General features: G+C 38.4%; 1 non-coding gene across 1 annotated transcript; it reads right to left on the bottom strand.

Moving 5' to 3' along the window:
- Positions 1–34,894: 34,894 nt before the first annotated feature.
- TRNAG-UCC (transfer RNA glycine (anticodon UCC)) lies at positions 34,895–34,966 on the bottom strand. The gene has a single exon. It is a non-coding gene; the product is annotated as a tRNA-Gly (tRNA).
- Positions 34,967–72,089: the final 37,123 nt, after the last annotated feature.

Genomic DNA, 72,089 nt, shown 5'->3' with positions numbered 1-72,089 from the left:
ACAAGCAGAGTGTTTGTCCACCACAAAGTCCACACGGCGCGAGCTGGGATCGAACCAGGGACCCCAAGCACCGGAGGCGAACGCTCTACCACTAAGCCACCACTGAGCCATTTAGTTAGTTATCACAGTTTTGCATATAGAGTTAGTATCAATATCATCCGAACTCTACGTGAAGAACCTTGGTTTGTACGGCCTGATTTTTTCTCAATATTGTAATGTTTTGCTGGTAGGGTAATCGTACACGTTTTTTAATTTTATTTCCCCTTCACCCTTTTATTACAAAAGATTAGGATACAAAATTCCTGTGTACAAAGTCAAATTCTATACAGCTATTATGTCTCTTACAATAACCCTGGCTCTCATCTAAGCAGTGAGAAAAGAGTATGGTGACTGTTCGTACAGGATAGCTCCCAGGCCCAGGCAGCCTGTGAGGTTCTAGAACGGGATAACTCCAAGACCTAAGTAGTGTGTATTCTTCTGGCTCAGAAAGCCTGGAAGAAAAGTATAGGAGTTTCTCAGGGCCCATGCAGCTAAGAGAAAGGTATAGGTAAATCTCAGGGTCCAAGCAGCCAAAAGAGTGGTGAGCGAGAATCTCAGGACCCAGGCAGCCAAGAGAGAGGAATGATCAATCCAGGCAGACTAATGTCGAGATGTTTTTTTTTTTTAAAAAAAAAGTGCAACTTCATTCCCAAGATGGGCGGGACGCAGATGGTAACGCCTTCTCTAGGGCCATGGCCATCCATTAACTTGTAGTTCTATTTGGAGATGGGTATCAGGATTTTATTTATTTCATTTTTGCTTATGTGTGTATAAGAAGGTTATGTGAGTACGGCATGTAACATAAAAGATCAAGTGAAGTGCAGACACAAGGACATAGGCTTTTAGGTGTTAATCTTCTGCTCTGGGACTACTGAGAGCGGATTCAGACACTTGGAGCCCAGTTAGTTAACGACAAAGGGGTGCATTAATGAAGTTACATGCAACGGATGAAGGAATGGCCACGTACGACTGGGATTATAGAAAGCAGTGGCCTGTTTACGTTCGTGGATAGCAAGAAGGTAAGATCGAATAAGATCGAGATGTCCGCCGATGCCCCTCCTTTTATACAGGATTTTCGGGTATCCTCGTCCATCCTCGTTGCTGGCGCTGCTGTCGTCCTTCTTCGGGTCACGTGATGGCATGTTTATGGTTGTATTGTCTTCTACTGTAGCCAACAGGTGATCTGGATATTACAATAGTGAAAAATCCAAAGTGATAGTAGACGTCTACCACTTCCGGTTTAAGTAGTGACATTACTGGAGAGATAGAATGTATTCTTAAGACGCTTAATTGATTACCGGAAACAGCTTCTTTGCTGTTACCGTTCTTGTTATACGGTGATCAACGTTAAAACCGCCAATGGTGATTTTTACAACTGCCGGTGGATGAATCACCTCTATTAAGGAACCCGATTCCTAATTTTTGACTCTCTAGATTCTACTTCAAATTAATGGTGATTCATCAAGCAGTTCTTGGGACTTTTTTTGTCTTCACGACACAGTCAGTTCACCAGAGTGGGTTGCTTGTGTGGTTCTCCTGTCCCAGGTACCCAGTGAGAGAGGTATAGGAGATTTTCTGGTCCCACGCAGTCAAATGAGTGGTAAAGGAAAATGTCAGGGCATGCGCAACCAAAAGAAAGGTATAGGTGAATCTCACGGCTCAAGCAGCCAAGAGAAAGGTGTAGGTGAATCTCAGAACCCAAGCAGCCGAGAGAGTGGTGGTGAGGGAGAATCTCAGGGCATACGCAGCCAAGAAAAAGTATAGGAGTTTCTCAGATCCCACGCAGTCAAGAAAAAGCTATAAGTGAATCTTAGGGCTCAAGCAGCCAAGAGAAAGATATAGATGACTCTCAGGACCCAAGCAGCCAAGAGAAAGATATAGGAGTTTCTTCTCCGTGTGCAAAGTGCCGCCATCTATCATCGGTCCGCCGTCGCCTTTTGGCTAATAGCCGCCGAAGTGACAGAAAAATGACTGCCGACATCAGTCCGCTTTCGGTTCCAAGCAGAAAGCCACTGAAGCCTAAGCGAAGTGGTTGCCGTCGTCGTAAAGTTAGATGGCAGTTGTCGTTTTTCCACCAGGCGGTGTTATACAGACTTATCACCTAATGAGCGCGGAATGATGGTGAGAACTCGGTAACGTCCGCTGCAAACTGTTCTGCTATCTGTTGTTCTCATCTGTTTGTTTATGTGCTTGGACGTAAGAACAACAGGTGCAGCACTGCTACTCATGTAACTGTTGTCATAAAAGCATTTTCGTGACCGATTACAGCAGAACATGAACGTTATTTGTTACATGGCAAAAATGGCATACTACGTAGAGCTTTGCTCGTTGCAAACAATAAAATCCAATTAAAATTTTTCACTGACAATTGCTAGTTACTTTTGATATGCTCGGAAGGTCATGTCTTTGGTGTTAAATTAATACAAGTACGCTAAAGCGGTATTATTTTGTATTTTTAACCATGTATTGGTATATAACTTTCAGGGTATAAATAGCAATGCAATACGTTGTTGGCAATATTGAGAATAGAGAATTAAAGACGGCAGAGAAGAGCCAATGTGGCGGGTTAATGGCGGTGCTAGAGGTTTCAAGCCGGCAGTGGCAGTTACAAAGCGGCCATTTGGTGGTTTAATGGCGGTACTTGTGGTTTCAAGCCGGCACTAGCGGTTCAGACGAAGAGAAACGGTGGATGCTGCCTTATTACTGTTATGGCGGTAAAATTGCAGCATTCGAGTAATTTTGTACCGGTACCCGTCGCATTAAGCTGCCATCGGTCCGCCAAATTTTCGACGACAGGCCACCGTGGTTCGCGGTCGGTCCGACTACATCTTGCACATGGGGTTAGGGCCCAAACAGCCAAGAGAGAGAGAGAGAAACATAGACAGATAGGGAAAATACTCGCATATAAAGAAATTTTCAAACCAAACTCTGTAAACAGCATTTTAAGGAAGTATATATTCTCTTTAAGTGTTTTAAAAAGTAAAAAAATCAGCTTCTGTAGCTTAAGATGAGCCTAAGAGCACAGATCAATTTTGATTAATAATTATAATTAGAACGGAAAATTTCCCATTATTAAAACACACAAAACATGAAAGCTACGTGGTATTTTTGCACCACTTGTATATTAAGAATGGACAGGGAGTTAAGTATTGTTCGGAAGTAATAAATTACAGACTGCTTCAAGAGCTTTTAACACACCTCTGCACAGGGTAAGCAATCCATTAACAGTACGGAAGAACAAGACACCCACACACAAATCAACCATTTAACACCCTCTGCACTCTGTGCTCTACTTTCGAACATTTTCTTCCTCCATTTTTATTTCTTAAAAAACAAACTTTTATCTTCAGTTAGAAAGTTTATTTTTAGCTTCAAAATACGCGTAGGAGGATACAATTGACCTGAAATAAGTGCATTCAACTTTCTAGCTACTTCAAACATAAAATCAATTCTGTGTTTGATGTACCCTATCGTACGACGTTAATTTTCACTCGCGGTTACTGTCCCAGTATCTACCGGGTAGAGAAAAGAGCGATCATTTCTTTGACAGCATGTGAACATAATTGGATTTGAAAATGAATGTAGATATAAAGGAATATATGTAATAACGGAAACAGTGGGAATATTAAATTGAGGGGTCAGTGGTAGAGCATTCACCTCCGGTGCTTGGGGTCCTTGGTTCGATCCCAGGACTTCGTGGTGGGCAAACACCGTGCTCGTGGGTTTTCCCGGGGTTCTCTCGTTTCCTTCCACTTTCTTCATTCCACCATTCCATTCATATCTCATCATCACCGTCTCCTTTATCCTAACCGGCATAATTGTAGGACGTAAAACTTAAAGATTTCATTTTTTCAATATTTAATTGATAATAAAGCATAACTTAGAGAAGGGAAATAAATTTAGGATCCGTTATAAAGTCTAGAACACGGATCTTTAGAACACGCAGCGAGGGGCATCATTTCAGATTTCCCTTGAGGAGGGGGAAGAACATCACCGACATAAAACTTTCACGTTTTGTACTAGTATATTAGTAGACAATAGATTAAAGTATATATATTCCTCAAACTCTTGGGATGGGGCAAATTGCCCCTCCTTTGCCCCCTAAATGATGCCCCTGCACGCGGTCCCGGGTGCGATTCCCTATGGGAAAGCAAACAACGCATTACTGTGGTTCGAATATCACCTGAAACTGAAGGTCTATATCTTATATAGCCTATGCGATGAAAACGGAACTTTAGACTTCAAAAATGAGGGACATATGCAGGGGGAGTTTTCGAAATCCCTGCTCTTCTATAAATTTAGTCTAATTTTAGGGGATGTTTTTACAAATTTTAATATAATTTAATGTCATATTGACCCCCCAACATTTATTGCATTCCCAAAATAAATGCCTGCTTGTGGGCCGCTCTATAATAACTACTTAAATCACATATACTGACGGAAAAAGCGTTTGAGAACATCCAGTGGGATTTCCCTGGATTGGCGCAAACTTCATCCACAAAAGATGGTTGTAATTGATCCCAATATGGGGTCTGAGAGATATGACGAACGCATTATACAGGGTGTTCAGAAAATAATGTAATGCATGCATTAATAAATGGAAAAAACCCTGAACGACCATACACACAACGGTTTGAATAAATAAGTAAGATTAGCAGCTTTTTCTTTCAAAAATAGGCGTCGAATACTCTTCTGAGGTTCTGGGTGATGCTTGTTGAATTCTTCCGCCAGTTCCTTGCAGTTACAGGTTTCACTAGCAGGATCGTCTCAATGCAAGTATGTTCGTACATGCTCAATGAGTTTTTCACTGGAATCTGTAAAGGTAAAGAGATAACATTTCCCTTACTACACACAATAACTCTTGAATAAAAATGAATTTTTGAATTATGTTGTTTGCTATAGATACCTATATTTATTATCTTGGTCGAGTTCGTTACTAGAGTAAATCCGTTAACGTACTAACGGATAACGACAGCTATAACGGTAGCTCTTTATAGCCACTTTCCATGCATATGTAACTGAATTTTTGAATTCTGTTTTCCGCAATGGATAACTAGAGGAATTTTCTCGATCGAGTTCGTTAGTGGAGTAAATCCGTTAACAACTTAACGGGTTAACGGTGACTTACGTTCAACCGTTACTCCACACAATAATTCTTGAATAAAGGCTAATTTTTGAATTATATTGTTTGCATTAGATAAGTATAGCGATAATCTTGGCCGAGTTCGTTAATGCAGTCAATCCGCTACCATACTAACGGATGACGGTAGCTGTAACGGTGGCTGAGTTCGTTAATGGAGTCAATCTGCTAACATACTAACGGATGACGGTAGTTGTAACGGTGGCTGAGTTCGTTAATGGAGTCAATCTGCTAATATACTAACGGATGACGGTAGTTGTAACGGTGGCTGAGTTCGTTAATGGAGCCAATTCATTAACATCTTATCGTGTAACAGTGATTTTATACATGGAAACTTGAACGAAAACGAATTTTTGAATTGTGTTTTCTGCAATATATACCTATAAGGATAATCTCCACTGAGATTGGAAATGGAGTCAACCTTTCAAATCTTTATGGGTAATGGTGACTTTAGTGGTAGCCCATTTTCTTTCCTTGTCCTATTTTCTACTATTGACATAAAGATATATAATTATAGAGTGCTAGAAGGTACGTATGGTTCAGTTAGATGGCAGCAAACACTGCCTAGTGGTTGACGCCTACCGCACAAAATTAAAATCTCTAGGCGTGGTTCTCTTTACTGTCTTTCGCAGTTTATTAATTGATAACTTTGCATTTTCGTCCTTTATCATTAGTGAGGCTATAAAAGAATGAGACTTGAGTTTAAAGTGTAGTCTGAAACAATGGAGTGGAATCGATGCTATCTCACTGGAAGTTGCAAAGCTACTAAACCATCCTAAAGAGCTAATTTCAATTACTACATGACTTTTAAAGTTAATTCACACATACTGTGCCGTGCCGTGCCGTGCCACTACTGCATTGTACACCATTTAAATGGTTCGGGTAAACTTCGTGTCGCTTCGTGTGCTCCGAAGAAAGCCGAAGAATCGCGGCTGACGAGCCACGACCGGGATGGTTTCTCTTTAAGGCGGCCTGTCAGAGCACAGCACAGGCACGGTACGTCATGTGTGAATTTTTTTTTTAAAAAAAAAAAGACACACTTTAATGAAATACTTGATGAGAATGCGAGTATTCCTCGGAAAGCCGAAGCATTGCAACCGTCGAGCCACCACCGCGGTGGATTCTCTTTAAGACAGCCTGTCGGGGCACATCACGTCATATGTGAATTAAAAAAAAAAAAAAAGACAACCCAATCAGTTTTCAATGTGAACGTCCGGAAAGAAACTTTGAGGACCACGGCACGGATGGGGCACGGGATGGCACTATGTGTAAATTAATCTTTCACAGTTTCATACAATTTTTATTACACATTACAAGTACCGCGAAATTTACTACAACAAAATCAAACGTTGTACAAGGTATTTCGGAAGTGTGCATACCCCCTTTAGTTTCAATAGTGTAGTGTTAGTTATGGTAGAATGTCTGCACACAGTTACCTCGGTATGATAACCACCCATGTTGTAACACAGCTGGATTCTGCGCCAAGTTCTCGCAGATGTTTTGCGGAGATACTCCGGAGTCACGAGGGTGAAGGCGTGTTCCACAGCTGCTAGTAATTCCTGCGTTGTGTGATATCGAGTGTTACTTACTTGTTGCTTTATGAAGCCCCCGAGGGCATTGTCTGGTGTCAACAGATCGGGACTTCTTGGAGGCCAGGCAAAGGGTGCTGGTGAAGATGCACAACCTCTTTCAATCCAGCGGCCAGGAAACGTCATTCAGGTAATTGTGCATTCAGCGCGATTCGGGTAATTGTGCACGTGAATCGCAAGAAAACAAATGAACATGCATAGCAATGTTGCCAGACAATGCCAAGCAATGTTAACAGACAATGCCAAACAATGTTACCAAACAAATGTGGGTGAAACCTAAAACCGTCATAAAACACCAATTAGGAGTGAGCTCACTTCCAGACCGCGCTGTATAATATTGAAAATTAAACACTAGTTGTGGGATAAGATTTTTACTGCGAAGAACATTTTACACGATTAAAGTCCTTCGTGGCTAAGCGGTTAAAGTACACTCTTTCGGCGTGGGAGACTAGAGTTCGATTCTCGACAAGAGCTCATGTGGTTCGAATTCCACGTTAATCAGTAGGTCCTCATGTCATATAGCATCGCTACTGAAAGGACCGTTAAACTAAAAATTAGTAACAATTAAATACCTAATTGTAGCTATTTTTGAGTTAGGTTGTAACTTAAAATATCAAGTGACTTCGATTTTATATCTTAGGAATTGTGAGCGCGGTCGTTTAATCAAACTTTCTTAGAGGCAAAATTGTGGGATGAGAAACCGTGACGATTGATATTACGGAATGATCTATACTCCACAGGCAACAGTACCGGATTAAAGCTAAGATTGAAGTTCGGAGCTCACGTTAACAATAACTCCTATCCTTCATATCCTCGGAGTTGCATAAAGACGGAAAAGACAGAACCTCAAATCAAAATTGTATCTTGTATAAACCAAGGTTTAATTTTCTCAAATGCTTTTGATTCGATTTGATTTTTAGTTTCGCCTCCCATCCAGGAGCGAGGAGGCTATATGAAACTTGAACCTATAGTTTAACATGGAATCCGAACTACATGTGCTCCTGTCGGGAATCGAACCCGGGTCCTCCCAAGCCAAAGGCGCGTTCGCTAATTACTTAGCCACGGGATGAGCTCTTTAATGTTTTCTTCATGTTTCACTTGTTTCCTTATATTTTCAAGCTCGCAAACGGCTGTGTATCACCTTCTCCGCTAGTCTAGTAGCTAGCATCTGCACAGAGTTCTTGGTTAGATTCCCGGTGAGACAACCCTGGAATTTGAACGCATTACTCTTATCGGATTCCACCCGTAGGTTTACATATAAAGGATAGCCCATAGAGTAGAGGGGGGCAAGAGTACGTGGGGGGTAAGGATACGATTCCCTAAAATCAGGTGAATATATTCGCGTATGGCAATAATGCGTTACGTGGAGTTTGATGTTAATGGCGTCTAGAACCTAAACAAGTTTGAGTGTGCTGCGGCAAACTAGAAGCTATCTAGGTAATTATTTATGTTTTTTTAATAGTTTGATATAATATTGGGACATAAGTAGTTAATGAATAACTTACACAATTTTATAACGATTTCAAAGTACTATAACGCGTTAGTTTCTAACATATCCATTGTTTGACAGGATGGAGTAAATTGACTTTCTTCCAACAGTTGGCTGTACAACATCACGGGGAAAGTCAATTGTGTAGTGAGGGGGCAAGGGTACGCAGATACCTACGGGGCAAGGGTACGCGTGCGTACTCTTGCCCCTTCTGTTCTATGAAAAATAATCCAATTTGATTTAGAACTAACAATCAAAAAAGTATGTAGATTCCGTTGTAATAGAGAGTGACGGCAAACTTTACGAATACTGGTTCCCATATGTAGCCTCTAACGTTAAGAATTCTGAAGAATCCTGATATTTTCTTATGTACGAGGGATAAATTTTTATTCTAAATACCATTCCTTACATAACAGTATCTAAGGTGGTGTTTGAGTTTTCGAAACAGATAAACGTGTGAGATAGTGACATCTGCAGTTATTGAATAACGTTACGCTTGCTTATTTTATTTAGGTTTCAGAAATATTATGCTTTGTCCTCTTTTATCTTAAATGTCAGTAGTCTTCAGTAATAAATTTCAATGGGCCTTATGCAGAGTCGTTCTGACGCGTGATTAGTGCCATACTAAAAAGTTCGAATACCGTATGTTTCCTGTAGTAGTCAGTCCTTTAGTAATCATACGTTAAAACGACTCTGCATAAGGCGGCATCAGTCCAATTATTGGTTTGTATTCTATAAAGATATATGAAGCTAATCTAACCTAACATTTGACAATATGTAGCTTCATCAAGGATAGGTCGAGAAGTTTTCAAGTTACCCTCGTAGGTGACAAGCATTCTGTAACTGATGGAATAAGCTGGAAATATATTTTTATAAACGGTCTAAATATTATCTGATTTTTTTTTTTTTTTGTATCCTATGCATTCCCGTTACTGATATAAAGAGAATTAAGGATTTTTCTTTTCTTTTTTTGAATGAGAATCTGCAACGTCTTTAGGTACAATAAAGCCAGTAGGCCTGTTTACCGAAGAAATGGAGAACGAATTAGTGTAATATATCACATTACTGGATCAATTCTTCTATGAATTAAAAGATCTACGAAGAATGGCATACAATTTTGCTGAACGTAACTAAATGCCCCATATCCTTTAGCCGTGTGAATCGAATGGCAGAAAGAGATTGCACAGAGTCTTTCCGTCGTAGACATTTAACAATTGCTTTGCAACAGCCTTCAAAGACTGGTCTGGGGAGAGCTCGTGGTTTCAGCAAGCCACAAGCTGAATGTTTTTTTAATTGTCTAAAAGATCTTGTAAGACAAAACGGTTTTTCTCCACGGGATATCTGTACGAAACTGGAATAAATATGGTTCCTCATAAAGTTCCAAAAGTCGACTAAAAATCAGTTGTGAATAAAACTGTATCTAGTGGTTTTGGAGTTAACCTAACAGCTGTTTCATGGTGAGTGCATCTGGTTCCTTTATTCCCCAGATATTTTCCACAAAACAAATGAAACAAGAATTATTCGATGGCTCGCCGCCAGGTTCTGTGGGAATATCTAATTCTGGTTCATCAACTCACGACTTTTCGTAGAATGGTTATATTATTTACACCAACATGTGCGATCAAATTCGGTTACGAAAAAGGTATTTTTACTTGTTGACAATCAGACCTCTCACATTTCAATCGAAGCGATTGATTTCTGCAGGCAAAATAGGATAGTGATGTTGAGTTTACCACCAAATCCCAGTCATAATTTGAAACCATTAGATCGCTCCTTTTTTGACCCAATGAAATCCTGGTATTCAACTGTGTGTGATAAATGGATGAGGAATCATCCATCCCACATAATTCCAAGTTGCGAGTTTGTTTACTGAGGCTTACTACAAAAAAGACTCATAAAATGCTTCGTGTGGAGTGTTGTACTGTATGGGGCGGAAACGTGGACATTACGTAAAGGTGATGAAAATCGACTGGAAGCCTTCGAAATGTGGGTGTGGAGAAGAATGGAAAGAATTAGTTGGGTCGAGCGGAAAACGAATGAGAGAGTGTTAGAAATGGTGGGTGAGAAAAGAACACTTAGATATTATTAGCAAGAGGAAGAGAAACTGGTTGGGACATTGTCTAAGAAGAGATTGTATCATGAGGGACGTCCTAGAGGGTATGGTGGCGGGAAAGAGAGGGAGGGGGCGAAGGAGACTACAATTAATGGATGATATAAAAACAGAAAGATCATACGTGAAGACGAAGAAGTTAGTGGAGGACCGTGGAGCATGGAAGCTTCTCAGCAGCGGCAAGTGACCTGCCAATAAAGGCAGAATACCTATGATGATGATGACTACAAAGCTGCAACCATTGGTATCCAGCCTTCAAGAATCTGGAGTTGTCCTACTGAATCCAGATGTGTTCACTGAAGAAGATTTTCTTCCTTCTATTGTGGATGTGATAGACTTAAATGTAGAAGCCAGGTCTGAAGACGAAAGCATTCCTGAAGCAACAAATCAAGCATCAGACCTGAATAGAGCCCAAAATCGTTCATCAGATGATTCACTGGAAGTAAAAAGGGACCCATGCGGTGCATCCAGATCAAACACTCCTTTGCCAGTTGCTCGTCCTCGTCCATCTGTTACCAAACCTTTAAACAGTAACGCTAGATCCTCACTAGAAACAAGCAAGAGCTCATGCGGACTGTCCACTTCAAATACTCTTCTGCCGGTTGCTCGTTCTGATTCATCTGTTACCTAACCTTCAACTAGTATTACTGGGTTCTCACTAGAAGCAAGCAGGAGCTCATGCGGATTATCCACATCAAACACTTCTCTGCTGGCTGCTCGTTCATCGGTTGCCAAACCTTCAACCAGTAAACTAGATCTTTACTGGAGGTAAGCAGGGGCCCATGTGGACCATTTACATCATGCACTCCTTTGGTGGTTGTCAGTCCTCCTCCAACTGCTACCAAGCACACAACCAGTAGATCTTGATCTTCTCGAAGTCAATCAGAGATTCTGACATCCTCTCCTTTAAAGCAGAACTTACTTTCGAAATGGCGCCCTCCAAAGAGCAAAGGCAATCATCATCTTGTACCAGGAAAGCTACAACTGAAGTTGTAGCTACAACTCCTCAGGTCAGTGAGGAAGTAGTGTACGAGTGTCCATTATGCAATATCATTTACAGTGATCCACCAATAGAAGACTGGATCAAGTGCGCAAGATGTCATGGATGGTGGCATGAACAATGCACATCATATAAAGGAGTAGGCACCTTCATCTGTGATAATTGTTAATGCTCTTTTGGGTGCGTACTCTTGCCCTTTTGATTTCGTACTCTTGCCCCACATATAGGGGCAAGAGTACGAATTTGAATGTTTTCATTTTATGAATTCTAGTTCCTCTAAGAATAGAGGTATATAAAAGTTGAGTTCACATTTCGTAAAGGAGAGTTCAAGTTTTGTGTTCCATGTAAAAGTTTTCCGTTGTAACTATTTTTTACCAAAGTATATAAATTTAATTAAAATTTGCGTACTCTTGCCCCCCTTTCCTATAATTATGTACATGATGTTGGACTGAGTGTAGTATTTGTAATTCTGGACAAAAATTTACGATATGAAAACACTGTGTAGCCTATGAGTGGGGATAACGGTTACTGAATGGATCACCGCCACACTATGCCATGCAAGTGCGAGAGTGGCTGAACGAAACATTCCGGAACCGCTGGATCGGTCGACATGGGTCTGTGGAGTGGCCAACTCGATCTCCCGATTTTAAACTACCTGACAATGTGTATCAACATGACATACGCAATTTGGCTGAACTACGGGGACCTATCACCAGTATTCGAAGTGGGAGAAAAAGCAGAGACGGTACGTTTTATTACGATTTTTACTTGACATAACCAGTAGCTAGATGTTGAAATACATTGAGGGTATGTTGCCTATTCTATTCATAAAATTACTCAAAATCATGGAAGTCATACTTTTCCGTAGTCACGGGTGGAGGAGCATAGAGAGGATTTCTCCCCGCTACAACTTTCTTAGAAATAAAAAGTATCCCCTTATATTGTATAATAGAGAATTATACGCGAAAATGCTCTAAAATCGAGTTTTTACCGGTATATTAACAATTTGTAAATGGTTTCCCGCGACACTATTGGCTTTCTGAGTATCTATCCACGAAGGCAAGTCTGAAAAGGTCTATCTAGTTTGGCTAAATCATGTACTGTTCTAAACTCCCTACACGTGATTTCTTCATATACAGACTTTTGGGTAGCAGCTGCATGCAACAACTAACAACACGAGTCCTTGTGTAGGAGCAAGATGTAAGTTTCTTTGTAGACACCCTTTTTAAAAACAAAAAGTAGGGAAATGAAAACAAAATGTTGGTATTGACAACCTAGAAATTATTTCTACATAATAAATAAAATCTTTGACGTGTAAAAGCTATTCGTTAATTACTGTATATAAAAATGGATTTATTAAAGGTGTATTAGCATCCAGTTTCCAGTGACGGTATGTCTTGATCACTGAAAAACCAGAGACGGTATGTCTTGATCACTGAAAAACCAGAGACGGTATGGCATACCACCGCATACCGTCTCACTTCGAACACTGCTATCCAAGGATCTTATAAAATTGAGGACCTGCCCTTACAACAAAATCTTGAAGCCATACGTCACAGTTTCGCCACCCCTACTCTGCCCACTCAGCCCAATAGGATCACAATGTTTTGAGCCAACAATCACGGCGGAAACGAAAGTAGCCAATCAGACGATGGCAGAAACGAGAATAGCCAATCAGACGTGCCGATGCTCGGTTGTTTTTTTGGCTTCATCGATTTAATGGGATGAAGATACATATGGGCAGATCCTCTATTTATAACATCCTTGTGCCTATCACAGAAGAGTTCCACGGGATACCATGTACCGGTTTGGATGGTGCATTAGTAGAACATGCCATGGAGAACAGATATTAAAATTTTTGTAACGAAAGGTACGAGAGTAATGTATTTATGTTCAAGTTACGTTGTTAGTTTCTTCACCGCAGTCATTGAAAGTTCATGTTCATAATTATGGGCCACCTTGTATATTGAACTGGTAATGAAAATGGACGCTACTATCAACCAATTAGTAATAATAAAAAAACCTATATTTTTGTTCATGTTTATTCGATATATTCTGTATATAGACAGTTTGGAAAAGATGAAGAATTACGGATTTGTGTAGGATCTGCGTTCTATTTGTCATTTTTTTTTTTAAATCGCAAATTTTAGGAAAAAAAATAATAGCGATTGATTGAAAGAAAGAAAAAGAAAAAAAGGATACTGACATCGAAAGAACAAAATTCATCCTGAAACATTACGTCATATGTTTGCGGGCACGAGTTTTGTGACGTATGTGAGGATTGCGTACAGTATACGTATGTGGGCTCATTTAATCAATAAAATTAATTTCCTCAGAGATATCTAACTGTACGAAGAGATGTGCTTTAAAAAAAAAAAAAAACTTTTCAGTAAATTCAGAAACGTATGACGGTACACGTGAGAATTACGCCCTGCAGACAAAATTAAAGAAAAAAAAATAGAAAATAACACGTTGTCTCTCAGTCCCTGTTATTGAACATATAATGAACTTCTTCACAATTGCACGGAAAATGGAAAGCAAAAGTATCTTTTCTTTTTTTTTTTTTTAACTGCACTGTTTATAAAACGGAAACAATGTTATATTTCCCGCAACACGCTTCCCAACACGTGGTAAAACACAATGACGTCAAGTATGTGTCTCTCTCTGACGTCACGGCTGGACACAGTCACTAGAGACGAGGTTAAGTAGTTCGCGTAGGTTTGTTGAATGAGAAAACGCGTTGAACAATTCTTCTAATTTCTTGGTGGACGTTGTGGAAAACAAAACGGAATTAAGAGCTTTGTGTGGGACTTCGTTTCATAAACTTTTTTTTTTTTTTTTTAAATGTACATTTCTTGTTTTTTCATCCTTCCGTCTAGTTAACAATAACAGCAATGACGTAGGCTGGATTTATCGCTCAGGAAGACGATAAATCTAAAATGAAATGAAATCTAAGTTTTACGTCCCACGGTTATGCCGGTTAGGATAAAAGAGACGGTGATGATGAGATATGAATGAAATGGTGGAATGAAGAAAGTGGGAGGAAACGGGAGAAGCCCGAGAAAACCCACGAGCACGGTGTTTGTCCACCACAAAGTCCACACGGAACGAGCTGGGGTCGAACCAGGGACCACAAGCAGCGGAGGTGAACGCTCTACCACTGAGCCACCGCCCCCCCGCTAAATCTAAAATAATATTAGTACTTAATGAACAAGGGCGGATCTAACTCGTTGCCGGGGGGCCTGGGCTCCCGTTTTTTGATTGTCAAAAATAATTAAAGCTATTATTTATACGTTTTTGAAAGTTTATAGTAAACTCATAAAGTACCCTATCACAGTCTGGGTTCTGGCTACCCTCCTCCTAGTTTTTTTTTTTTTTTTTTTTTTTTTTACCTTCTAGGTCCGCCACTGTTAATGAAAAGTAAAAGTGTCTAAAAATGAAACATAAACCAATCGATATGTTGATACGGATAAGTATAAATTCTTATGTGTAGTTTTCGAGAAAGACGACTTTTTCAAAAAAAATCTAAAAATTGGTCGTGTACGACAACCAGGGGTAGTTTTAGGATTTTAATTTTGGGTAGGCCCGCTCCCTTGCTTACGGATACATATACACAATTCATTGATAAATGACAGTAGGAAATTACTTTTACAGTAGTTGTTGATGCTATTTATTAAATAATTAACTACCATTATTATAAATGGTGGAAAATTTATTTACTCTTTATTGTATCTTCTAGCGTTTATATATTTTTCAAAATTTTTGGGCTCCCTACCCGCTAAAGTCGCCACTGACGACAACCACAACATTTTTTTAAGATGAAACTGATAGTGACACTAAAGTTTGCCCTTTAATGGCACTTAAAAAATTGGTCCATTTTGCCTCCATCCTTCCTCCATATAAGCAACAAGTACACATACAGGGTATTACCAGTAGTGGATTATTTCATTGCTTCACATATCAATTTTTAAAAGTGTACCGCCAAGGAGAGGAATGGTGCCCCGAAAAAAGCCAGCACAAAAAATAAAAAGACCAGAACTTTTTCCTTTCCCCCTCCGCCGTGGTACCCCCACATACATAAAATGCATATCAGCGGAAAGCTTCATCATTGAGGAACACATTAATACCAAAATTAACTTCCTAGCCTAGCCTAAGGTCTATGGTCAGGGCTATTAACGTTTAAAGCCTTGATGCAGCAATTACGTCAATGGGCGTTTAAAGTTGAATGCCATTCGTGAGATATTTTTTAAATTCCGGTTTTATTAGTCATTATTTTCGGTGAATGTTGGTCTATTATTTAGTTTAGTCTGATATTTCAGCAAAAAAAAAAAAAAAAAAAAAAATGCAAGTGCATATCTATGGTTATACTATAAATATCCTTAGGATGTCTCAATTTCTACCAGAGACGGATCCAGAACAGACTTCTGAGGGGCTGGTGGGTTGTAATACTGCTACTTAGAGCTACTCTTAAGAGCTTCAAACACTGAGATGGGTTCTATTTATATATAAAATAATCAATTTTTCTTCTGGGAGGGGCGCTCGCACCGATCGTCCCCCCCGGATCCACCTCTGATTTCTACTGTAAATCTTCGTTGAGTGACCCTTTTCTTTTATCTGAAAATCTGGGAAACCTAATAACAACAGTAGCAAGACGACAGTACATGGTAGGATTAATAAAATAAATGGTTCAAAATTATAATTAACTTTTTGTTTGACTGTAATATTGTCAAAAATGAGGGACGTAACAATGAATAGATGACATTGAACAGGACAAAATGACGTGCTTGAGGATAAATTTTAATGCGTAGTTCTCGAGAAAATTTTAAAAAAAATGAATTTTATAGCGTTGAAAGCATGTCATTTGTCGCCAATAATAATTGATAGTTTTTAAAAAGAAAATATGTGCTCGAATAAGTTGTTTATTTATTGATTGATCGATTATGTAAAAGAATACATTATTAAATAGCAGATTGAATCTATTGTCTATTTTTGTTTTCAAAAATCATGATGACTCGGTGAGTCAATCGCGTCGCAGGAAAAACCGCCACTGATTATGATACTTCAAAAGAGATGTTGATATATAAGAGCAAAAGATTGAAATTATTGGTTTTGCGTAGTTTCAAAATAAATATAAATATCATAAGTTAGTTTTCTTATTTAGAAAAGTTTACCGCCATCTTGTTTATAGCAGAAGATATCCTTTTTTATTATTATTATTACTGCGTATTTGTCATTTTAATCGGCCCCTAAAACAGATTCGCAATAGTAGTGGATTTCGGCTACTAGGAAGCTTGCAGAATCGTTGGTTTAATTCATTGGAAACGGAAATAATTCCAAGAATTTAATTCGGCATAAATCATGTAATCACTGTGCAACAACTAAAATGTAGGCCATTTATTGGTCGGGATATTACGCACATAAATAGGTCATTTATCACACCGAGTTACACATTTTCTTTCTTTGAAAATTACACTATTACGAGTGTCGTTATATCTACGAGTGTGCCTCGGCGAACACATATCCACATTGGTCATTTTATCCCAGCTTCATTAAATTGGTCATTTCATACCAGCTTCATCAGTTGTATGAGACACAGCAATCTCTCTCCGATAAGCGCATTAAACAGCGAAGCGTTTCGTTAGCTTAGAATACAATGGCAAACGTCAAACAACATGGAAATTAACTGTCCGGGTGGATTGGCGTTTCGAGAAATGCAGTTATCCATGACTTTTCACCAATTTGGTAATTGTTCGCGTTTTCCACACACTGGCTGAAGAATTACAAAATGGAGTTTTAGAGTTATATTTTTGTCTCCTTTTTCGTTTAGTGAATGGACTTTTTCTTCTTCTTGATTTTAGACACAGCACTGATTCTATTATGTGTAATCGAATAACGTTCCATCAAATCACCATGAAATCTGGCTAATTGTGATACATATTCATTGCCTGAATATACCGTAATAAAAGTCAAATCATTTTCGATTCGTATTGTGAAACTACGATGGACTATAATACTGAAACCTTAAGAAGCAGATCTATATGCGAGGTATGATCAGAAATACGGCGAATAATTTTATTATGAATAAAGCAGGCCGGTAGCCAGCCCGAAAATGTAAGGGGGGGCCCGATCCAATCATTTATAGTTCATCACCATATGATAGTGCAGTTGCAAGCCTACCGTGAAAATTTTAGAGAAGGCCAGCGAAAATTTAGGGGGGGGGCGGTCCCCCTAGACCCCCTGGATACGGGCCTGGAACAAAGCAATATGTTTATATGGAACTTGATTTTTTAATCTTCTTCAAAGTACTGTCCTTGACTAGCAATGCACTTATCCCAATGTTGATTCCATGACTGGAAGCATTTCTGGAAGGCTTCTTTCGGAAGGGCGTTCAGCTGCTTTGTCCTTGCCCTCATGGTGTCAAATCATTTTCCTTTAAGGACGGTTTTAATTTTTGGGAAGAGACAGAAGTTGCATGGTGCTATATCTGGAGACTATAGTGAATGTGGATAGACAGGAATATGTTTTTCGGTCCAAAACTCGCGGGTCAAAAGCAAGTTATGGCACGGTGCGTTCTCGTGATGAAGAAGGAAGCCGTTTGTCCATTTAATCGGCGGTTAAAAATGATTTCTACGGACCCATACGAAGTGTTTATTTCTTCGCAAAGCTCTCGTATATTCATTTGCCTGTTTGGACCAATCATTTGTGCCTCTTTTTGCACGTTCTCATCTATTTTTGACGTGGTTGTTCGTTGTCAACCAACTCCTTGCTACTTTTGAGTCGCGCATACTTCTTGTAAACAGTCTTCAATGCAACCGCTTCATCGCCATACATTGATTTTGACATTTCATGAGCATCATTGCATTTTTTTTTTCGCAACTTAGAACCAAACTTAATGTTGGCGCGCGACAGACACTCTTAACACGTCCTTACTCTTCTGCTTCTGGAAGCCAACTAACATGTCACAACTCGTTCAAACTCGACACTAACCTACCAAAGATTTAGGCTACCGGGCTTACAAGTTGAAATGAATACAACGTCGATAGATGGCACTGTGCAACTACATTCACCCAGTGTTGCCAAATCTACTGATTTTGCAGGAGATCTCCTGCTTTTTCTACGTTCTACTGATCTACTGCGAAAGAAAATGAAAAGTGAACAATCTCCTGCTTTTTCCTTACTTCGAGAAGTTGAAGAAATATTATTATTATTAATATTGAATTTTCAATGTTTCCTCACATAAAAAGACCAAAAATCTCTGTTATAATACACAAAGCTCTGTAGAGCATATGGTTATATAGCTTTACTGTATATAATATGAATCCAAAGAATACAACTGAACGTCATTCTCTATATGCATTATGGTTAGCGTTTTTATGACTGTAAGATTTACAAGTAAGTGTTGTTTAAATTGGGACTTGGCCTGGAAGAGTAGCTTAGATCGTTTCTCCGCGATCGTCAGCAAGAAATCGTCTAACGCCACGGTCACGTGTGACTGCACAATATAGCTACGTTATCGCTACGTGCATGAAAAGATATTTTCCCACTCCACTTTGCTCTTTCACTACGTTTTACTTCACACATGTGTGTGTGTCAAATAATATTAATATAATTCGGGACTTTTCACTTTCATTTGCTCAACGTAGTTCATCGGAAACAAATTCTGGATTGCTTGTTTTGACTACTGTCCTCTTAATAATGGCAAATTTTATTTCCCCCCCCCACACACACACACGGATTTACATTCAAACGCCACCACTGTATGTGTCTACTGTTTTCTCCTGTTTTTTTTTTTACCTTCGAATCTCCTGCTTTTCCAACTGACTGGTCTGGCAACACTGCATTCACCGTTCTTTTTGATCAGATCTTGTAAGTTCCGTTTGCAATAGACGAATAGGGTTAGAGACAGAACCTGATTTTCTAACGGTCAATCAATATGGAACACAATCTCTCACTATTTCTTCACATATATAGGTACCGATATTCAAACCGGAAGTTGTTTCAGATTTTACTAATTCTGGTTTTAGTACGAGAGTAAAGAACTTGGATGAAATCTGATCTTGAGAACAATATCAAGAAATTGTTTATTACCTCTTATCACCGATTTTGTTATCGGTTTCAAAAATCATGATGATTCTTCCGGAGAGTCAATCGCATCATAGGAAAATCGCCGTTTATTGTTCTAGTTTTTACTCCGATTACCGATTTTTTTCCCTATGTGAATCAATACCGGAAATGGAATTGGTAGTATATTTCCACATTTTTACGCTTCAGGTTACAATAGAGAAATACTTTTGGGTGAAATCTATTCATGCAGTACTGAAACCTATATCAATAAACTCCTAAAAACTGTTTATTACAGTCTTTTCCAATGTGGGTGATGGATATTGAAACCGGAAGTCATAAACTTCCACCACTTCCAGTTTTTATAAAGGGATAAAAGTCGGGATGAAACGTGCCTGAAGTTGGCCCCCCACCTTTCCCAAATTACACCAAACGTTGCACATCGTTAGTGCATCGTTAGTACACGTTAGTGCATTTAGAACTAACGTTAGTGCTATCAGCGTTTACGAGATATTGAAAATTTTTGGTGCGGGGGCCAATTTCATATGAAGTTAGCCCCCCCACCCATCTTTATGCAGACAGATTTTCACAAAACTTAGCGCATCGTTAGTGCACTAAGTACTAACGTATATTTTGGGATTTATTCAAGATTTTTGGTGGGGGGGCAACTTCAGAAATATCAAATTCTATGCAAATTGACGTAGAAACATGCGGTTAACGGCAATCGTTAGTGCATCGTTAGTGCACTTAAACGCAATAAGCACTATCGTTAGTGCTACTATATTTTGGGATTTATTCAAGATTTTCGGTGGGGGGGGCAACTTCAGAAATATCAAATTCTATATAAATAGAGGGAGAAATATGGGGTTAACGGCAATCGTTAGTGCATCGTTAGTGCACTTAAACGCAATAAGCACTATCGTTAGTGCTACCATATTTTGGGATTTATTCAAGATTTTTGGTGGAGGGGCCAACTATTACCGATTTTTTTCCCTATGTGAATCAATACCGGAAATGGAATTGGTAGTATATTTCCACATTTCTCACGCTTCAAGTTACAATAGAGAAATAAATTTGAGGTGAAATCTATTCATGCAGTACTGAAATCTATATCAATAAACTCTTAAAACTGTTTATTACAATCTTTTCCAATGTGAATGATGGGTAATGAAACCGGAAGTTATAGATTTCCAGCACTTCCGGTTTATATAAAGGGATAAAAGTCGGGATATAACTTAATCTTGGAAGGGTAAATCCACTTATAAGAAAGCATTCCTGGTTATTACAACTTTGGTCCTTAATCCACTTTGGAAATCAATAAAGAAACCGGAAGTTGTAGTGGTTTTTTTACTATTTCCAGTTTTAATAGAGAAATACGGGTAGAGATTAGGGATGGCCATTTCCGGAAAAAGAGTTTTCCGGTTTCCGGAAATCACATTTTCCGTTTTCCGATTTTCCGGAAAATTTTCCGTATTCCGATTTTCCGGAAAATTTTCCGTTTCCGTTTTTCCGGAAAATTTTTCGTTTCCGTTTTTTCGGAAAATTTTCCGTTTCCGTTTTTCCGGAAAATTTTCCGTTTCCGTTTTCCTGAAAATTTTCCGTCTTCCGATTTTCCGGAAAATTTTCCGTTTTCCGTTTTCAATTTTTCGGTTTCCGGAAAATATATTTTCCGTTTTCCGTTTTTCCGGAAAATGTGGCCATCCCTAGTAGAGATAAAACATATTCTTGGGACGCTGATTCGTTTGGCGAAAAATCTCGCTATTACTTTTTTTTTCACTGTATGGGGAGCAACGTTGACATCAAGAAATAGTCAATCTTTACTACTGCTGATTTGAATAGAGGGTTAATGAAAAATATGGAACCTATTCTTGGGACGTTGAATAGAGCACTATACAACGCTTCTTGATATCTCTTACTATTTTTGCTCTAATGCCTGACAATAAGGTGTACTGTAAGTCTTCCGTTTGTTACGCATAATATAGCGGGAAGTCTAAAACGTTAAATTTTTCCGTGTCTCCGTGATCCTAGCGTGATAGCGTGATCCTAATAACATTGCAATCTTATAAGGTTTATTAGTATGATTCTAATAACATTACAATCTTATAAGGCTCACTAACGTTATACTAATAATATTACAAAATTATAAGGCCCAGCAGCGTGATTCTAATGGCATTACAATCTTATAAGGTTTACTAGTATGATTCTAATAACATTACAATCTTATAAGGCTCACTAGCGTTATACTAATATTACAAAATTATACGGCCCAGTAGCGTGATCCTCATAACATTACAATCTTATACGGTTTATTAGTATGATTATAATAACATTACAATCTTATATTATTTATTAGTATGATTCTAATAACATTACAATTTTATAAGGCACAGTAGCGTGATCCTAATAAAATTGCAATCTTAAAAGATTTATTAGTATGATTCTAATAACATTACAATCTTATAAGGCTCACTAACGTTATACTAATGATATCACAAAATTGTAAGGCCCAGTAGCGTGATTCTAATAACATTACAATCTTGTAAGGTTTATTAGTATGATTCTAATAACATTACAATCTTATAAGGCCCTGTAGCGTGATTATAATAACATTACACTCTTATAAGGTTTATTAGTATGTTTCTAATAACATTACAATCTTATACTATTTATTAGTATGATTCTAATAACATTACAATTTTATAAGGCCCAGTAGCGTGATCCTAATAAAATTGCAATCTTATAAGATTTATTAGTATGATTCTAATAACATTACAATCTTATAAGGCTCACTAACGTTATACTAATGATATCACAAAATTGTAAGGCCCAGTAGCGTGATTCTAATAACATTACAATCTTGTAAGGTTTATTAGTATGATTCTAATAACATTACAATCTTATAAGGCCCAGTAGCATGATCCTAATAACATTACAATCTTATAAGGTTTATTAGTATGATTCTAATAACATTACAATCTTATAAGGCTCACTAGCGTTATACTAATAACATTACAATCTTATAAGGTTCACTGGTACAGTATAATCCTAATAAAACAAAAAGAACTATAGGATGTATTCGAGTGTATATCATTATGGATACTCGAACGTTGATAATATATGCCTTGTGGATGTTTTTTTAATCGTTCAAAATATTTTGAAATGTTCTATATGCATAGGCCTATAGGGCAAGTTTCGTTTGATAGTAGAATCCCTTTGTATTACTCTAAAAGTAACATTAATAGAAATTGCTTCATAGGTTGAATTCCAAATTCAAACATGTTCTATTTTGATGCACTAAACCAGACAGGACAACGAAATGCATTTCCGTACAGAAAGTACCTTTTTTTTTTTTTTTTTTTAATGGAAAGTATAATGTATGGTTTTTGTTAAAGCTAAATGCCACACAAATTCTCATACAAACATTTACGTTTCCCAGAAAGCGAAGCGAAACGTACAATGTTTACGCTAGGGCGTTTCAGGCAAGAATTCGATCAACGTTACATTTCAAAATGGCCAGAGTTATACATGTATCACAGTCTACTTTTCCTCTTTGTGACCAACAGATTGCCGCGTTCGTGATGGAAAATTTACAACTGAAAGTATACTGTATGTTTTAACACACAAATAGCACTGAATCAGATGTTTCCATTTGAAACAGATTTAGATTTGTTCTCGTAGGTATTTGAGGCAGTAAAAACAAATATCAGCTGAGTTAACTGTTTGTTATTTTCAATTACCAGGACATTGAGCATTTCCTTTCCTAAACATTTTTTTTTCTTTTCCGAATAGGCTAATATTCCGATTTTGGACTTCTATTTCTCTTCAACTACCAATGTAAATATTCTATATTTTTCAACAGGTTCTTCTCTCTCTCTCTCTCTCTCTCTCTCTCTCTCTCTCTCTCTCTCTCTCTCTCTCTCTCTCTCTCTCTATATATATATATATATATATATATATATATATATATATATATATATGTATATAAAGATGTCTTGTTGGAAACAGACTTCATGATGATGGTAGTTAAATTTACTTAGCTGACCCTTCTATTTGAATACTACATTCATAAGTCATGTTTAGGTCGCATTAGTTTTTAAGGTCTCATGAATAGTGCTAATGCAAATGATCATTGCTTGATTGTTATCAAATACAGCAACTCATTTCTCGAACAGTAGCAAACACGTGTTCCATTTAGTTAGTTATCAGAATTTTGATATAAAGCTAGTATTGTCTTTGTCACAAACAAGTTCCTTATCATTGAAGGTGGAAACAAGTTTTTTTTTTTTTTTTAATTTTAACAAATGTAGAAGGGAATATCAAGAAATAAAGATAAAAGAGCTAGTTGCACTAGAATTGCAAAATAATATATTAAGATTAAAGCTCGATATTGAATTCTATAAAAAGAATTACCATCTTTCCTCTTCAGGTCTGTTTGCTTTATTTTTTACTAACACAATATATTATTATTCAAAGAAAAAGACACAACGAGGCTGTATTTGTAGTGTTTAGGCCTTTCTGAGTATGAGTGCTTTTCCCTCCCATTCGTTGTTCATGATTGGGTAGCACACTTAAAATCTTGGTTTTTAAGATTTGTTCTTTCTGGAGAAAGGGAGGCGGCAAATAATGCCATTGCACCAGGCGTTAAATTGCCAAGGGTCGGTTCTATTTCCTAATACCTACGGGACATGGTAGTTCAGCGATATAGTGAGAAGTGAAGTGCCCATTTTTTCTCAACAAGTACTTGGGCGCAATTTTGTCAAAGTTACTACTCTCCTCCTTCGAAAAAAAAAATAGCAGAGGACAGCAGATCATCACAGATTTTGGTTGGGTAAGACCCTCCAATATTAAGTAAATTTTCACGTAATCCATACTGATTTAAATATATACATCTAAACCTCAGGGAGGAAATTGCCTCTGCTGGAGCCCAATAACACTCCTGATAGACGAGACAAATTAGTTGTAACAAAAACCAAGATGATTTGCTTTGAAGACTGAGATATAAATTAGTTGTGTCACAAAACTAAGATAACTTGCTTCCAAGACTGAAACATAAATTAGTTGTGACAAAACTAAGATAACTTGCTTCCAAGACTGAAACATAAATTAGTTGTAAGGAAACCAAGATAACTTGCTTCCAAGACTGAGATATAAATTAGTTGTGACAAAACCAAGATTACTTGCTTCCAAGACTGAGACATAAACTAGTTGCGACAAAACCAAGATAACTTGCTTCCAAGACTGAGATATAAATTAGTTGTGTCACAAAACTAAGATAACTTGCTTCCAAGACTGAAACATAAATTAGTTGTGACAAAACTAAGATAACTTGCTTCCAAGACTGAAACATAAATTAGTTGTAAGAAAACCAAGATAACTTGCTTCCAAGACTGAGATATAAATTAGTTGTGACAAAACCAAGATTACTTGCTTCCAAGACTGAGACATAAACTAGTTGCGACAAAACCAAGATAACTTGCTTCCAAGACTGAGATATAAATTAGTTGTGTCACAAAACTAAGATAACTTGCTTCCAAGACTGAAACATAAATTAGTTGTGACAAAACTAAGATAACTTGCTTCCAAGACTGAAACATAAATTAGTTGTAAGAAAACCAAGATAACTTGCTTCCAAGACAGATATAAATTAGTTGTGACAAAACCAAGATTACTTGCTTCCAAGACTGAAACATAAACTAGTTGCGACAAAACCAAGATAACTTGCTTCCAAGACTGAGATATAAATTAGTTGTGTCACAAAACTAAGATAACTTGCTTCCAAGACTGAGACATAAACTAGTTGCGACAAAACCAAGATAACTTGCTTCCAAGACTGAAACATAAATTAGTTGTAAGAAAACCAAGATAACTTGCTTCCAAGACAGATATAAATTAGTTGTGACAAAACCAAGATTACTTGCTTCCAAGACTGAAACATAAACTAGTTGCGACAAAACCAAGATAACTTGCTTCCAAGACTGAGATATAAATTAGTTGTGTCACAAAACTAAGATAACTTGCTTCCAAGACTGAAACATAAATTAGTTGTGACAAAACTAAGATAACTTGCTTCCAAGACTGAAACATAAATTAGTTGTAAGAAAACCAAGATAACTTGCTTCCAAGACAGATATAAATTAGTTGTGACAAAACCAAGATTACTTGCTTCCAAGACTGAAACATAAACTAGTTGCGACAAAACCAAGATAACTTGCTTCCAAGACTGAGATATAAATTAGTTGTGTCACAAAACTAAGATAACTTGCTTCCAAGACTGAGACATAAATTAGTTGTAACAAAACCAAGATAACTTGCTTCGAAGACAGGGATATAAATTAGTTGTGTCACAAAGCTAAGATAACTTGCTTCCAAGACTGAAACATAAATTAGTTGTGACAAAACTAAGATAACTTGCTTCCAAGACTGAAACATAAATTAGTTGTAAGAAAACCAAGATAACTTGCTTCCAAGACTGAGATATAAATTAGTTGTGACAAAACTAAGATAACTTGCTTCCAAGACTGAGACATAAATTAGTTGTAACAAAACCAAGATAACTTGCTTCGAAGACTGAGATATAAATTAGTTGTGTCACAAAACCAAGATAACTTGCTTTCAAGACTGAGACATAAAGTAGTTGTAACAAAACCAAGATAACTTGCTTCGAAGACTGAGACATAAATTAGTTGTGACAAAACTAAGATAACTTGCTTCCAACAAAACCAAGATAACTTGCTTCGAAGACTGAGACATAAATTAGTTGTGACACAATGACGTAGTTCTTACAGGCTCTACCGACTACAGTTTACGTGTCAACTTTGTAAATGAAATGTTGCTGCATGACGATGATGATTTTCTGGATCGTGTCGTCTTAATCGACATTTCACCTAAGTGGCGATATGAATACTCGTAATGTTCACATCTAGTGGTCAGCAAATCCCCATGAGATGGTACAGTTGCAACGAGACTTCCCTGAATTCAATGAAATATCCCGGCGGAAAGTTTATGAGCCTTTTACGCCTATCGACTTGATGTGTCCTGTGTGACGAATAGTGCTCACATTGAGCACTTGTAGCAAAAACTGTTTGAGTTGCTCTTTCATTTTATGTATTATTCATAACGTTAAATGTAATAAACACTACAAAGCCTTAAAAATCCGATATTCATTTTGAAATACCCTGTATGATTATAATCTATAAGACGTCGCAGAGTTATACATAGCATGATTTGAACTCTAATATACATAAAACTTTCTTCTATCTGCGATTCGAGGTGAATTCTTGTAGTTGGATATACTTTCCTCACGATTGAATGAATCCATTTTTTTTACTTCTGCAAGAATAATTATTCTTGAGGGCAAGTGATGGTGGTGTAGTGGTGAGCATAGTTTCCTTCCAAGTAGTTGACCCGGGTTCGATTCCCGGTCACCGCAACTTCATTCTTTTTAATAAGTCAATTTTTCAAAATATCATAGCAATGAACATGTGGTCAACACATGGCGTAGACCTACCTCTAGCAGGCGTACTAGGACCTACGTCTTTACGTGGCTACCCAATTTGTCTCACGACGCTAAATAGATGCCGAGAATTTTAGTGCACTGGCCAGCAATTGAACCTGCTAACACCCGGAAGTGAATCCAATGCTCTAAGCACTAGACCAGGGTTTTAATATTTTTAATGTACAGAATTTGGGCGACTTCCTTTTATAAGAACAAAAATCTTTCCCATATTTAATTTTGATTGTATCCATTACAAAAAAAAAAAAAAAAAAAAAAAGCTGTTCTTGAAGTGTGATTATAAATCAACCAATCAAACAAACAATCAATGAAAGGGCTGGCAGAAGGCTGATTGACTCGCGAGTGTTTAATTTCCGTTCTTATTTTCCGTCTTTCACTGTCTTGATGTTTGTGGTTGCGGTTGTGTGGGCATTATTTCCGGAAATCCCTTGAAACCTTGTAAAAAAAAATAACTGTCAATTCATTTATCAGTGGTTTGACCAAGCATTTCGACAGCATGCTTCCGTTTTCAAAAGAATTCAAACATCGCCCATTGAAATTTTTCATTCTTTACGGAAGGGAAGTAGATTAAAAAAAAAAAAAAAAAAAAGCAGAACGTGGGAGGTAGAGGGGGCACGGAAAATAATACCTTCAATGGAGAATAACCACTGGAAATGTCACACATTACTGATTCTGACCTGATGTCGACATCTGAGTACGTGTTACTCTTTCAATAGGCTTATGTAATTTTGCAAGTTCTTTGCGTCATTCCCGCTATTTAGCTAATTCATTCTGTTTTTCCTCTTCTTTCACCCAAATATTCAACTCCAATAGTCTGTGAATCCTGTAGCTTACAAGAGACTATGATTCAGCTATTATCATTTTGCTTAATATTTTCTTTCAAATTGATCACGCCCTACCCTAGTCAACTGTTTTGTCACAAGGAAGAAGGTGAGGTTAGATTTACATCGAAGTTGCCAGTGGCGGATCTAGAAGATAAAAACTGGGAGGTCTGCCAGAACCCAAACTATGATAGGTATATCATGAGTTTAATATAAACTGAAAAAAAAAACATAAATAATAGCTTAAATTATTTTTGTCACAAAAACTGAGGGGGCCTAGGCCCCCCGGCCCCGGGATAGATCTAGGAATGGGCACGAGTCGAGCTAAAACTCGATTCGACTCGAAACTCGAAGTGAATTCGAGTCGAGTTTCGAGTCGAGTCAAAGGTAAATTTCTCGAGTCGAGTTCCGAGTCGAGTCACTGTTTTGAGGTGGAGTTTCGAGTCGAGTCAAGTTTTATAAATAGATTGCTCGTTTATCTCGTTATAACTCGTTTTGAAATCATTGCATGATTAGACTGAAAAGCGAAAGCTATGAGAAATATAAGCAGTAAAGTGGAATATTTTTAGTGTTGCTCACGAGACAGTACACTGCTTGCATCTCGCCTCGTCTCGATTAACAAGACGACAATGGGTTTTATAACGAGACAGCCTCAAATGTCATGAGCACCAATAGCTATAAATATATACTGTAGTTCTTACCACCAAGGCTGAGACCTACACGGTCGAACTTTTGGGCCGAAGCAGAAGCTCAACCTGGGTAGTGATGTTAACTAGCTCAGCTTGGTTCAACTGAGCGAAAAGCTCGAGTACGCTCGGTTGACATGAGGCACTGACTCGGCTCAGGTGAGCTATTATCTCGAGCCGGCTCGGTTGGGATGAGCCATCAGCTCAGTTTGTTTTGGCTCGAGTCGGCTCGGTTATGTGAGCTGTTGGCTCGGCTCGATAGTGAATGAGCTGTGAACCGAGCCGCTTGAGCCGTTCAGATCCCTAAACCCGGGCCGAGCAGTTTTGAACATGTTTGGCCGGCGCCCTGTAACTTGTAATGATTTTTAGTTCGAGCCCGGATACTTCTTCTCCGGAACTCAAACTCAGAACCTTGTGAACGATGTTTGCCTCCTAGACTTCATGACTACCGAGGTCAGCAGTCAGTTAGTTTTTAGTATTCAGATACAAATCGCCTATCTTTTATGTTTATACACAGTGGTGTAGTTATTATTATTATTATTATTATTATTATTATTATTATTATTATTATTATTATTATTTGTAGTAGTGGTAAGCATCATTGATAATAATTATATTGTCTATGTAGAATACCTGAAGAAAGTCGAGTACTTGAAACTACACACAACATTTTGCTCGATTTGGCTCGTTTTGGCCTGACTCGACTCGAAATTCGAGTCGAGTTTCGAGTCAAATTGGAGGAAATTTTTCGAGCCGAGTTCTCGAATCGAGCTCAAACATGTCTGTTTCGAGTTGAGTCCAGTTTCAATGACAACTCGTTCGAAGTCACCCGTGCCCACCCCTAGGTAGATCCGCCACTGGAAATTGCATCACCTGGGTGTGACGTATTATCATAGGGGTCAAGGTGGAACTAAACGAGCCCTGCGGGGCTTCTAACCCCCTTCCCTCGCTCACGCTCAATCAGCTATGTTTCATAACGTAAATAAATCACCTTTTTATCAATAAAGTTGTGTGTGCAAAGTCTTTGCCCCTCCTGGTGCCTCTAGCACCTCCCTTCTATATCTGCCAACTATCCCCGACAACCCCTCGCTTGGCGAGGACCCCACTTCTCACTCTCATGTTGGTTTATAAGATCATTGTTTATAAAGGCTATCAGAAATCTCTAGGTAGATGGTAGAAAAAGCACAATTTTTGCATTATGTATTACGTACAAGAGAAAATAATTATTTTCATTTTATTTTAATAATAAAAGTGTTATGAAAATTAAAAAAAAGTTTGGTTGGGCCGGGTTTGAACCTACGCCCAAAAGCGATTTTCATTCAATGCTAGCATGCTCGGTTACAATGGCCGACAACACTTTAGGTTTGCTTTGTGCTATATCTAAGCTACGTGGAGAGAAAAGGATACATCCAACTAATCAGAACTGTGTATTTAGTTCCCATGGTTAGGGTCGAACCTGATTAAAATATATGCTATACAGAACGGGTAAAGTTTTTGTGAATTTAACGTTTCTTTTTAGTAGAAAAGGGGTTATTCTGTACCTGTCTTCGCAAAATCAGTAACGCAACGCCCAAAGGCAGAAAGTCATTACAACTGCTACCCTATTGAAAAATATACAATGAAGTCATTACAACAATCATTGAAAAATATTGGGAGATGACAGTACAGGAAGCAAAATATATATAGGTCTACATGAGCCAGAGAGAAAGAGGTTACAATTAAACGATGATCTTGATTTTAAGATGTCGCATAAATAGCAATTCGCAAGACCATGACAGGCTTAACCCTTTTAAATTTTGGCTTTTTTTATAGTAAATTGGACGGACTCAGGGTAAAAGGTAACAAGTCATTTTTATTCATTTTTCAGGAGAGTCATCTTATTCCCTTTTACCGAGTGTGGATTCCATTGTAGCTTAATTATTCCCTTTTGCACGTCCCTTGTACTTGTTTTTGGTCACGTTTTTTTTTTCATAGGGCTTTTCATACAAAAAAGCGCCATTTAAAATATTACAACTCTGTGTTAAAAACCGAAAATTGAAAAAAAAAGTGACTTGTTACCTTTTACCCTGAGTCCGTCCAATTATAGACTCAGTCAAGTAGCTACAGCATCACCACATTTATCCTAGGATCATGCTTCGTATCTCATTCTCTTCAGAACAGAACAGCCTTTCAAACATTCACATTTTCTTGTAATATCGCTGAGGCGGGAAATTTTGAGAAAAATCGAGACTTTTTTTTAAATTTTTATTTTCAAATTTTGAACCCCTTTGTACCTACTGTGTTAATGCACAGATCTCAAAATCAACTAGAAATACTAAGGGATGTACTAAATGTGTGTACAAAATTTCAAGCTTCTATCTTAAATAGTAAATGCGGGGAAAAAATATTTACCAATGAGACCCATAATGCTCCAGATTACTCCAAAAGACCGGGATAATTTCCTGAGACATCCTTATTTATCCTAGGGTCATGGTTGCTGCATCATTTTCTTCAGAATAGAACAGACTTTCAAACGGTACCAGTCACATGCCTCCATTATGTATCTGAGGCGAAAAAAATAGTAAAAAGGGGATTTTTGTTAAAAAAATATTCCTTTTTTATCTTTCCCCCTCTGGATCCCACTGTGGTAACGCAGAGATTTGAAAAAATCTGAAAAATACTAAGGTGTGCACTGAATTTGTGTGTAAATTTTCAATCTTCTATGTGCAAAAGTAAGCCCACCAAAAAATATCCCCATAATACCCCAGATTCCCGTATAAAACAGGATCTCAGGTAAAAATTTCCTGAGATACCCTATTTATCTTAGGATCATGATTCGTACATCATTCTCTTCAGAATAGAACAGCCTTTCAAACGATACCATTCACATGTCTCCATCACGTATCTGAGGCGGGAGTTTATTCGCACATAGGAGCAAATACTCATCCTAACACCAACACGTTACAGACACACTCCCAGAGCATCCGGAGTTCCTTACCGAACCATTGCCGGGGATGCCTCAGGCTCTCGCACACTATCACTTATACGTCCATCCTGGCGGCACGGAAATCCTGCGCCTCCTGGAGTTGCCTCCGGTGCAGGACGGATCCTAATTCAGCAGCCATAACGGATAATATTAAAGAAATCAAACAACTTATATCAAGCGATAGTGGTGAGCATCAAAGGCGCCGATTTCTCTGTAAATTTAGGGGGAGGCATTCAGATGCAGAAGGTATATAAATATGAAGATTTTAAGACAAATTGTACTCAAATTATACCAAATATTGTATATTCATAAATATAATAATTGGCCTACATGAGTTTTGAGGGGCCCTGGCCCCCTTAGGATCGGTGCCTTTAGTGAGCATAGTTCCCTTCCAAGCAGTTTATCCGGGTTCGATTCCCGGCCATCTCAATCTGCTGAATTTTAACAAGTCATATATATCAAATATCGTCCTGTATACTTATTGTATTCAATTTATCAAAATAAAATAAATCGAACCCGAGACCTCTTGCGCTGAGTGACGAGCATTAATTCTACATCAACAATGAGGACGAAAGTAGGTTAGAACAGTGGTTTTCAAACTTTTCTGACTGACGACACACTTTACTGAACATGCAGTACCTCGCGACTCACTTGTTTCATATTTTATTATAAATAATAATAATAATAATAATAATAATAATAATAATAATAATAATAATAATAATAATAATAATCTATTATAATTGTGAAATCAATTAATTTTTGTAATGACTCTATATTAGGGATGGCCACAAAGTTCCGGTTTCGACGTGTCGAAGATCCGGTTTTCAGTACCGGTTCCGGACCTGATCCGAAAACCCGATTCAAGAACCGGATCTTAGGAACCGGTTCTAGACCTGGATCCAAAAACACGGTTCCAGAACCGGATCTTAGGAACCGGTTCCAGATTTAGATCTGAAAACCCGGTTCCAGAACTGGATCTTAGGAACAGGTTCCAGACCTGGATCTGAAAGCCCCCAAAGACCCGTAAAGGAGGCACAAAGTTCACCTTCAAAACACTGCAAAGAGGGTCATTCGCTCGTGCCCTCCCCGCCCAGACCCGCTTGTGCCCACAGGAAAAAAAAAAATTGGTCCACCAGTGGGTATTTAGCCAAATAAGTTTGCCAGTTTGCCTGTTTAGCAATGAGTTTGCAAATTACCATTTTGTTTAGCCAAATGAGACAAGCGGCCGCCGCCTGGGCGCCTGCCTGTCGCTTCCACCATTTCATCTAGCACACTGTTCACAGCCTGCCAGCAGCTCGGTCTAAATTAGGATGACCACAAAATTCCGGTTCCAGTGGAATCGGTTCCGCGAGGAACTGGTTCTTGGAGATCCGGTTTTTGGAACCGGTTCCAAACCTGGATCCAAAAACCCGATTCCAGAACCGGATCTTGGGAACTGGTTCCAGACCTGGCTCCGAAAAACCGGCTCCGGAACCGAATCTTCTAGAACCGGATCCGTTCAGACCCGAAAACCGGTTCCATGAGGAACCGGTTCTGGTCATCCCTACTCTATATAGCACTGAGCATTATTGCTACCGCTGGAGGTGTTGACTGCTATAATATGTCTAGATTTTAACCAATTATTATTAAATTCTTCATGATTTTTAAATTCTAAAATTTCTCGACACACCTTAGGAGACTGCATGACACACCAGTATGTCGCGACACATCGGTTAAGAACCACTGGGTTAAAATTTAACGTGACAGAGTTCAGGGCAGGAATACAACCCAGATCTTCCTCAACAGATGGCGCGTGCGCCTACGCCATGGCCACGAGGGAACTGCTCCACTGTCGTCAAACTAACCTCCAAGCAAGGATGAGCACCAATCATCACAAATACGCCAAAAATTAGTGCTGGTAACGCATAGAAAGAAAATTAGCAATCTTAACAGAAAGCTTGCATGCTACATTCTTTGTAGGTGCAACTGGTTTCATGTAAAGACAGCCCTACCAGTTTTTAATAATGAAGCACTAATTTTGGAAACTACATATGTAAAAAAAAATCCAAGGGGTCTAGGGGGCAGGCCCCCTAAATTTTTGCAGGCCCCCCTAAAATTTTCACGGTAGGCTTGCCAATGAACTATAATATGGTGATGAACTATAATATTTTTGGGTCGGGCCCCCCTAACTTCAGCCGCCCCCCCCCTACATTTTTGGGCTGGCTACCGGCCTGCCGTGGACCCGCCCGTGGGTGCTTTGAGTTGATTTTGAGTTTAACGTTCCTTTCAGCAGCGAGGCTATATGAGACGTGGACCTACTGATTAACGTGGAATCCGAACCACATGAGCTCCCGCCGGAAATCGAACTCGGGTCTCTCACGCCAAAGGCGTGTATGCTAACCGCTTAGCCACGGATGAGCTCAACCCCCTGTTGGTGCGTTCCTGGTGTTATCTTCACGGAAGTGTCAAATATAATTCTTACTGTTTCAGGCTTGGGTGTTACAATCGATAATAATAATAATAATAATAATAATAATAATAATAATAATAATAATAATAATAATAATAATAATAATAATAATAATAATAATAATAATAATAAACAGGGCCCGGATCTTGTTGACCTAAAAAATTTTAAAAAGTGATCTATAAAATGAAACTAAAATTCCTGTAAAATGACCCTAAAAATCACAAAAATTGACCTTAAAACTTACTTTTTCTCAAACTTTTATTTCATTAAACATTAACATATTTTAATATCAATTGGATTTTTAATTAACATTTCTCACTCATATTCAAAAAGTTTTGTTTCAGTTAGTTGCAGTCCATTGATCACTTATGTCCATTGATCAGTCCATTGTATGGCATTGTAAGTATTGAAAGCGTCAGTTCACTCCCGAGTTGAAACTAGGAAGCACTCTTAAACAATAAAACTTAGGAAGTTTAGACTACATGAAAATAATAGATAAAAACACGTTTAAAGCCCTTGTACGCCTTCTAATGCATTTTTAGTTATTCACATGATCACATTCTTTGTGGTTAATAACCCAAAGCTATCTGTTTGGGCACCTACCAACCCCCGCCTTTCGTTAACCAGCTACAGTTTAGTTTTCATTAGCTTGTTAAGAATGCAGTTTTTCCACTCCAATAGTCAGGAAGTAAGAAAAGAGATTATTCAACTTCGTCTTTTCCACATCCGTAAACCGTGTTCATTAAAAGATTTCCTTATGTAGAAAAAAGAATAAAAAGATCATAAGTGACCTAAAAGTTACCTTAAAATATTAAAAAATGACCTGAAATTTCAAAACAGCAAAAAGAGACCAAAAGTTGATCCTAAAAAACTATATTTTTAGAACCTAGAGTTGAGGGATAACGTTTTTACTTTAACTTGCCTTGTTCTATGCGTAACAGAAGAAAGTTGACTTGTCAACAAGATCCGGGCCCTGATAATAAATATAGAACAAATCACGATTCTTTAAAAAATGACTTAAAAATACATTGCGATGGCCGGGAATCGAACCCGGGTCAACTGCTTGGAAGGCAACTATGCTCGCCACTACACCACCATCGCTTGATACTAATGTTTTGACTCTATCACATCACCACGCGAAGACAAAAAATCAATAAAAATAAGTAACTACTCCTGAGAAGTCCTGCTCGAGAATCGGAGTAACTACACCTGGAGTAATCTCCTCCCTCAATTTCGTATCAATAAAACAAGCCACTACTCAGGTCTAGTCTGCTCCAGATTTATGAACGTTTACTCGCGCTTCCTCTGCACGTAGCACTGAGTCGTATCAATAAAAGAAGTGATTACTCATTTCTCCCATTCATCGCGCAGTCATTTCGTTGTTTTTAACCTATGGCGTGTATCTTAAAAGCCATGAAACGGGCAAGTAGCAACGATAGCTTCAATCAAAGTGCATTTGTGGATATTCTAAAAGAGTTTCCAGTGGTACTTTCAAAGTCACAGCTACCAGAAAGTAAACGAAGGAAAGCCGAAAGTTTGAAGGTAATTACACTGAAATGCAACGAAATATCAAATACGTCTACGACTGAGACACAAATTCAAAAGAGAATCTTTAATATTCGAGCGAGAATAAAACAAAAATAAAAAAGAAGAAAAAAAACGGGAAAGAAGAAAGTAATATTGAAACCATGCGAATGAACCTATTTGAGCTGACGGATGTTGATTGGCATCCAGCAATATTAAGATTAACACGACAAGCGCATATCACGTGTTGTCCAAGGTCTTTGTAGATTGTTTGGCTTTAAGAACGAAATCAGACACTTGGCTCCTTTGTTTTCTTTTTAATAAAGTCCAGCCACCCACGTCATAAATCACGTCCATCTGATTGCGTTTTCCACACCATACGTGTCCCATTCTCATGTATACACCCTTTCTATCAACGTTGAGTTGAGTTGATTATTAGTTTAACGTCCTTTTCAGTAGCGTGCCTATATGAGACAGAACCCACTGATTAACGTGGAATCCAAACCACATGAGCTCCTGCCGGGAATCGAACGCGGGTCTCCTATGCCAAAGGCATGTACGCTAACCGCTTAGCCACGAAATAGCTCTTCCTATTAACGTATTACTCTCCAAAATACTAGGTTTCTTTAATGCCACTTGTGTATAGTCAAGTGCTCCGATAGCACCCGGAAATGTATATTGTTCTTGCCACTCTGTCTTTGCTGTTTGTAAATTACGCACACTTCCGGAAACAATCCATTTTCAGGTAGTCATAGACAGTACTTTGAGCCACATCAGAATCCCCTGACATTCCGACCTTGAATCCCGGATCACTCACGTAACGCAAGAAAACCAAGGGCACCGATTTCTCTGTAAATTGGGGGGGAGGGCATTCAGATGTAGAAGTTATATATATCAGGATTTTAAGACAAATTGCACTCTAATTATGCCAAATATTGTATATTCATAAATACAATAGGGGGCCCACATGAGCTTTGGGGGGCCCGGGTCTCCTGGCCCCCACAGGATCGGCGCCCTTGAAGAAAACCCGCATCTTTTCATCATTACGTAGTCCACCACCCCGAATTTCGGTTGATTCTCCTTATAAAATGTTGTGCTAATCACTACATTTTCTTTCATAAACTTATAATGCTTTTTGTAATCTCCATTTCCAACATTTCTATGCAGTTTATAAGTTTTTCTACGTAGTAAAACAATCATATACTCTGCCATATTTCGCACGGAGTCACCTATTTAGCTTGCTCCACAAATTTGGAGAAATTACTAGCATCACAGAGGAGTCTTTGATTTTTATTGATATCAAACGCGTAGTAGTTACTCGGCTCGAGAACAGAGGTGTGGTTACTTCAAAAGGGCGGGGCTTCTCCGAGGTCAGCCGAGACGACTAGTGCTCAGTTCTCTTTTTATTGATACCAATGCGAGTAACTACTTCAAAATTGGGCGTAATGAGTAACTTCTCCGTTTTATTGATATCACCCAATGGAAGCCTATACTGATCCGTGACGAAAGTGTTTCGAACTGCACTAATATAAGTTGGAAACCGAAGAAACTTAACACAAACACACACACACACTCGAAATTATTTTTTGTTATCTTTATGAAATCTATGATCTTCCTTAAGGCATGATTACTTCTTATCGTGCATGTGAAGTTTAAAAACACCACAAGAAGTAATTGGTTAAACATTAAAATTATTTCATTAATAAAATCTGTTTATCCTCTTGTAAAGGATTTGTGCAAGACCAAATATGACATTGCCTCAATTAGGTGTAAGTGGCGTTAAGGGGGACCACCACAAATATGAACATAAATATATGTTTTCTTGCCAAAATAGTGCCTTAACTCCTAACAAACCAAAACCATATTCACGAAGAAATTAAATGCCGACTAAAGGCAGGGAATTCGTGTTATTATTCAGTTCAAAATCTTTTGTCGTTGCGAATTTTCTCGAGAAATGTGGAACGTAACATACGAGTAGATCTATTTAAAACGATAGTCATGTCTGTTGTGCTGTATGGTTGCTTACTCTGAGGGAATAATGCAGACTTTTTTTAAAAAAAATATTTGAGAATAAAATTCTAAGACGAATATTCGGACCCAAGAGGAACAGGATTGGGGATTGGTGGAAACTTCATAATAAGGAATTGCATAATTTATACCCAGTGGCGTATTTACGATTTTGTTTCGGGGGGCTTTGATAACTTTCGGGGGGGCTTTGCCTGAAAATATGAAAATTCTGCAAATATTTCATATACTTTACTATAGTAAGTAAGATTTCGGGGGGGCTTAAGTCCGGAAGCCCCTCCTAAATACGCCATTGTTTATACCGATTACCGAACATTGTTAGGATCATCAAGTCTAGGAAACTCAGGTGGGCGGGTCATGTAGCCAGAACGGAAGAAAATAGGAACGCTTTCAAAGTTCTAACTGGAATTCCAATCGAAAAACGACCATTAGGAAGACCTAGGCGCAGGTGGGAGGACAATATTAAGAGAGATTTACAGAAATAGGAATACAAAGTAGAAACTGGATCCAATTGGCTAAGGATAAGTCAATGGAGAGCTTTTGTGAACGCGGCATTGAACCTCCAGGTTTAATACGCCATAGATTTAGTTAGTTTTAGGTCTGACATTTCGTTGGTTTGGAGTTCAAGCCCTTTCGCAACCCTACGGCTATATGAAATATGGAATCCAAACCGAATAAGCTCCCATCGTGAATCGGAAACCAGGTTTCTCGAGGTGTAATGATTATCATATAGCCACTTGGAAGCTCGCGATTTGACAGATTGGCTTTAACATTGACCTGGTATAGTACGTCATTCATTCCATTTATGGAATTTCTACATATTTAATATTGTATTGGGAAAATTAATACACTAGAAGGATAAAGTAAGGAGTCTACAGGGTCGCAGAGGATAAGCAACGTTAACAGTGACACTTCTTACAGTTTTAGAAAGATTTTTTTTTAAAAAAACGTAGCTGTTCTATAAAAAAAAAAAACGCTGAATATGGCAATTAATTGCACCTTGACCTATATTACTGTTCCTCGTCTACTGAAGCGAAAATCCAAGTTCAGATCAATTTTCTGTCGTTAGCACAAACGTTAAGGACACCAAGCCCTATCATTCGCTACTGTAGTGGGACACCTTTCTAAACACAGAACATAGTATTAAGTGCAGTGTCTGTGTAAAATGATGTGTATAACCAAATTTGCATTTTAATGTAAATGTGTTCCTCTTTACGTGGATTCCTAAGACAAACTATAACCAGCAACAGAGATTCTTGATCGGTGCAATCAGTATATAGATACTTAACTGTATTATTATTATTATTATTATTATTATTATTATTATTATTATTATTATTATTATTATTATTATTATTATTATTATTATTATTATTATTATTATTTGTTCTACTTTCTTTAGGAACTGTGGATGCTCAGTGGTAAAACGTTCACCTCTAGTGCATGGGGTGTCTTGTTCGAACCCAGCTCGTGCTAAGTGTGCTTTGTAATGGACAAAAACAGTATGCATGGGCTTTCTCGGGGATCTCCGTTATGTTATTTTTCAACTAATATTTTATAGATATTGGCTTTCCGTATATCCCTCACTTAAACTTATTTAACAAATGTCTCTCGTTCTGAGTAAAATCTTCTATAATAAAATTATATAATTTAGTTGAAAGCAAAGACAGAACACACGTTTGCAAAGGCACTAAAGATAATACTTATAAGTTGCTTGCAGCATGTTATTAATAATACAGTTTGTGAGAATAATCATACGATAAATGTCAGACATCTATTTACTGAAGTTAGATTTGTTGATTTACTAATGGCAACGTAATATCATCTACCCTTGTGTATTCACGCCTCCAACATTCAACATGGATATTCCAAAAGGTCAAATGTAAAGATATTTTATAAAAGAGTTTGGAAACGCTTCGGAAAATTAAACATAAAAAAAAAAGAAAAACTACGGTGCTCGGTGTATTTATGTACCATGGAAATCACAACTATTTCCATACGGTTATTTACCAAAAGAAAACAAATAAAATAAGCAAATAAAAATATCATATAAAAATAAACATATTTCGAATTTAGTTGTCTCTACTCTACTGAAGTTAAATATAGTTTTAAAAAAGTTGATAACTTTTCTTTTTAAGTTTAAAGTTCCCTTGATTATGTATGAAAGCCAGGGGTACCCACAAGGGGGGGCTATGACACAAAGTGCGTCATTGAAATATTTGGGGGGGGTATGTTTGAGGGAGTGTAAAAATTAATCGAAAATATTTTTTTCATGGAAGAACACCTACGGGTAGACAATTGGGGGGGTGCGTCATGGACATAAGGGGGGGGGCACCACTGATGAAAGGTAAAGGAGACTCACAGCCACACAAAAAATATTTTTAAAAAGTTCTGTGCAGTGGACCACAGAGTATGGATTTAAAGTATTTTGTTATACAAAATCCAAATTTTATAACCCCAGGGTGATTGACTGTGTCGATTTTTTTAATGTTCGAAAAACTTGAGCGATTTTGGAGGATACACGTAACACAGCCACGTAACGCAACCCTAGGTAAATATAATAAGATTTCCACACTTCGGAAACCCTTAAATACGAAATTCGGTATTTAAACTTTTCATTTAAGTCAATTAAACACTATTATACAGAGTTTTATTTTTAAATATTTGTCCTAGAATTGAAGATAAAGAGTTGGGGGGTTGTTCACGAAGATGTTCATATGTATTGTTTGAATTTCATGCAAGATTTTCAATTAAGAATAATTATACGTAGGTTGTTCAATATATAAGCTTCCCTAATGTGTAAAGAATTTGTCTTTTAAGATACATTTCTAAACTATACATATGTGTGCAGGAGGGTTCTTCCTGACTTTTCCACATGATTTCCATTGAGATTCAGTCATTTGTCTGACCATTGCGCTAATTTGTCCAAATCTTTTGTGAAAAAACCCAGGGCTCTGGCAAATTAGAATTCTCCTCACATCCCGCTTCATTTCTTCGTTTGTTTCGAAAGATTCGCCTTTGTAATGCAGACTTTAACACCGGAAAGAGATGGAACTAATTCGGCACTAAATTGAAGCTATTCCCTATGGGAAAGTGGGGCAGACATTCCTACTCTAATTCTTCAATTTTGTGTCTTGTTTGCATGCTGAAGGTGCTAGGCGTTATCGTGAAGAAGAGACGAGGACGCTTCTGTCGACTTGCATTTCCCTGAAGAAATGCTTCAGTCAGGTTCGACATAAGCAACCTGGTCTCCTGTTAGCCCTGCGGAATAGCGTGCGTGCGGAATAGCCAGAGCCCTGATTTTTCCCAAAGGATTTGGACAAATTGGCTCAACGGTCTGACAAATGGCTGACTCTCAATGGAAATTATGTGGACGAGTGAGGAAGAACCCACCTACACACGTATGTATAATTTACAAATGCTATTAAAAAAATCTTTACAGCTTATGGAAACTCATACAGGGTGTTTCAAAACAACGCCGACAACGTTTGGGAGATGATTCCTGACACCAAGATAAGACAAAAAGTATACACCAACCTGGGTACACAAATGCTTCCTTTCGGAGTTATAGGCTGCCGAAAATATGAGAAATGAACTTTAAAGGTCCATAGCTCCAAAACTATTGGACCTACCGCAGTCGGGTCAAGATTTCACTTAGGAAGTAGTATGTTATGTGCCCTATCCAAATATGCATGTTTCAGACTCCTGGGGTACTTCTGCAACATTTTTTACAGAGGTACTTGGTGAGTATTTCAAATTGTATGCTTGTAGTCAATCTGTCACGTATTTTTGGATAGCGCACATATTAATTCCTACGTGAAGCTTGACCCAACTACGGTAGGTCCCATAATTTTGGAGCTAAGGGCCTTTAAAGTTATTTTTTTTTATGTTTTCGGCAGTTTGTAGTATAAGTCCGAAAGGAAGCATTTGTTCACCCCGGTTAGTCTATACTTTTTGTCTTATCTTGGTATCAGGAATAGTCTATCAAACGTTGTCAGTGTTGTTTTGAAACACCCTGTATATTGAATGACCCACGTATATGAAAACGCAGAAGAAAACCAGAATATTGTTCGCATAAGACGGTGGTGGGGAATTTTGCTAGTAACTCTATAATTCTCTATGACTGGAATCGCCGTGAGAGAGTACACATATTCTGTCAGAGGTGAATCCAGAAGGGCAACCCCTCCTCCCCCCCCCCCCGAAAAGGAAACTTTCTTATTTTATATATAAATAAAACCCATCCCGGAGTTTGGAGCTCTTAAAAGTAGCTCTAAGTAGCAGTATTACAACCTCCCCCCCCCCCAGAAGTCTGTCCTGGATTTGCCCCTGTATTCTGTTTGGCAAGAAATCCACCAGAAGCCAAGAAAAAAATATTAGTGATAGACAATAGCTAATGGAAACTCAACTTAAGGCAATGGACTGATGACGGAATACTGTCGATGATAAAGGAGATGTTACTTGCTCGAAAACAATAGTCCCATTAAGTCCCATTTACATTCATAGCCGATCTTCATTTGTTTTAAGTTCGTGTTGAAAAGCCATTGTGAAATCTACTACGCAGTGAGCAAGTTCAGTGAGTCAGAGAGAACGAATCACCTTGTAGAATAATAGTTTAACAAAACAATACGAAAAGAAACATGCGAAGTACTATTAACAATAGATTTTTAAAAGAAAGAGAATGTTAAAATATTTGGGTCTAATGAAGCAGCTATTTTCTGTTGCATAATATAATTAGGCCTACCGTCTGATTAGTTGCTTCTATTCTTAAAACCACTAGGTTACGTAACCAATACTAAAAATAGAAATTGTCATTACAAGTAATTATACCGCTCTCAGTAGAAACAAAGGCTCTTAGAAGTGTGAAAATTAAAATTAGAAACATTCCCAACAATTGTACTCAATACGTACCTACTTCATTTAACTACTATGTTCATTTATTGATTGTTTTTTAACCTTGAGATAGTGTCCACCCGTCATAGTCCATTACTATACATTATTTACATAAATTTTCACTTTAAAATTAAGTTACTATAGGGCACAAAACAATTACGTATTTGGAACTAACATTAGTGATATAGGTGACTTGGGGTAAGGTCTGCACCAAAAAATATAATTCTCAATTGAAGCTAAGGAAGAAGATACGAGCGACCTTCAAGTTATAACCGGAATTTCTTTTTTTCTGTTACATAGCACAGTGGGACGAAATGTCGAAAACGTGGACAAAAGTCCAAAAATTAAAGGTTCGATTTAGTGATTTTTATCTTTTGAGTTTGCTACAGTATTGTTGGCACTACTGAAATCCGGCAATGGGATCGGTCAGCTGTTGTTTGTTGAAGGGACGCAGCAGGTCAAATGTAAAGTTCGTTTATTAGTGTCGCGTTAGGATATATCCACGAACAATAAAGTGCATGTTCAAACGTGGATTAAAGTTTGCAGTCAACACTGATTCCAAATATTGAAAATGGAGGGTGTTCAGCAAGGTATGTACTGAATTATAAATGCATAGTCTCTTGCTATATGATGTATAAATCATTGTTATTTGAATTAACAATTATATTGAAAAATAATTTTAAAAAATCATATAATTTAGTTGAAAGCAAGAGATAAGTTAAAAGTTCCACGGAGTTCCACTCAGTTATCCTTTTTGTTCTAAGCTAGGCTATATTAACTTCAAGATAAAACGACAAACTCCTTCTACTAGCTTCTATTCCGTCAATGAACAACAGATGGAGACACGGCTGCAATATTTCAATTTTTCACATCTATATTTAAAAGTGCAGGAAAATTCTTAATAGTGTTCAATTTGGACGAAACTTGGTTTTGTATAGTGATTGACCTTGCTGATTACGAATATATCACAATTTGAAAATTCTAAATGTTGAGCCCAATATGAAGTAAATTGCAAAATTGATATACAGAAGTAGAAATTTTTGGTGAATAATTACGCGATATTTTATTCCGTTTTCTAATGCTATTGATTGTATGTTATGATATGATGTTAAAAGCTTCATTTTCTTTTCAATTTCTGCTAGTGACACTAATACCATGCAGTATTCCAGAAAATAAATCTTTTTGGAAATAAAGCAGCATTTAAAGTGCGACATCAATGTCATAGTTGAGAATCTGGAAAAGTCTCTAAGTGAAAAGAGTGGGCATCCTGTTAAAATACCGGAAACCATGAAGTCAACTATTAAAGTGTTATGTACCAAACTAAAGACTAAATTTTGTGAGGCGAAGGGCCGGGAAGATTATTTCTTAACGAAAAACGAATCATGGCTGGATGCTAAGCTAGACTTCTCTGTGACCAAGACGACTGAAAAGCGTAAAGCAACTGGTCGACCACCAGCAGAATTTGGTAAGATTTCAGATAAATCTAAACGCAGAAGGACGGAAGATATTCGTGCAAATTATTCCGATAAAGAATTAGCATACGCTGCGCAAATGAGTTTTCGAGCTTCTGGGAACGTGGATGCTTCAAAAATAGTAAAAGAAGTTTTATCAGCCAGTCCATCCAAAGTAGCCGAGTTTAGAAAATTGAGATGTCATGACAATTTATTGCATCTCTGCGTCAAGAACGTCCGAAAAACTCAAAAAGCTTACTACCAGAAGCCAAAGCTCTTCTAGTCTCAAGTCCAATTACGGAAGACCGCGAAGGAGATTCAGGCGACGAGGAAAGCGATTCCGACGAAGATGAAGGTTCAACTGGGGACATCAGCGATTTTGGAATTGAAACTGATGAATAATCCCAATAACAACCAGCTGAATGCATTGATTCAAAGAAAACTCAGCATGTTACATTTAAATGTGAATTTTTTATTATTATAAAGAAGCAAATTTTGTATTGTTTGTGTTTTATCAATGTGCCTTTCTTTAATTATAAAAACAAGATAAAACGAAATTAAAATATCATATATGACTCATTTTCTAATTTTTGTCGTATTGTATCAACTATTTATCCTTTTGAATTTTGAACATTTCCTGTACGCTTCGTCATCACCTCACTTATCAACATATAAACACAAGTTTCGGACTTGATTATTAATTCCTTTTTTAAAATTTTGACCGCCATATTGCATCCACCGTTTTGAATTCCCCAATTGTAGAATAAAATTGACAATCTGCATGCTTAAAAAAATGTAAATACAAATTTTGGACTTATTTATTTGACTTTTTTGAATGTTTCCCGCCATATCAAATCCGCCATCTCGAATTTTGAAATTTGAACACCAAATTCGAAATCAGCATGCTTGGAAACATATATTTACACGTATTGGACTTATTTACACGATTTTTTCAAAAATGATGTCCGCCATATTGGTTCCGCTATTTTGAATTTTGTAATTTTGACATCATATTCGTAATCAGCACGGTCAGTTACTATAAAAAAACAAGTTTCGTCCAAATTGCACAATAATTAGACTTTTGTCCACGTTTTCGACATTTCGTCCCACTGTGCATAGGGAAGATAATATGCGAATTAATTACTGTTCTTTTTCAAGGTACTCCCCCTGTACACGCACACATTTGTTCCATCGACGTGGGAGTCCCCATATCTCTGCGACATAGAATTCCTTGGAATGATCGTTTAGCCATTTCAGCACACACGTTTTATTTTGATTTTGTCGTCATGTGGAATTTCTGTCCTCCCAAGTGCTCCTTGAGAGGAAAAAAAGCATGAAAGTCGTAAGGTGGCAGATCGGGGCTATACGGGGATGGTCTAGGATCTCCCAACCAAGTTTGGTGATAGGTGTAGCCGTTGTCGTGGCCGTATGAGGACTCGCGTTTTCATGCAGGATGATGGCGCCATCCTTCACCATCTTTGGCCGTTTTCTTTTCAAAGCCTCTTTGACCTTCGTCCGGAGAAGGTTGCTGTAGTACAACGCATGGATAGTACGCCGTCAGCTCTACACTGCCAGGCTTGTTGCTATCGTCCAGCGCCGCTCTCTGAGACTCTATCTTCTTTACTGCCCGTTGTCGCAGAAAAGTGTCAGGACTACTCTAGCACAAGATGAGACGAACGCCAAGCTGCTCACAGCAATATTTGGAAGAAGGGAAATTCTGGTTATAAATTGAACGTCCCTCGTAATATGTTACACATATTTTTCAACTTAGTAACCCATTATTCTGCGTAAAAATAAATCAATGTCATTACGCTTTGCTCTTTCCTCATCCTTCACGATCGTTCAACCACATTTGAAGTGTTCAATCCACTGGAAAACACTTTGTTGTGGTAACATATTGTTTCCGTATCGTGCTGAAAGACTTCTATAAATTTCCGGTCCGGGTACACCTTCAGACTACCAAAAACTGATGATTGAATGCTGTTCTTCTTTGGTGCCATCTTTACTTCGCAACAGCGCATAGTAGACTGATGTGATAACGCTGCGACCTACCACAGGCGAAGCCAATAAAACACATAGCGTCTGGTGAGCAGACAATGCCGTAGAGCCAATCTGAAAAGAAACAGAAAAATATTAAGTTACCCTCGTAAAAACTGCGATGCATAAAACACGAAACAATTTAGAAACACAAATCAACTTGTACTAGGTGACCACTAAAAACCGCAAATCCTATCTACCAGAGTCAGGGCAGGAGACCAACAAGGGGCCAGCGTAGAGCTGCGTCTATAGGGAGCAGGCGCGTCAGCGACGGTAGGTAAACACATAAACGAGGTTAGTGGAAAAACAGTTTATATGCCTTGCGTGTGACATTTCGCGATTACTTTGTAGACTGCCTTCACATAGCACTTCACTTTATCATGTTTTCCTCACGGAGCACTACATGGTTAAAGAGCACTTGTCATTTCGAATTTCTTACTTATTATTATACATGTAAGAGATAAGACCTCGATATATGTTGGTTACTTATGCAATCTTATTGTAAAATTAAGTAACATATTTCTTCCGTAATTTTACAAGTTTATCCCCCTTAAATGAGTAGCACAAAGAAGTTAAGAAAAAGGCTTATAAAATGTCTCGTGTGAAGTGTTTCCGAGGACACACTTGAAATAGAAAAGCCCTAGTTTCGTAAATAGCTTCAGAATGGAAGGACAATTTGAGTAGTTTTCAGTAAATTAAAACAAATTTAATTTTCCATACGACCATTGTAAATTCTAGCTGTACCACCGTTATTCCCAAAAATAAATTTTAGCAAACACAAAGAACTTTTGTCGCTGACTGTACATAGACTTCGTTTTAAGAAAATATACTGTATAGCAGGGATGCAAATAAGCAACAAAATTTTACTCGCTCAAAAGAAAAGCTACTTGCCCACATCTCACAATAGAAATAATTTACTTACCTTCAGCATGATATTAAATACTCGCCAGGCCGGTAGCCAGCCCCAAAATGCAGGGAGGGGCAATAGAAGTTGGGGGCCCGATCCAACCATATTATAATTCATCACCATATGATAGTTCATTTGCAAGCCTACGGTGAAAATTTTAGGGGGCCGGTAAAAACTTTGGGGGTTACCGGCCCTCCTAAAGCCTCCTTGGATTAGAGACCTGCACGGGCCGACTCTGTTATTTCTTTGGGCCAGGCTGGGCTTGGGTGGGCCGACATTAATTTCTCTTCAGGTCGGGCCAGTCTGGGGCCGATTAATTGCAATTCTTTAATAATTATTGACTTTCGTTAAACGATACTTAGAATAAAGGCAAACGTTGAAGAAGTATGTCCGTGAAAAATGTTACAAAAATGAAACTTTTAAAATTTATCGGGCCCGGGCCGGGCCTAAGTACATTCGGGCTGGATTGGGCTCGGGCCGGAAAATTAGGACCGTTCAGGTCTCTACCTTGGATACGGGCCTGATACTCGCCCGCACCGACGCCGCACTCGCCCGGGGCGAGTGGTTATTTGCATCTCTGTTGTATAATGTTGGTGGGGGCTATCTGTAACCCCGTGTTACCATCCTACGATGTGTTACCAACGTATGGTTAAGTTATTGACAACAAATTTCCATTCACCTCGTGTAACGTCATAACGAGGGAAAACCTTTTATACATTTGTTGTGTTAATTTTTGAACATATTATTTGATTCCAATAAATGCTGGTTAGCGCAATACACATGTTTTATACTTTCACTTTCCCCGAACTTCCAGCGTGCATATCACGTGTACATGTGAGTTGACGTCATATGAAATTATGGTTCTTTATTCTTTAATAATAATTGTTTGTTTTCCTTTAGTGACATATAGCAGTAGCACACTTTATCTACTTGAAAAACTAAATAACATTCAACTAAGCTTATACTAGCTGAAATAGTTCTTTATTATTATTATTATTAAGTGAAGAATAACGCGAAAAACCGTTTCGTGTCCTCTGTCACTGCATAAAAGCATTCTCAGGTTTCTGATTCAATGTTGCTAACCGTTCACCGACAATAACACTAAAAATAGTAAGCTACTGTGCTGTATACTACATCGAAGCCCAAATTTAGGAGTGAGGTTAAATTTACATTGAAGTTGCTCCACCCGAGCGTAACGTAATGTCACATGGTATTATCAGGGGGGTTCAAAGGTGGAATAAAACGAGCCCTTCGTGGCTGCTAACCCTCTTCAATCGCTGAAGTTCGCTCAGCTATGTTTCGTAACGTTCGTAAATCACTTTTTTAATCAATAAATTGCGTCTACAAAGTGGACTAATTAGCACTTGACATTATGTCGCGGTACAACTTCAATGTAGTGGCGCAACATAGATGTAAATCTAACCTCACCCCAGATGAAGTGCAACTTTAATAAGCAAGAGAAAAATATTGAAAAGGTTTAATAATAATAATAATAATAATAATAATAATAATAATAATAATAATAATAATAATAATAATAATAATAATAATAATAATAATAATTTAATCTACATAACAATTTATTTAAGGAGTCTATTGATTTCAACTATTGGTGGTTGAAGTTTTAAATTGTACTTACAGTAGATCCAAAACTTGGTTGGGAGATCTTAAACCATCCCCCATGTAGCATCCTTGTGTTGGCTTGCGACTTGCATCACTCAAGGAGCACTTGGGAGGACAAAAATTCCACACTGACGACAAAGTCAAAACGTGGTGCTGAAATGGCCAAAGAATTCTATGCCGCACAGATACGGGCACTCCCACACTGATGCGACTAGTGTGTGTGTGTATATATGTGTGTACATGGGGAGTACCTTAGAACAGGGGCGTCATTTAGGGAGGCAGCAAGGGGCAATTGCCCCCTCCCCCCAAGAGTTTAAGGAATATATATACTTTAATATATTGTCTACTAATATACTAGTACAAAACGTGAAAGTCTTATGTCGGTGGTGCTCTTGCCCCCCTCAAGCGAAGTCTGAAATGACGCCCCTGAGGAACCTGATTCGCATGTTGTCTTCTCTATGTAACAAAAGAAAGAAAAGAAAAAAAGAAAGAAAGAAAAAAGAAAAATAATTTGCGGTTATAACTTGAACGTCCTTCGTAGATGAATGAGTATTAAAAGGAGAATGTATTAGATATTATTTTCTGTCACAGGGCCATCATTTAGGGGGGCAGGAAGGGGCAATTGCTCCCTCAAAGGTTTGAGGAATACATATACTTTAATCAATTGTCTACTAATATACTAGTACTGTACAAAACGTGAGAGTCATATGTCGGTAGGACTCGCCCCCCTCAAGTAAAGTCTGGAATGACGCCCCTATTCTGTCAGCGAAGTATTTCTGCACAGTGTACAAAAACTGAATTTTATGTTTACAAGTGTAGTGTTACTAGTGTGAAACCGTTACAAGTCATATACGAACTCGTATCACTGCCAACCCACATTCTGGTACTTCTAAAGGCAACATGAAAGTACTACTCTAACCTAACTAACCTACCTTACTAACCCAATCTAACCTACCCTATTAATATAAACTAACTTACCCTACTATCCTAACCTAACCATACCCTACTAACTAAGCTAACCTATTATATTCTACTAAAATAACTTAATCTACTTTACCTTACCCCAGCACTTTCTCTACTATCGTAACGTAGCATATTTTATCTTAGCACACGTTGCCGCGTTTTTTTTTTTTTTTTTTTTTTGCATGAATAATCATTTTCAAGACATATCAGTTTGCTGCCATATTATCAATCTGTACACAGTTATTTGGGTATGTACCAAGAAAATAGCACTCGAGAACATGATAGGGCATCATGTAAAAATATTTTTAGAGTTGCCTCCATATTCTTAATCTGTACGAAGACTTTCCTTCCTTTTGTAATCGAACTTATTCAGCACGCATATATATATATTTTTCACGCGCGCTACCCTAGCCAAGTGTGTTAAGTTAGTCACAAGAAAGCGCGTGAAGTTAGATTTGAATCAAAGTTGCGCCGCCCAAGTGTGATATAATGTTATGTGGGATTACCATGGGGGTCAAGGCGGAACAAAACGAGCCCTGCGGGGATTCTGACCCCCTTCACTCGCTGACGCTCGCTCAGCTATGTTTCGTAACATAAGCAAATCACTTTTTTTATCAATAAAGTTGTGTGTACAAAGTCTTTCCACCTCCTGGTGCCCCTGGATCCTCTCTCTCTCTATCTTCCCACTACCCCCTAAAACCCTTGCTTCGTAAGGGCCCCATTACTTACTCTTCTGTTGGTTTATAACGTCATAGTTTATAAAGGCTAACAGGAATCTTTAGGTAAATGGTGGGAAAAAGCACAATTTATACATTATAAAAATTACATATAAAGGTAAATGAGCATTTTTTTTATCTTATTTGAATGAAAAAAAGTTTCATGAAAGAAATAGAACTTTCCTTGAGGCGGGCTCGAACCCACGCCAAAAGCGGTTCTTATTACTAGCTCGCTCGCTCGCTAGCACACTGGAATACGACGACCGACAACATTTAGCGTTTGATTTGTGTTATATGTATGCTGCGTGGCTAGAAACGGATAACTCCAACCAATCAGAACCGTTTATTTATTTCCCATGGCTAAGATCGAGCGTGATTCAAATATATACATTGAGCACACCGATTCCTACGTAAAATTCTCATTTCTTGGAGACGTAATGCGGAACTTGACCACATAAGAGTATATAACATCATATAAATAAGGGAGATAATCTTATAGTTACCAACACTGCTTAGATTCTGCAAATATTTTGAAAGCGAGTTGCTAGTCTGTGTTATCTCCTCTCTTCGGTCAGTTTACTCCATGTTAAGTCAACAAACAGCAGGAAGATTTCTGTGCAGACTTTGTCCACGTGCACAACTAGGTAAACAATAGATTTTTTTTTGTCCTACAACGGCCTCGAGGACTAAAAATCTATCGAAGAACAACAGACAACAATTCAAGAAGAGCGTGCACTCTAAGAATATGGGTGCCAATATTTTGAAAATTTATGGGTAATATCTAAAAATGCATTAACTTACCAATGGAAACAGGCGTCATGCAAGTATCTAAACTTATATTGTAGGAATAACATAATTAATATAAGCAGTGGCGTATTTACGATTTTCTTTCGGAGGGGGCTTTGCTAACTTTGGCGGGGGAGATTTGCCTGAAAATGTGAAAATTCTGCAAGATATTTCATATACTTTACTATAGTAAGTAAGATTTCGGGGGGGCTTAAGCAAATCACTTTTGCCCCCGTTTGCCCCCTTAGTTACGTCACAATATAATTTTATAACACATAAGCATTTTTCAAGGTGTTTTAAGCCACAGTTTTTCGAAGGCCACACTAACTTAAATAATGGTCGCACCACAACCCTCGGCACCCTAATCTCTTTATTGTACGCATGTTATGCACTTTCTAAAGTAGGGGCCCGGTGGCTGTTTTCGAGTGCTCACCTCTGATGCATGATTCGATACCAGCTCGCGCTAAGTTAGCTTTGTGGTGAACAAACACCGTGTGTGTGGGTTTTCTCGGGGTTCTTCTATTCCCTCCCACTTTCTTCATTCCACCATTTCCTTCATTTTTCATCCTCACCGTCTCTTTTAGCCTAGCTGGCATAAACGTGGGACGTAAAACTTAAAAGATTTCATTTCATTTCATTTCACTTTCTAACGAAGTGGTTGTAAATGTAGACGTTCTCGTTCCCAAAGGGAGCGTTTGATGTAACGGAAAATATGGTTATTGTAAAACAAACTATAGAAACAAAATTTTCTTTTACTTTATATATAGGATCGTCCTTATTTTTCTACTTCAGAAATTTTTTGAGTAACCTCTTTAGATGGTTTCATATTAGCCCGAAGTAACCAATAAGAAAAATGCTCAAAATAGAATAATATTAAATGGTGCTCCAAGCGACCTCAAATTTTGAATGCATTAAGAATATACTTTGTAAATGTGGAACGACCTTTACACATTACACATTATCTTGGTATGAGTGGTGAAGGTAGAGCTGGACCTATTACTGTATCGTACCATCATGGCTGCCATCTTGGGTTCAGGTCTAAAGTTTGTAAGAGGAAACGTGTCTGTGACATATTGGTTTGGGATTGTTATGCACCACAAACACACATCTGACATTATTTCCATTTCCAACTTACCTTTAATTATTTAATACTTTTACCTTTATTCGTCAGGTAGACTAATATAAAGGTAAGATGTTTTCATGGGGGAGGTCGAGGTGATCCATATGTAATATAGGAGTTAGAAGTCCCCATGGAGCAGATTGAGGTGGCCCATATGCAATATAGAGGTAAGAAGGTTTCATGTGGCAAACTGAGATGGCCCATATAGCAAGGTGACCAGACGTCCCGTTTTAGCCGGGACAGTCCCTTTTTTCAACCATTGTCCCGTTTATTTTCTGATTCTCAAACGGGACGCCTAAATGTCCCGTTTTTAAGCAAAAATGACCCAGGTGTCCCGTAATTATTATTCAAAATATAAATGGTAAATATAAACTCTACACTCTTTCGTACCAATACTCATTGGAAAGGTTAATTTAAGTGGAACTCAAATAAAGTATCTCCTGACAATTGCTGGGTAGAATTAATTTTCCACTTCTGTTCTTATATCGTACCGTACTCAAATCTTCTAAAACTTGTAAAGTTCCTTCTCTGTTTACCCGGGACTAATGCTCCAACTGAATATGTATTCTCGCACCTGAATGCTTTGTGGACAAGTGATAAAAACCCAACTGTTTACAGATAATTTGCAAGCTGTGCTGACCAGTAAGATTAATTTTGATCAGTCTTGTACCAATTTCTACAAATTGTTAAGTGCAAACAAACAAAGATCTTTTAAAGAAGATCCATTCATCCCAAAAATGCCAGTGAAAATTACGCTATAGATGATGTAGTGAAAGTAATGATATAGTAGAGAATAACAGATATTCAATAATGAGGTAAGTAGTTTATTAGTAGTTAAAGGTTGTGGGGTGCAGAGGAGGTATCTGAGGAGGAATATGAGAAGTGGGGGAAATGACTATAATTAATTAATATTAATAAGATGGCTGAAGGCCCAGACATAGATACCTCTTACACACCAACTAATCGGTAGAGAGAAAAAAATAATAATAATAATAAAATAAATAAAAGAAAATAATTTGCCAAATAAAAATAATATGTTAAATTTTGGTGAACATGAGACTCTGAATTTCAAAGATATGTAGTTTTAATTCCAGGTGAATTTCCAAACAGATTACCCACACAACATGAAAGTTGCTGGTTTTCATGCCTTATGGGCTTCGCATACTCCCAGCAGCTGAAAGAGAAACAGGGTACATTTATAAATTTTTTTTTGCACATACCTTGGTTCTCCTGGAGAAGTTCAAGAAAGACGAAAGAGATCCTGGTAGAAACCATTTAATTTTTTTTTAAAGCACACGGGAAAACACACTGTACAAAATATCACTCACTAATGAATTTCTTTATACGATTAAAACAATTTTAAAGCGCTGAAATTTTTTTACTCTCTTAAGGCCTTTTGGTTTTACCGGATATTGTTCGTGCACGTAATCTTAGTGTTCTGTTGCATTTGTCGTCGTCATCAGCATCCTTGGTCCTTCCTGTAAGTCAGCATCCAACGTCGGCACACCTCTTCCCATTGGCATGCTCTCTTGCTTGTAGTTCTCCTCTGGTGGACTCTTCACCGTCTCACTGGACCTGCAGCAGCATGATGAGATGATCTCTGCTGGTCTCGAGAATCTTGCAGCCCCTGTCGCTGTCTCGCCTGGAGTTCTCGAGGTTACGGAATTAAATGGCCTGGCTGTTGATCAGCACTTGCATCCTGTTATAGCACAGACACTCGTAGCATCATGTTAGTGCGTTTATGAGTTCGCCTATGCGGTTGGTAATGGCACAGTTAATTACCGCGGCTCACACACATGTTGCAACAATAATAATAAAAAAAACACTTTCAATATGTAGATAAATGAAGATAAATACGAATATCTCTGTATTACTAGTTTGTCTAGCTAGCGAAGAGTTTACTAGCTAGAAAAAAGAAGTTTAATGTTTTTTTTTAGCAAGTGCTCGCGTCCAGAGCTGGTTTTGTATGAAAGTTTCATAAAGAAAAAAAAAACTGTATGAAACTTATAATATTGCTAATATTGTTTTGAGTTTGAAGTAACACATGTAAACACAATTCATAGTTAACAGTTAACCAACTCTGTAAGATTGGCACAACACAAAACGCACTGTCCAAATGGACCGCCACGATAAGCACTATACAGCCGCTATATGCGTCCAGAGAAAACTACCTTGTCGCTTCGCGTTTTGAAAACCAACTTCGAACTACCCTGTCTCTGCCCTGCCAATTGTTTTTATATTTTCCCATTTCAGGACAAAAATATAGGCTCGCGCCTCATATACCAAGTTTTCTTATGACGGGACAGGGGGACGTCAGGGGAATCAGAGAAGCGTGCTTAGCTACCCCTTGTGACCTACTTATTTCTTAAAAACACACTTTTTCACCTTTTAATTATCATTGTGATTTTCTGTAATGTTTAATCACGAAGTTGCTGCTATCACTTGAAAGTACAAACATGCAGCTTTCTACTCATACGTGTTAATTAATATTTTATATTAAATTTGAATGAAAAAGCACTGTATAAACATTTGAAACTTTTAAAAATGACTGTCCTCTCTCACCCTTTCTTGTGTCCATCCCAGGGAGACACCTGGTGAGTGACTTCGAAAGGTTCCCACCTGTATGAGAGGGGTGAGAGGGGTTCTTTAAGCACTGATTTTTCTTGTTTATAATGTATATCAGCACAAGACTTGTTGAAACTCATTACAAAATGACTCTATAAGTAAAAATATGCATATATTGAAAATACCAAGTGCTGTCATCTGATAGTTAATAAGTTACAAATGAAAATTCTTTCTGTCGTCTTGTCCCTCCCGCAGGAGATGTCTGCTGGAACATGGTGGCATGGCTCTTACGTATCCTATTTCATTCACGTACTGTGGGAGCTACTACCTTTTTCAATATAAGCCTTTTATTTTACAATAATAAACGCTAAAACTAGCTACGACCTAATTTAGTAAACAAAAATCATAACGAATACATCAAGAGAACTTTAAACATATAAATAAAGAATTATGTGTGGAACATCTCTACACAAAGGGGGTGAAGACTGTTAACAGGAATAGCACCGAATCATAGCTTCTCAAGTATAGTTTGAAATTAGGTGCTCGCTGCGCCAGCAAGAGACGTCCGTTTGTATACAGACGCCTGCATACTAATATGTGCGACTTGTGGGCGTGGTTTGCAAAAGTCACACGTCTTTGTATTCACTGTTTCGACGTGTACATGCTAGGTTCCAGCTCCTTCATGTAACAATAGATTTTTCGGGCACTCCGGCACCGAACGGAAATGTTACTTCCTCACGCAGAAAAGACTAAATATAAGAATCCATATCTTGACATATACTCCATGTGCCTGGGTACGTTTATAAACAGAAAAGTTAGATGGATACTATGCTTTACTGTCCTCTTCCAGACCACCTAGCTTTTGCGTTCACACAAAGACTCTGCTTTGAAACTATTCTTTTTTTTTTTTTTTTTACTCTACGTTCTTCCAGAACGAGATACTGAAGCTTGGATTCTCTTCAAAATACATGATACATACGATTAATATTTAAATGAACACTGAATATACATAATTATACGCTTCACCTCACGATAAATAACATAATAATATATATAAACAAATTTAAATCTGATTAATGATTCCACACCTAATCCTTTATTTTAAAAATTAAATGTAAATATAACACGAAAATTTAAATATCCCATATGCAAATAGGGCAAAAAGTTGATATGTAAAATAGGTATATGTATGCACTGTACATACTATCCCCCTTCAGAGAAGATGCAAGGTTATTTATATAAACGTTGCAGATTCTTAAAGGAGTTAATAGTTCGACATAATATTAATGCATAAAAACATAAACACTAGATATAAACAAACACTGAAAATCAAAATTCACGAAAAGAAAAGCAAAAATATAGCACTACCTAACAACAATATAGATATATATGTACACAAAGATAATGATCTTGCTCTCGGTCACCTTTTCTGAGGTGCTCGCTCGAGAGGAAGAAGGAAGTTCCTTCAGGTAAACAGCTGACTGCTTCCTTTTTTTTTTTCTTACTCAGGCTGGCCTGTAGCACCCTGCTGTGCTGTACTTCCACGTACTACATACTTTTTAAGGTGGAAGGCGTTTCTCTTCATGATATACTCTTTAGTGGCCGGATCTCCCAGCGAGTATACATTCTTATCTGTCTTGGATAAGACAGAATAGGGTCCCGAGTATAAAAATAAGAGTTTCTTGGTTACACCAGAGAAAGCATCTGACTTTGGAAAGCAGCGCACCAACACTAAATCGTCAACTTCGAAATGCACAGTTTGGTGACGTTTATCAAAGTGTTTCTTTCTCTCTTGTGCAGATTTCTTTAAGTTCCGGGCCGCTATCTCTGAATAGTATTGTAGGCTCTTGTGTTTCTCTAACTCCGGAACTTCAAATAGTTTAGCGATTTCTTTTGATGGTGACTGTCCGAAATGCACTTCATATGGACTTAGGCCAGTCGACAGATGTACAGAAGCGTTTAAGCATTTCTCTATTTTCTCTAGATGTTTTGGCCATTCACGCTGCTTGTCATGGCACAGTTTACGTAACATTCTCACTGTCGATCGTACCCCTACTTCTGCCATATTCCCTTGCGGATAATATGGTGTACTATAGATGGGTTTTAGGCCTAACTCCATGAGTTCTTTCTTCCACCTGGCACTGGTGAACTGTGTCCCATTATCCGTCAGAACTACCTCCACTGACGGGCACAGTTTAAGGAATTCCTTCAATTTTCTGATTGCAGAATTTGTGGTGGCTTTTCTGCAAGGAAACAGACCAATCAGCTTCGAGAAAGCATCTACACAGACGAGAACGTAGCTGACATTACCTACCCCGACCGGAAGTGGCCCTAGCCAATCCAGACAGGTCATGTAGCTGTGTCTGTTGACTAACACAGGATTCAGTGGTCCCGGCTGATAAACATGTGGGGGGGATGCTTTCTGACATGTGCCACATGAAGCTGTAAACTTCCTGATTGCATTTCGCATCTTTGGCCATACAAAATACTCAGATAGCATTGGCACCAGTTTGCTGGCGGACAGATGTCCACGTTCGTCGTGATAATATTCCAATAATGGCTGCACAAGCACTTCCGGTATGCAAATACGTAAGCCATCACGGTCACGCTTGCACAACCGTCCATTGGAGATCAAATACTGATGGTTGCTGCTTTCTATTTTCCCTGACTTGTCTTGTTCTAGTAATTTCTTCTTGATTTCCCCAAACACTGGGTCCGATGACTGCATTTCCGGTAAGATGGCTACCAGTTCCCTAAGTTTTCCGGGGATCTGAGTTAGTATGGTCAGTAAGGACTCGTTTATTACTAACTTCTTGTTTTCATCAAATTTCTTCCCAGTGTTGGACGGGTATCTCGACATGTAATCACTCAGATTTTCTTTCGATGGGACGTACTCAAATTCGAAAGAAAGTACGTTGAGTGCGAGTACCCATCTTACAAGCCTCTGTGAGGTGAGTCTGCACAGCGACAAGAAACGAAGTGATTGATGATCTGAACGGATTTTAAAGAAATTACCCACCAAATAATGCTTGAATTTGTTCACCCCATCAATCACCGCTGCGCACTCACGCTCAGTGATTCCGTAATGACGTTCCGCGGAGTTGAAGACTCGTGACGTCATACCAATCACACGAATGTTTCCATCTTCATCTAATTGATATAAATGCGACGAACAGCTCACATCAGATGCATCGCATTCCAATATTAGCTGTTTATTTGGGAGTGGTTTCTTCAAAACTACTTTCTGCTGAAAAACTTCCCTGATACGGATGAATGCTTCCTCATGGCACGGAAGCCATTGAAACTTCACTCCCTTCTTTAGTAGTTGGAAAAGCGGAAAGAGTATTTCTGAGTATTGCGTGCTAAATATCCTATAAAATTGGCAATAGCCAATGAAACTACGTAATTCACGTACGTTACGTGGTCTTCTGAATGACATTACTTTTTCCATTTTCTCAGGCGACTTTTCTATGCCCTCAGGCGAAATTTCATAACCTAACACACTAATTCTCTGTCTAGCGAATTGACACTTTTTCAGCCGCAGAGTTACCCCACCTGTGCGTAAATTTCCTAGCACCTTATCTAGGTGGCGCATGTGTTCCTCGTACGAAAAGCTGGCAACTATTACGTCATCGACGTAGTGGCCGCTGAACTCCTTACATTCATCTCCGAGGATCGAATCGATCGCACGAACACATGAAGCTAGACTTTGCTTTGTTCCGAAAGGAAGTTTAACGAACACATATGTAATGCCTTCATGAAGAAAACCTAAGTACTTTTGGCTATCTTTATGTACTGGTACTTGCGTAAAACTTTCGACTGCGTCTATCGATGAGATATAACGTCTATCACAAAGGTCTTGAAGCGTACAAAGTGCTGGTATAGGCTGGTCGTATTGACTACGCGTGATCTCTCCCAATTTTCTCCCATCAATACATATGCGTAATTTGCCGTCCTTCTTTGGCACTACTACCAACGGGTTAGTATATGAAGTAGGAAATTTCTTCACTATATTCCACGCCACCCACCGATTTATGGTGTTGGTCACCTGGGTCTTATGCTTCAGTGCATATGGATACATCCTAGCTTTTAGGGGCCTGTCATCTGTGACCTCGATGGTGTGTTCGTAGTTCTTAATGCATCCGGGCTTTTCGTCAAATATCTCCCTATGCTTGTAGAGCACTTCGTATAACTCTCTTTTCTCATCCCCAGTCAATTCGGTATACTTTTCGACATGCTCACGAATCTCTGATGGTGTAGCCTGGGTTCGAACTTTCTTCCACTCTTGGGGCGAGTATACTACATTCGCCAGTTCAGCGGTGGTTGGGAATATTCCATCATCCAACCTCGTGCGCAGTGCTGTCGACTCCATCTGGCGACATTCTCCTGCATTAAGCAATTCCAGCTGAACGTTAGTATGCGGTCCTCGACTCGACACGCACATACTACTTAGACCGGGATTATATAAATCTACCGTCTCGTCATCGAACTCCCAGGTTAATTTTCTTATTATCAATTCATCTTCTTCAATTTGAATATCTCGAAAAGAAACCTCTGTTCTGTGGGGATGGTTAAGCTGCAACATATTCTCTTCATAATTTAAAATCGCTCTACTTTCTGAAAAGAATTGTGAGCCCAAAATTAGATCTCTGTTTAGCCCTTTCACGATTATTCCAGTTGTATAATAATCTCTACCATCGATCTCTATCTCCAACATCGCTTGTCCCAGAATCGAGGCTATTGATTTACCAAAAGCTGAAGTAACCCTAATATTGGTGGACTTAATGAAAGCTGGTGGGGGCTTGCGCTCCTTCACGCGTTCCCACAGAGACTGCGACAAAGCGCTGATGGTCGCTCCAGTGTCCAACAATGCCATTATCTTCTCCCCAAACAAAACAATTTCTACTTCCGGCAAAACAATTACATTGTTTGAGGGTAAATTCCCAGTACTAGAGTCAAGGAGATCACGAAATATCGCGTTCGTCTCATCAAATTTTTTTCTATCCAAACTAATTCTTTTCCCATCTTTTAACAATAAACAAATTTCCGGTTGACGAACGTCGGTATTTTCTTCATGGGCAAAGTGTTTTTTACTAATTATTTCATCACACTTCTTACAATTATCAATCTCTACAATTTCTACATTATTTTCAGCTTCCTTAACTGTTGTTTCACAGTTTTCGCTGTGTGTGTCACATAATATATTTCTATTACGCACGTCCTCAGAATTTAGATTTGCAAGCTCAGAATGAATATTCAGACAATACTCTTCCCTAACGCTTTTCTGAAGAGGTGCGAGGAAACCTCAGTTTCTCGCATTGTTCGGGCTGTTAGATCTCGAATGACCACGAGACGGCTGAGATCTCGACTGCTGACCAGCCCTTTGCTCTTGTACATGCAGTTCATTGATCTCCTGCGCATAGTCACTTCTATTTCCTGTGTTGTTGTTGTAGTTCCGACCTACATTCCGGCCACGCCTCTGACCTCTACGACCACCGTTAGCTCCCCTAGACGCCCTGCTGTCTCGACGCTGCATACCGCTGCCGCGCTGTTGCCAACTTTCTCCTTCTCTCTCATTATTGTCAGCATTATGCGGTGTGCCTCTGCTACCCCTCTGTTGATAAGGCCCATTATTCCTATGTTGCCTTCTGTTTACTCGTGAGGGATTACTCGGCCTATTGTTTCTCAGAGGAGGGGGTGACTGCCTTCTCTCCCCTTCTTCAACTGTCAACATGTTAATTCCCCTCCTGCTGTTACTACTCGGGGGCTGATACGTACTCTGGAGTTCACCAACGATTCCCAGTAACTCCTCAATAGTACGCGGCTTCGAGGATACAATGCAGCGGTAAATGGAAAATGGGAGCTGTCTTGGAAGGACTTTAAGTAAGACCTGTTGTGGTAAGGGTGGGTCCAATATGCTGTTCGTATGGAGCAGCTCGAGCAAATACTCGGTCGGTTTTTTGTTTCCCCGTGCCTCGAAACGAGATGTCAATATTGAAGCACGAAGGTTAGCTAGTTTCTCCTCGCTAAGGTAGGTCTCGCGAAATTGAGTAACTAGTTCTTGGTAAGTCCGGCACTTCACTGACGTCACCTGATACCATCTACGCGAGATGCCCTTAAAACACCTCGTGGTGAAGGCTAAACGTCGCTCTTCTGGTACGCCAGTGAGCTCAAAATAACTGTCTAATTCTAACAGGAAGTTATGCGTCTGGACCTCGGTCTCAGTACCATCAAACGTTGGAAGAGACAAATCTCGATGCAGAAACCCTAAAGCTGACGCAATCTGGCACGGCTGTGGTCCTGGGTTCGTTGGGAAGGCAGTGTGTTCACTCGAACTCTCCTGTCTCGAAATTTCCGACGTCTGTCTCGCGTTACTTGGACCGGCTACAGGAGACTCGGCTCTCGTATTCGAGACAGAGGCTGAGACATTCTCGTCACTACTTCTCTCCCTGACAGAATCACGCAACACTTCTAACTGTTCTTCCCAGCGTAACTCGGCCCGTCTCAGCTTGGACTGCAGCTGGCCTACAGAGCTCTCCACCCCATCTAGTCTGCCTGTCAAATTTCCAACATGTTCTTTTACGCCCTGCACTTGATTGTTTACTTCAGTGACGTTTTCACCTACTTTCTCTACCTCACTATTCAAATAGTTTACTTCGCGATCTACCTTTGCGAGGTCTGAACTAAGAGCTTCTGTCACTTCTTCAATTCTATTTCCCGCATTTATCTCTAACTGACGAACTCGTTCATCCGTCTCCTGAATCGAGTCCTTCAGCTCTTGACAGGACGCAGTGATTCTCGTGTCCAGGTTGCCCGCAGTAGAAGTAATCTTAGCCTCGAGTTCCTGGACATTTTGCATTAACTCTTGCCTTATACTAACTGTTATTTCCTTCTCTACGGTATCTAATCTTTCTAATAGTTTCTGGCTAGCCTGCTCCTGTTTCTTTTCCTGATTTTCTAGCTTCTCTGAAATTCCCTTCAACATTGTCATTAGTGATATGAGACACGGGTCGGTCGTGATACCTGTGACTTGCGCGGAGGTACTCGGAACAGGTTCCCTTACATGCTCCGGTTCAGTGATCCTAACATCGTTCTCAGTGTGTACAATTACTGCTTCTACTTCCTGCCCTGGAGAAGTCTGGGCAGTACTAGCGCGATCTTCAGAACGTGATTCTAAATTTTCGCCAAACTCTCCTAACTGGTTAAAGTTTTCTCCCGCGAACTCTTCCATTTTTCTAGTTTGACTTCGCGTCAATACCATTAAAACACAAAGAAAGATTTCGAAACTCTAAGTGTCCTAACTACTCTAAATAATTGAATTGGATCCCCCTTCAAAATTGTAAACAAATCAGATATATCTCTAAATCACACACAAAAAACAATAAATGCAAGAAAAAAAAACAACAAAATAAACACATTAAATTCTCTTGATGTCTCTGCGCGTCAAAACTGTAAATAAAATTAAACTGATCCGCGGAAGGCTTATATTGACGGCATGAACATTGTGGGTAATCCCTTTGGTTGCTTGTGGCTTCATTTAAAGCAATATCCATAGAAAGAAAAACAAAATGAAGTTACTTTTACACGCCACCAAGCTTCTTAGCAAAACAAAGATACAAAGGGGAATAAAATTTCACCTGGAGTGAACGGGCCCCACGCGCCGGGAATGCCACGTTTTGTGGGGTGCAGAGGAGGTATCTGAGGAGGAATATGAGAAGTGGGGGAAATGACTATAATTAATTAATATTAATAAGATGGCTGAAGGCCCAGACATAGATACCTCTTACACACCAACTAATCGGTAGAGAGAAAAAAATAATAATAATAATAAAATAAATAAAAGAAAATAATTTGCCAAATAAAAATAATATGTTAAATTTTGGTGAACATGAGACTCTGAATTTCAAAGATATGTAGTTTTAATTCCAGGTGAATTTCCAAACAGATTACCCACACAACATGAAAGTTGCTGGTTTTCATGCCTTATGGGCTTCGCATACTCCCAGCAGCTGAAAGAGAAACAGGGTACATTTATAAATTTTTTTTTGCACATACCTTGGTTCTCCTGGAGAAGTTCAAGAAAGACGAAAGAGATCCTGGTAGAAACCATTTAATTTTTTTTTAAAGCACACGGGAAAACACACTGTACAAAATATCACTCACTAATGAATTTCTTTATACGATTAAAACAATTTTAAAGCGCTGAAATTTTTTTACTCTCTTAAGGCCTTTTGGTTTTACCGGATATTGTTCGTGCACGTAATCTTAGTGTTCTGTTGCATTTGTCGTCGTCATCAGCATCCTTGGTCCTTCCTGTAAGTCAGCATCCAACGTCGGCACACCTCTTCCCATTGGCATGCTCTCTTGCTTGTAGTTCTCCTCTGGTGGACTCTTCACCGTCTCACTGGACCTGCAGCAGCATGATGAGATGATCTCTGCTGGTCTCGAGAATCTTGCAGCCCCTGTCGCTGTCTCGCCTGGAGTTCTCGAGGTTACGGAATTAAATGGCCTGGCTGTTGATCAGCACTTGCATCCTGTTATAGCACAGACACTCGTAGCATCATGTTAGTGCGTTTATGAGTTCGCCTATGCGGTTGGTAATGGCACAGTTAATTACCGCGGCTCACACACATGTTGCAACAATAATAATAAAAAAAACACTTTCAATATGTAGATAAATGAAGATAAATACGAATATCTCTGTATTACTAGTTTGTCTAGCTAGCGAAGAGTTTACTAGCTAGAAAAAAGAAGTTTAATGTTTTTTTTTTAGCAAGTGCTCGCGTCCAGAGCTGGTTTTGTATGAAAGTTTCATAAAGAAAAAAAAAACTGTATGAAACTTATAATATTGCTAATATTGTTTTGAGTTTGAAGTAACACATGTAAACACAATTCATAGTTAACAGTTAACCAACTCTGTAAGATTGGCACAACACAAAACGCACTGTCCAAATGGACCGCCACGATAAGCACTATACAGCCGCTATATGCGTCCAGAGAAAACTACCTTGTCGCTTCGCGTTTTGAAAACCAACTTCGAACTACCCTGTCTCTGCCCTGCCAATTGTTTTTATATTTTCCCATTTCAGGACAAAAATATAGGCTCGCGCCTCATATACCAAGTTTTCTTATGACGGGACAGGGGGACGTCAGGGGAATCAGAGAAGCGTGCTTAGCTACCCCTTGTGACCTACTTATTTCTTAAAAACACACTTTTTCACCTTTTAATTATCATTGTGATTTTCTGTAATGTTTAATCACGAAGTTGCTGCTATCACTTGAAAGTACAAACATGCAGCTTTCTACTCATACGTGTTAATTAATATTTTATATTAAATTTGAATGAAAAAGCACTGTATAAACATTTGAAACTTTTAAAAATGACTGTCCTCTCTCACCCTTTCTTGTGTCCATCCCAGGGAGACACCTGGTGAGTGACTTCGAAAGGTTCCCACCTGTATGAGAGGGGTGAGAGGGGTTCTTTAAGCACTGATTTTTCTTGTTTATAATGTATATCAGCACAAGACTTGTTGAAACTCATTACAAAATGACTCTATAAGTAAAAAATATGCATATATTGAAAATACCAAGTGCTGTCATCTGATAGTTAATAAGTTACAAATGAAAATTCTTTCTGTCGTCTTGTCCCTCCTGCAGGAGATGTCTGCTGGAACATGGTGGCATGGCTCTTACGTATCCTATTTCATTCACGTACTGTGGGAGCTACTACCTTTTTCAATATAAGCCTTTTATTTTACAATAATAAACGCTAAAACTAGCTACGACCTAATTTAGTAAACAAAAATCATAACGAATACATCAAGAGAACTTTAAACATATAAATAAAGAATTATGTGTGGAACATCTCTACACAAAGGGGGTGAAGACTGTTAACAGGAATAGCACCGAATCATAGCTTCTCAAGTATAGTTTGAAATTAGGTGCTCGCTGCGCCAGCAAGAGACGTCCGTTTGTATACAGACGCCTGCATACTAATATGTGCGACTTGTGGGCGTGGTTTGCAAAAGTCACACGTCTTTGTATTCACTGTTTCGACGTGTACATGCTAGGTTCCAGCTCCTTCATGTAACAATAGATTTTTCGGGCACTCCGGCACCGAACGGAAATGTTACTTCCTCACGCAGAAAAGACTAAATATAAGAATCCATATCTTGACATATACTCCATGTGCCTGGGTACGTTTATAAACAGAAAAGTTAGATGGATACTATGCTTTACTGTCCTCTTCCAGACCACCTAGCTTTTGCGTTCACACAAAGACTCTGCTTTGAAACTATTCTTTTTTTTTTTTTTTTTTTTTTACTCTACGTTCTTCCAGAACGAGATACTGAAGCTTGGATTCTCTTCAAAATACATGATACATACGATTAATATTTAAATGAACACTGAATATACATAATTATACGCTTCACCTCACGATAAATAACATAATAATATATATAAACAAATTTAAATCTGATTAATGATTCCACACCTAATCCTTTATTTTAAAAATTAAATGTAAATATAACACGAAAATTTAAATATCCCATATGCAAATAGGGCAAAAAGTTGATATGTAAAATAGGTATATGTATGCACTGTACAAGGTATTGGTGGGTAGTACTTAAGTTAGAAACGCTGTGTTATCACTCTTACTTGTGTATTTAGTAAAATTGAAAACACTGCTGAGTCCCAAAATGCAATCTGGAAATCAGATATTTACCCCCCCCCCCGTCGCTGATTCGTATGCGTCCCGTTTTTGCAAGTAAGAATTCTGGTCACCTTGCCATATAGGTAATCCAGGGGTAAGAAGGCCCCGTGGGGCAAACCGAGATGATCTATAAGCAGTACTGTAGTCCTGAAACATACAGAAAATGGGCCTATTCATTCTTTTGCGAACATCTATGATTTACATTAAAAAAAAACATATGACAGTAGAGAAGATTTTTTCTTTTCTTTCTTTCTTTTTTCTTTTTCTTTTTTTCATTTTTTGGTAGAAATAACAATCTATGAGTAAAATGCACGTATTAACAATTCCATTAAAAATAATAAATGCTGTTTTGTAGTTTCCTATTGCGAGAAATAAAAAACAGAAAAAATCGCGCCAGATGCATCAGAAGGAATTAAGAAAATTGCTGAGAGGAGCACGAATACCACAGTAAAATAAAGATTTCGCACTAGATATTCACATACCACAACAACATGGACTTAGACAAAAAGAGAGCTCAATAATCTTTCCATTTTTTCACTCACTCTCTCTGTCTTCCTTTTGTGATCCTTCCTTGTGGTTATATAGTTATCGTATACGTCTTAGGTGCAGGAGACCCGGGTTCGATTTCCTGCGGGATCTCATGTGGTTCAGATTCCGCATTAAGCTGTAAATTCACGTCTCATGTAGCCTCGATGCTGAAAAAGACGTTATACTCCAATCCAATCTAATATCTTTCGTGATCACAGAGTAGTGAGAAACAAGGGATTTTTTCCCGCATGATCGATATAAAGTACTTGAACAGCAGCTAAGAATAGGATAAAGAAGAGTCATTTTATCACTGGAACCTTGAAGCAGAAGTTATACTATAATGGCTAAAATTAACCAGAGGGTGGACGGCGTGTTTCGGTGTATACCCTCTTCTACAGTCCTGCCCACAAATCATATAGGAAGAAGATAGAATATGGTGCCCATGGAAAGAGGGCTCCATGAGGCTATCCGAGTTGGCTCATAAATAATATAGAGGTAAGAAGGCCTTGAGACAGACCGAGAGGGCTCAAAGTTAATAGAGGCCTAGATATAAGAAGGCTCTATGAGGCAGAGTAAGGTAGCCCATAGGTAATATAGAGGTAAGAAGTCTTTGAGGCATACTATGATAACCAGGGCCCGGATCTTGTTGACAAGTCAACTTTTTTCTGTTACGCATAGGACAAGGCAAGTTCAAATAAAACATTATCCATCAAATCTTGGTTCTAAAAATATATTTTTTTAGGGTCAACTTTTGGTCGCTTTTTGGCATTTTGAAGTTTCAAGTCAATTTTTAATATTTTAAGGTAACTTTTAGGCCACTTATGGTCTTTTTATTCTTTTTCTTCTACATAAGGAAACCTTAAAATGAAAACTGTTTACGGATTTAAAAACACGAAGTTAAATTAACTTTTTTCCTGCTTCCTGATTATTGGGGTGGAAAAACTGCATTCCTAACAAGTTAATGAACACTTAGCTGTAGCTGATTGACGAGGGCTGGGGTTCGTAAGATGGTGGGGCCAAAGCAGATGGTTGTAGGTTGTTTACCACAAAAGATATGACTACCTGAATAACTAAAAATAGATTAGAAGACGTACAAAGATTTTAAACAGGGCATACACAATCTACACTTGCGAACTTTTATTCTTTAAGTATGCTTCCTAGTTTCAACTTGAGAGTGAATTGATGCTTTCAGTATGTAGAATGCCGAGGCCTAAACCATCTACAAATTCTCATTTAAGACAGATTGTTTCTGAATTTGGTGTGGATGTTTTTAGTACTGACGGTACAATATTGCTTTGCAAAGTATGTGAAGTAAAAGTGGCAGCAGAGAAAAGATACACTGTGCAGAAGCATATCAGAAGCGAAAAACATTCACGCGCACTTGAAAACAAACATGAAAGCAAGTGTTCGCAGTTGTTACTTGTGGAGAGTACTTCGAATAGTAAAGGCAAATCCTCAGTTTTCAAAAGAGTTGTGTGAAGTTTTAGTATCTTCCAATTTTCCTCTTTGGAAACTCAATAATGTGAAATTGCGAGATTTCCTGGAGCGTCATACAGGTCGTTCTATTCCAGACGAAACGAATCTTAGGAAAAATTACATGCCAAAGTGTAACGAGGACACAATAAGAAAAATAAGAGAGGAACTTTGGACTCAGAAAATTTTTGTTTCTATAGACAGACTAGTGATGTGAAGGAACGCTATATAGTCAATATTATTGTTGGGGTCATGAAAGCCGACAAACCTAGCAAAATATTTTTGCTAACTGGTGAAGTGTTGGAATCTGTAAACCATTTTACAATATGTAGACTTTTCGATAAATCGAAATCCCTACTTTGGCCTGAAGGTGTCCAGCATGACCATGTTGTTTTTGTAACAGATGCTGTTCCGTATATAATTAAGGCTGCTAATTCAATAAAATCGTAACAATGTTTACAGTTATTTACTACAATGCTGAATAAAATATTAGCTAAATTTTGTGACGATTACAAAGTTCCTGAGTTAGTTTGTTGTATCACAGCTTATAAAATGTTTATGTTGCTTAACTGGATATAGGCCTATATATCTGTAATTCAAATATGAAATACTTCGCTATTTACTAAATTGGTCAAAGTTTAGTTTCAATATTATTGCTTCTTTTTAAACCACAGACACAAATGATTAATTGACTGCAACTAACTGAAACAAAACTTTTGAAAATGAGTGCAAATGGTAATTAAAATCCAATAGATATTTTTAAAATGTCAATGTTTTAATGAAATAAACGTTTAAAATACTACAAGTTTTAAGGTCAACTTTTGTGGATTTTAGGGTCATTTTACAGGAATTTTAGTGTCATTTTATAGGGTACTTTTTAGAAAATTTTAGGTCAACAAAATCCAGGCCCTGATGATAACTCATAGGTAATGTAGAGGTAAGAAGGATCCATGAGGCAGACTTAGTTGAGCCATATGTAATATGGAGGTAAGAAGTCTTTGAGGCAACCGAGGTAGCTCATGGATAATTTAGAGGTAGAAAGGCTTCATGAGGTACACCCAGATTGCCCATAGGTAGCAGAGAAGGCTTTCAAAGGCGAACCGAGATGACTAATAGGTAATATAGAAGTGAGGAGGCAACCATGAGGCAGACCGATGTGGCCCATAGGTAGCATAGACGTAATAAGACTTCATGGCCTAGATCGAAGTGGCCCATAGGTAATATAGAGGTAAGAAGGTTTCCTGGGGGCAGAGTGAGATGGCACATAGGCCTAGATAATATAGAAATAAGAACCCCATGCCGTAAACGTCGCCAACACCTAGCGGCCCACTTGCTGATAAATGTCTATCGTCGGGTCGCTATAGCGACGCGTCGAACGACTACCGCTAGTGTGCCACTTGCGGCAGGGTTTCGTCGAGTCGAAAGAGATATCTAGAGTCGCAGTATTTAAGTTACCACCGCGTAGCAGCGAGGACTTAATTTTGGTCCGCGCTTCTCCTCTACATCATGAAGTGAAAATCTTGAGATGAGTGCGTATAATTGTGTGAATGTAGATGACAACTGTAGCCGATCATTTGAAAGTGAATATGGGAGAACCATAAACAAAGTAAAGAGACGCGCGTCATTTTGTTATAAAATTACATGGCGAACGGATTTTATCTAATCTCAAACGGTTATCGTCGAATATACACAGTTACAGAAGCACTCTGATTAGCTAAATTAGAAATACCTCAAATATTTAGGTATCTACAAGCGACGTTTTCCGCATCGCCTCCGTGGTCAACTCGGAAGAGCACGAGCTTAGTAATCCAAAGGTTGGTGGTTCGCGCCTACCCTGGGGCACGTATCTTTTTACTATTTTAAAAGTGATTTTTAGACTCTCCTTAATCTAACAAATTACGCATATAGGCGATTTGACATAATTTCCGGGAGTAAGGTTGTTGTTCATTGGAGTTTCGTCGTGTCTCTGACGCTGGTGGTATAATTTTCAAAACGGAAGTGGGGCCACCGCGGATCGTCGCTGCGGGGCCGCCAATTTTTGGTGAGATATCTCTAGTTGCCCGTCGGTGGTCCCCCGACGCCTACGGCATGGGGAAGGCTCCATAAAGCAGTCTGAGATGACCCATAGGTAATGTAAACGTAGGATATCTCCATGGGACTGACCTAGTTAGCCCATACGTAATATAGAGGTAAGAAGGTCTTGAGGTAGATCAAGGTTTCGTAAGGCAGACCACGCTGGCCATATGTAATATAGAACAGGAAAAACTCACGGACACGATGTAGTCCACTAAAAGATTACTTACCTGGGGATTGAACCAGGGACCCCCACGCAGCAAAGGTAAGCGCTCTACTACTGAGCTGCCGTGAGCTTTCCAATGAACGAACATCGTGTGCGTGGGTTTTCTCGGGTTTCCCCATTTCCTTCCACTCCCTTCATTGCATCACTTCATTCGTTTTCCATTGTCATTATCATCTTTAGCCTACAAGATACAGTATAATCGTATCTGTATCTTCATCACCATTAACGGTGTTATTTAAGAGAGCATCAGCTATATAAACCTAGTATGCTAAAAATATGGATAAATTGAAATACTTGAACTGAAATTGTAAAGAATTTTACAAATGGTGGAAGCCGCCATTCGTATTTTTTGGTCGACTTTCAAGTCGCATTACCTGCTATATATGGTATGAAATAAATAGAAAATTAATGGATGTTAATTATGTAAGTATAGGGATAGAAATATTAATTTGTCATAATTAGGTAAGTAAATGTAAAGTCATAATCGGGTATAGTAAAATTCAAAATCGTGATGGAGTTCCAACGGGAAGAAGAGGGCCAGTTACCCAGTTGGTCAGGGTGAGATATTTGGAAAAAGTGATTAATTAAATGAAATGTAGACGTGTAAGGTAATTGTAAATGAATGTAGGTGATTTCAAGAGTATTTGTATATGTGTGTGAAAAGTGTCGGTGAGAATAAACCACTTTTTCCACTTCCTTTTCGTCAGCGCACTCTGGGAGATGTTGACACAATCACAATCACAGCGGAACTCCAGTATAATCATGGAACGTAAAACTGAAAGATTACATTTCATTTTATTTGCATTTAATTCAGTTATTATGATTGTTGTTCCTCCGTAAAGAACGAGGAAACTTAAGGAAAACTACTGCTATCTATTGACGATTCGAACAACCTTAAAAACGATGTTCCATAATAGAATGAAAATAAGTTCACTATGCAGTGGATAACGTAATTGGGTTACTAGGTCAAGTTAAGAATCTAAATGTGGTCTAATGTTGGCTCGTAGTGGTTAATTGTTCTATGGTAATGGCTCGGTGCGAAAATGTTAATGGCAACTAAAAATAAACTCTCCGAATAGGCCATTAGTTGACATACACTCTCAATGTACTTCTTCCGAGGTTCTGTAATGTTTCACAATATGAAAATACACATATACGAAGACGCTTGAGAAAAAGTACAAGAAATAAACAGAGGTTTTACGCTACAATTTCGAAGGTCGTTTTGTGACAAACGTCAGCATAAAATAGTCTACAAGAATTTTCCTTTTTTAGTTTGTTTTGTTCAAGTTTAACATTTCTTTTTAGGAACGATGGGCCTAACAAATGTCCCCGAATTCATGAGTTCTGCCCTCACAAGCTGTGCACTCATATTCTAACTCACCGTCACAAATGAACCGTGAGGTTGAGTGAGTGCGTTGTCCAAATAATGATGTGAGTGTGAGGTCAAGTGACGTAGAATCCGATAGTAACTTGACAAGGGGCCACAGCCCTAACAGCACAATTACATAGCAGGCATATGCCTATTATGTTCCCTCAGGTACAGTACATAGTAATGTGTCCAGTATGTGCCTTATGTAACTCTTAGAGAGAAATCACATGGATGGCAAGTGATAGTCCCAGTCTATGTTCGCCCCTAGGCACATGCCTGATATATACCTGGAGAACGTGCCTATTTAGTATGTTCTAGGTTTGTTCCCCATGCCGTAAGCGTCAATGAATCACAAAATTACTCCCCCAAAATATGTCAAATCGCCTATATTAGTAATGTGTTTACATTAAGGCGAGTTTAAAAAGCACTTTAAACAAGTAAAAAAAAAAAAAAGCCGCCGTGAGTCGGCGCGAACCACCAACCTTTAGATTACTAGCCGTGTGTTCTTCCGACTTTTTTATTTCTTTTTTCTTTTTCTTTTTCCTTTCTTTTTTTCACCACAATAGACAATTCTAAGGAATACTAGAAACAACATAACTGACTACTACTAGCATCCCTTTCCAAAAAGAAATCCATTAAAAACAGAAAATACGAAATCAACTTGGCCACCGAGGCCATGAATAGAACGTCATTTGTAGAAGGATAAATCGTTGATGTCTTTTTGAATTTGGCGAATCAGAGTGCTCCTTTAACTGCGTATATTCGACAATAACCGTTTGGGATAAGATAAAATCTGCTCGCCATGTAATGTTATAACAAAATGACGAGTGTCTATTTACTTTATTTCAGTGTTCTTCCATATTCACTTTCAAATAATCGGCGACAGTTGCCATCTAATAAAGTTGATGCGTTTGTTGCTTCTAATACGCAATCGCTTAGAAAAAGAAGCAACAAATGCATCAAATGTGGGAGATGAATTTAGAACACCTAAATGGCGAATGCCTAGCACATCTTGTCTGTTAGAGTATCTGAAACAATATGTATTATCTGTCAGGAAAGTAAATATACACCTATTTTTCGAGTCTGGCATTCCTGCGCTCCATCCGTGGAGAGTATGAGAATTAAATCAATCAAATGTTTACTGAGGGGCAAAAAGAAAAGTTTAATCTGAATAAGACTTTGCAGAGGAGCACAAGCTGTGAATACGAATAGTGCATAGTGTAAATAAAGGGCG

The sequence above is a fragment of the Thermobia domestica genome, unplaced genomic scaffold, assembly GCF_964235325.1.
Source record: "Thermobia domestica unplaced genomic scaffold, izTheDome1.hap1.1 HAP1_SCAFFOLD_568, whole genome shotgun sequence".
NCBI lineage: Eukaryota > Metazoa > Arthropoda > Insecta > Zygentoma > Lepismatidae > Thermobia > Thermobia domestica.
This window is presented reverse-complemented; position numbering and strand designations above follow the sequence as displayed.